Source organism: Schistocerca cancellata, chromosome 2 (genome assembly GCF_023864275.1).
Source record: "Schistocerca cancellata isolate TAMUIC-IGC-003103 chromosome 2, iqSchCanc2.1, whole genome shotgun sequence".
NCBI classification, from domain to species: domain Eukaryota; kingdom Metazoa; phylum Arthropoda; class Insecta; order Orthoptera; family Acrididae; genus Schistocerca; species Schistocerca cancellata.
The window spans coordinates 300350125-300422213 of record NC_064627.1 but is presented as its reverse complement, the minus strand read 5'-3'; positions in this window follow the sequence as shown (position 1 = coordinate 300422213).

Here is a 72089-nt window from a genome sequence, read left to right as displayed (position 1 = left end):
GAAAACGCAAAATATTTTCTGTTGGTCAGAAATAGGGTGACCTTCTTTCTGATAACTACTTTTACAGCAATTTTCAAGTTACTTTAATTTTCCGCGTGATCATCGATAAAGCTTTAAGTGCTCGGTTAGAGGTATATCATTTTGTACAGGGCTGGGCGTAATTCTGGTTTGGTATATGCACTGCTCTGCACGTCCAAAGATTCTTCTATGATTGTAAGCCACTGCTGAACGCAATCTGTAACGTTTAAAAACCGAAACGATAATCAATTTCAGTAACTAGTTTTTATTAATTACATCCAAATGCAAGCTGAAAATGCAACGCATTTCAACGAAACACAGTTTCATGAACAAATGTGTGATTTTTCCAAATAAAATTCGTTTACGACCGCTTTTATAATTACCGCAAGAACATACTTTTTATTATCAGCACTTTAAACCGTATCAGCACTTGCGATTAGCGTAAAACCGGATTTTACGCGCATTTTATTTGCAAAATTAGACCTCTATATCATGGTAACGGATAAAAGTTTCACAAAACAACAGAACGACCATTAATTACATGTATTTGTGTACCTACTCACAACATTTGAACCAATGCTCATAAGTTTGAAACGCAGAGGTGGTGAGCTTAAGAAACTTCCCAAAAAGGTGTTTTTTGCACGTAACACCCGAATGAAGCTAGATTTTTGAAAGCGGTTTTTCAATTTATGTCGCAAGAATGAATTTTAATTTATTTGATTCACTTTAAACCGTTTCCGCGCATCCAGTTCACGTAAGAATGAATTTTACTTGCTACATTTAGATCGACTTTAAACCATCGCATCTCAGCAATGAATAAAGATTACTGTATAAAACATTCTTTTTAACTTTATCCATTTATCTACCTTCGTGCGAGCTGATTTGTACAAGTATAGAAGTGGCGCGCTTCAAAAACCTCCCAGAAAATCGTGTTTTCTGCACGTAAAATCTAAGCGAAATACGATTTTTTCAAACGGTTAAAATTTATCTTAGACGCAGGTCTGATACACCGGTGGACCAAACTTGAACCATCAGCCTCACTCCAGTATGGAGTTATTTGAGGATGACTGTTTTTGCACGTAAAGTCCGAATCAGTCTACATACAAATTTAGACATTAGCTGAGCGTCAATTTCAGCCCAAGTAAAAAGGAATTAATCGACACTACAATTTGCCTGGGCGCCAGCTCCGGTTTATCGTCCAAACCTTCTTTATGTAGTGTAACATAGCTACAGCAAGACAGGTGTTTAAATGACTACGCAAATGGTCGCTAGTCCGTGTTAACACGAAGCTTTTTTCCCCTGAAGCTTTTTTCGCCTGATCTTTTCATACACATTTGTTTCAGCGCTTGCGCGCTGTAACGATAAAAGTGGGTTACTAAGATTGGTATCCCTACAGAAGGCAGGAAGTTTGTAACGTTACATATAGTAGCTCTATGCAGGTTGCAAAGCTCGCAAGCTACATATCTGCGTCACTTTAAGAAATCGGCCGATTTCTTATGTCGATGACTGACATTTTAGTAAGTTTTGATGTGATCTTTCTCTTCACTCGTCTTCCTCTGTCTGATTCTTTATGGTGAATTGAGGTTAGGTTTAGCGTTGCGTTAATGAACTTATTTCGACATGTGTTGTCTTCCACTTGTGTTATATTCAATGATCAGCACTATGAACAGACAGATAGGGTTGCGATGAGGAGCCCACTGTCACTTATTATTGCCATTTTTTCCGTGGAAGATTTCGGGGGCTACGTCCTGGAATCGACAGCTTCGAAACCCGCGGTTTTTTTTTTTCAGACATGTAGACGATACTTTTGTTGTTTGGCTTCATGGAAGTTGGAAATTAAAGTCCTCTTTTAGATCTTCTGAATTTAATTCACCCGAATATTCTCTTCACGATGGAGGTGGAATAGGATGGGTGCCTTCCCTTCCTTGATGTGTTGGTCTGGAGGGAGTTTGATGGTACGTTGGGACATGCATTTTATAAGAAGCCTACACACACTGATTTGTATCTGCAGGCTGATAGTTGTCACCATCCGTGCATTCACAGGACACAGGTCACCTCAGACCCTGAAACTTCATCAGCCGAGTCAGCCCATCACAAAGTCACTTTCCATGAGAATGGTTATAGTGAAAGAATGATCAGACGCGCGTTGTGCTATCGATCGACCGTGAATCGGGTGAGTTATGATAATAACGAGGTGGCCACCAAATCTACGGCCTTTTTGGCGTTAAGCGAGGAACATTTCCAACACGAAGATGTGATGTGTGTTTTCCGAGTAACACCTAAGATCAGGGCCCTTTTGGAAACATAATGGATGACCTTGGTTTGCGTAAGGCTCGTGGCTATCGTATTCCTTGCAGATGTAGACTGTCATTTACTGGTCATACCGTCAGGACATTGGAGGATCGGTGTATTGAGCGTAAGTGTCACACGCGCTTACAACAGCCGAGCAAATGAGCTACTGCAGAACACTGCCTTGACACCAGTCATCTTGTGGTATGTAACAACACAGAGATTCTGGCACGCACTTCCAGCGATTAGGATAGCGTAATTAAGAAAGCAGTTGAGATTAAATTAGCATGTGGGTTAAAAGTTTCTTCTTAAATTCTGCTCTTCTTAAATTCTCCGTGGAATCCTGTACTCTCCCTGGTGGCCAAACAACGAGGGACAATGTTAATGCGACCTCACCCGTTGGTTATTAATATTCGTTATTGATAACGTCTAACGTTGATCATCGTCGGTTATATGGTGACACTAGTGTTAGAAGTGTGTGTGTGTTATTATCTATCCTCATAAACGGAGGTTTGAAATTCCCTTACACAGTTTTTTCTTGTTGTACTTGTGCTTTGACATGACAGGATGTGTACCTGTCGAAATACCTGCAGTTGTCGAAGACGTCACCCGGCTACATTCCCGTAAGTTACTTGAACCTTCTATACATCGCCAGAAAGTAAAGTTCCACAATACTGATATACAACTGACACCTCACATCGAACAACCTGTTGGCCAGTTCTTCGGAAGGACCATCTAGTCACTCACAGGTACGAGTACACCATACGACCTCTCTGAAATTCATTTAATTACACTAACTGTGGTCGTCGACGCCTTCCTGATACGTCTATAGTGTTTGCCGACCAGTACGACGAAATAAACATAAGAGAACGCAGAGTTGTTATAGACCTAGTATTTTGGTGGTTTGTCCAGTGCTATGGTTCATTTGCATCATGCAACGTTGATATCTCTACGTCACATTTTACAAGTATTCGTTTCTGACTTGCGACTAGCGTACATAAGAAGTACCGGGCATATAGGAAAATCATTGCATAAAATTGGGCAAAGTTGCTGATTTAGCCGATATCAAAAAACTGTGATGAAGCTCTTCGATTGTTTATATTCTGTCGTCATCGGCATCTGTGACACAGATAACAGTAAAGGCAATAAGTAAATCGAAGCAAGGCGTCCGTCCCACATCTACGTAAGTTGTGGCCGACCGTAGACGATCCGTGCCGTCCCTTATCCAACGCCGCAGAAAGATCGTGACAGGTGTGGGAAACTCGAAACACGTTAAACTACTTCGATGGACGTGTCAAGATGTGACGTCCTCTGACAAGAATTCTCTTGGTCAATGCGTCCAGGACGGGTGATCTATTGCCTTATTAATTATAATCATCCGTACAGGATCCCGTTTGTTTGGTGTATAATGAATTACAGTTGCAAAATCTGGTCTCTACATTCATCACAATTCCCACAGAACAATCTTAGGGCCCAAGTTCGAGTCCCGGTCCGGCACACACTTTCAGTTTGCCAAGAAGTTTCACATCTTAGTGTATTTGAAAGGCAGTGGGAAGTTCGCAAAGTAGTTCACAAGATTTATATGAATAGAGAATGGGGAAAGAAATGAATGGGATGGGTGGGAACTCGTGACTTCCACAGTGCGTTGTCGTAAAGCAAAGGCGAAAGTTGAAAATTTGTGCCTGTATGGAACTCGAACCCGCGTTTAACGCTTCTCATGAGCGGTTGCGTTAACCGCTTCAGGCATCTGGACACGGTCCCCGACCGCCTCAAATTTCCTACTTATCGCGCGATGCAGTGCAGCGTACCTCGTCCATTAAACATCTACTAGCAAATTATTGACCCCCGTAGGAGTTCTGACGATATTAGTGTATACGCACTCAAACAAACATCATGGAGCCGTCGCAGTCTTAAAGTATTGTATATGTTTGAGAGGTGTGTGTTCTATCTAATCAGAAGAACTTTGGGAGTCCAAGCCACGACCAACCGCAAATCAAGAGTCGCAGTCTTAAAGTGTGTGTATGTGAAATCTTATGGGACTTAACTGCTAAGGTCATCAGTCCCTAAGCTTACAAACGACTTAACCTAAATTATCCTAAGGACAAACACACACATCCATGCCCGAGGGAGGACTCGAACCTCCGCCGAGACCAGCCGCACAGTCCATGACTGCAGCACCCGAGACCGCTCGGCTAATCCCGCGCGGCGTAGCCTTAAAGTATTGTATATATTTGAGAGGTGTGTCTTCTATCTAATCAGAAGAACTTTGGGAGTCCAAGCCACGACAAACCGCAAATCAAGGGTGGACCAATGCGCTCCTAGTCTGCTGATCTTTTTTTTCTGATTTATTCTTAGATGTATGCCTATCGACCGTCTTTCTGCTTGTTCCATACCGTTCTACAATTCACACTATTTTGTTCCCATCTTCTCATATTTTCATGCTTGCAGTGGATTGATACTCAGTTTTACCTATTCAAACATGTGCTTCTTATGCTGCTCCTTCACATGCTAGTTTAACTTCCTAGTAACTGACATGTCCCTCCTACTGGCAAGCATTTTCCACAGACTTATTTACTTGCCTATTCTTTAATCGGTTTTCATTTAGTGCTTTCCTTGCCCACTTATTTTGAACATTCTTTTGCACCAACACGTTTCAGACACTTTCAATTTCTTATTTGGTTTTCACATGATCACGTTTCACTTTCATAAAATTCTGTGGCGCAGACGTGTGGTTTCCGCATCATCTTTCGCATCCCATGTCAAAATTTAATAACAGTAGACCTCTTCATTCGAAGAGAACTTTCTTCTTCTAAGCGGAACTACTTAGATTTTTGACCTGTTTTGGCCATATTGTATAGTCTTTCTTCCTAGATATGAGGACTCATTCGGTTCTTCTACTTGTGCGTCTTTCACAGTCTTGACAGCTAGCACCGTTCTCCTTTAGACCACTGACCATTATTTTTGTATCTACATTATTATTAACCATTATTATATGCCAAGTAGCCATTCTGACTCGGCTCTTTTAAAATTCTATGTCTCCTTGACCTTCGGCCGAAAGAACGTTAAGTCTGTGAACCTTAGCGTGGAATGTGTACTTTTAAACATCTGTTCCTGTTCTAAAAATTTTCTTGTTTCTTCATTTCTTCTTCGATATGCAAATTAAACAACAGTGAAAACCATCTTTGTCTTACTCCTTTCTTTACTGGAATTCATCTTATTTAATTTTACACTTTCATTTTTCTAACTCAATTTTGTAGTAAACGCAGATTATTCGTCTATGCCCTTTGCATGGATATTTTAATAAACGCTCGTCTTGTGCAACGATAAATTTAAGCTTTTAACTTCACCGAAATCCTGATAGTAAGAGGTGTATAAGAGTATAACGAACACATGCAAAAAATTTTGAAAGGAGGTATACTTATTTGCATGTCCTTCTTATTAGTACTTGCAGGAAACCAGGGAGTACAAAATCGTCAGGTGAGGTAAATAGATATTTCTATAAAGACCGACATCACGAACGAGCCATTAGCTACTGTTACGCCTATTTAACAACAAGCAGTTTCGGTCAAGCGAACGTTTATAGGGCACGGATATCATTACATCCGGTTAAAGGAAGGTTCTTTGCCTCAAAGACATAATTATTATCAGTTGCAGGTCCTGTCACAATGGCAAGCTACAGTCAAGGACTTGTACAACCTATCTTTGCAGGTAAGCCAGAATATACCAGGAATTATAAACAGCGCATGAAGATTTCTTGCATTAATCGCTAAAGGGGTAATGAGAATTACTCATTTTCAAGCGGTTAGATTTCCTTAGAAGTAATTTAACAATGATATTGTACTCAGAATACTACCAAGAAGTGAAACAACGTATCTTTGATCAGATAATCCTCGACTTCTCGCCTTGAAGGTTCTAATGCTACCACCCACACTTTCAAGAGTAGCGTGAGACGTGAAACGTGTCGATGTCACTATTGGTATCTATCGAGGTGCACAACACAGTTATTACTTTGCAGAGAAGAGTGAGATTTTAGTTAGGGAATGGATAAATATTGTCAGACAGTTAAAAGTTGTTTTGAGTCATCAGTCTTCTGACTGGTTTGATGGGGCCCGCCACGAACTCCTGTACCAACCTCTTTCTCTCAGAGCAGCACTTGCAACCTACGTCCACAATAAACTGCTGGATGTAGTCCAATCTCTGCCTTCCTCTACAGTTTTTACCCTCCGCAGCTGCCTCTAGTACCATGGAAGTTATTCCACGATACCTTAACAGATGTCCTCCTTCTTGTTAGTGTTTTCCATACATTCTCTTCCTCGTCGTTCCTGCGGAGAACCTACTCATTCCTTACCTTATCAGTCCACCTAAAGTTCAACATTCTTCTGTTGCACCACATCTCATATGCTTCGATTCTCTTCTGTTCCGGTTTTCCCACAGGCCGCGTTTCCCTATCATACAATTCTGTGCTCCAAACCTACAGCCTCAGAAATTTCTTCCTCAAATTAAGGCCTATGTTTGAAACTAGTAGACAAGTCTTGGCCAGGAAAGCCCTTTTTTTGCCAGTGCTAGTCTGCTTTTGATGTCCTCCTTGCTTCATCCGTCATGGATTATTTTGTTGCCTGAGTTGCAGAATTCCTTAACTTCATCTCTTCGTGATCACCAATCCTGTTTCCATTTCTGCTACTGATTACTTTCGTCTTTCTTCGATTTACTCTCAATCCATATTCTGTCATTAGTAATGGCCAAATAAATCGACTAACAAGAATCTGGTAGCGAAACTACACTGAAGAGCCAAAGAAACTAGTACACCTGCCTAATATCGTGTAAGCCCCCCGCGAGCACGCAGAAGTGTCGCAATACGACGTGGCATGGTCTCGACTAATGTCTGAAGTAGTGGTGGAGGGAACCGTCACTATGAATCCTCCGAGGCTGTCCATAAATCCGTAAGATTACGAGGGGTGGAACATCTCTTCTGAACAGCACGTTGCAAAGCATCGCAGATATGTTCAATAACATTCATGTCGGGGGAGTTTGGTGGACAGAATAGTGTTCCTGGAGCCACTCTGTAGCAATTCTGGACGTGTGGGGTATCGTATTGTCCTGCTGGAATTGTCCAAGCCCGTCGAAATGCACAATGGACATGAATGGATGCAGGTGATGAGACAGGCTGCTTACGAACGTGTCACCTGTCAGAGTCGTAACTAGACGTATCTGGGGTCATATATCACTGCAACTGCACACGTACCACACCGTTATAGAGCCTCCACCAGCTTGAACAAACTCCTGCTGACATGCAGGGTCCATGCATCCATGAGGTTGTCTCCATACCCGTACACGTCCATCCGCTCGATACAATTTTAAACGAGACTCTTCGGACCAGGCGACATGTTTCCAGTCATCAAAAGATCAATGTCGGCGTTGACGGGCCCAGGCGAGGCTTAAAGGTTTGTGTCGTGCAGTCATCAAGGCTACGAGAGTGGGCCTTCTGCTCCGAAAGGCCATGTCAATGATGTTTCGTTTAATAGTTCGCACGCTGACACTTGTTGGTGGACCAGCACTGAAATCTGCAGCAATTTGCGGAAGTGTTGCACTTTTGTCACACTGAACGATTCTCTTCAGTCGTCGTTGGTCTCGTTCTTGCAAGATGTTTTTCCGGCGGCAGTAGCGTCGGAGATTTGATGTTTTAACGGAATCCTGATATCCACGGTACACTCGTGATAGGACCATACAGGAAAATGCCCTCTTTATCGCTACCTCGGAGATGCTGTGTCCCATCGCTCGTGCTCCGGCAATAACACCACGTCCAAACTCACTTAAATCTTGATAACTCGCCATTGTAGCAATATTAAATTACCTAACAACTGCGCCAGATCTTTGTTGTCTTACACAGGCGTTGCCGACCGCAGCGCCGTATTCTGACTGTTTACAAATCACTGGATACCGGCAGTCAGATATATAATCTAAAGAATATTCATATCAAGGATTACACATAGGAAGAATGCACGCTAATCTGAACCAACAGTTTTTGCATTGGGCAATGGGTACTGTTTTGTAAGAACTAGAACACAAAAATTGCTTCCGTCACATTCCAAATACGTTGGCTCCGACGTCAACCAGTAGAGTGGTACTACGAGGGCATACAGTTCTTCCACATAAGGTGGCGTAAGGCCGTCGCATTGAACGAAGATTATGTTGAACAGTAGGGTTTTGTAGCGAAAAGCGTGGGGAATAGTACGGTGTAACTGGAATCCTGAATAAAACCAACCTGCTTTCAGAAAAACATGTGTTGCATTACTTACTGAACGTCTCTCGTACTTGAGAATGAGACTGCGCGCGTTATATTTCGTAGAACGGAGTACGCCAGCGGAGTAAGGCGAATGCTGTCTACAGAGCTGCATTCAGCTTCTGAGATGTGGAAACTTAGCACGAGGTCATGGTAATTACTGTGAGACAGCGTACTCCCTCACGGAACGTACGCGCGCGCGTGTGTGTGTGTGTGTGTGTGTGTGTCTGCGCGAGCGTGTGTGTGTATGTGTGTGCACTCCGTGGGTGACGCATCAGGTTTTACCAGGATGCTGCTCAGATTTCCTGATGAACTTGACCACGCGGTCCCCCGAGAGCAAAGTCCAATGCGTGCGACTGGCTGGCCGGAAACTGGTCCAAGTGCAGCATTTCCACACAGTCACAAAGGACATCCAGCGACAAGTGACGGTTGTCACGTGAGTAAGGAGACCAGCCGATGGGGCAGAAAACGTGTTGACTATACTGCACAGCTCAGAATGAATATATCGGGTAAAAACGGTTTTTTTTTCTTGTCATTCGTTTCCTGATTTGACTTGCTTAATGCGACCCGCCAACAACTGCTCTCCTGTGCCAACCTCAGAATAGCACCTGCACCCTACGCCCTCAGTTATTTGTTGTATGTATTCTAGTCTTTGTCTTCCCCTAATTTTTACCTTCTGTTGCTCTCTATAGTAGGTTAGAAGTTACTCTCTGATGTCTTAACACCTGTCATATCATTCTGTCCCTTCTTCTTGTCAGTGTTTTCTACGTGTTCCTTTCTTGGTCGATTCTGCGAAGAACCTCCTCATTCGGTATCAGAGCACCTAATTTTCAACAGATGCGGAGATCTATGTGGCCAAAAGCAGAACACAGCGTAGTCCACTACGATGGATCCAATCGTTTGACATATGAGCGAACCTCCATACACGAATGTGGGAATGCTCCACATTGCTAAAATACGTAATTCGAGGAACGCGTGTCAAGCTGTGGCGTCTGCCATTGCTCACGCGTGCCACAGGCAAATGTTTTTTCGAAGCATTTAGCTCAATGAAAAAAAAAAGAGGATTTCACAGCTTTTGTGCTGACATCACATAGAAGACTAACCTTCGGTGATTCCCTGTAGCTTACATTTAAATGATGTGTCGGTTATCCTTTACACTTATGTGGAAGTCTGCCACGGCGCTATAAATTATTTCACCATCCATGACTTGTACTATTGCCGTAGCAAAATTTGTTTGTTTGACGTAGTCTCCCGTTTTCAATTCTTGTAACTTTTAAATTACGCGCTGTTCCGTTATCAGTTTCGTTTTGACAACACGCAAAACCGTTGGGATCTCTCAAGTTTTCTCTGCGTAACTGATTAATGGTGTGCTTCTGGGATGTTCAGCCGAGTTGTTTATAGGCTTCCGTGCATCAGTCTTTAAAACCGGAACCCTTATGGGTCGCTATATTGTCCACTTGTCTGTCTGTCCGTTTGTCTCTCTGTCAGACCGTTAAGAACCCTTTTTCTTAGGAATGGGTAAACGTATCAAGTTCAAATTTATGTTACATGTTAAGGTGTATGGTCCTTTGGAGGTGTAGCTTGCGAAATCTTAACGCTAGAAGTACCATGTGGGTCATTTTTGTCCCATAAGCATTTAACGCAATTTGATATCAGCAACACCGGTTTTCAGACACTAAATAGTTTCTGGGCGTGCCTCGACGTTATACACGAAATGTTAGAGTATATTATGACACTTTGGGCCAAAAAGAACGTGAAATACGAAGTATTCAGAGGTCGGATGATACTTAATATTACCGCGGCTTTCCGTTTTCTATGGACTGGCGACATGCAGACCTTCGGAGTGACTCTGGGAAGCTACACAATAACATATTATACAGTGGGGAATAGCCCCGTTCCCTACTACAATGCTGTCTGGGGCACTGATAACAGTTCTGTTACACGACAGCAAATGTCAGGCGCGTCGCTCTTACGGGACGTCACGACTGACAACTTCTTCACCTCCTGAAACTGACAGATGAGCTGAAACAAAAAGGAACAAGTTTAGTTATCGCTCTTCGGAGATCACTCAAGGAGGTCCTTCCTGCAGCGCGAAGTGGAGACGACACATTGTATGCAACACACTTACAAGTCAGGCGAATCTTCTCACACCATACCAAGGGAAAAAGAAAAAAAATATCCGTATCCTGAGTAACATGCATGCTGGATGTCAGATGAATGAGAATACTGAGAAGAAACTTCCAGGAACTGTGAAGTTTTATAATGAGACTAAGGATGGAGTCGATATAGTTGACCAAATGGTTAGACACTACAGTGCCGATCTGGCACCCACCGATGGCCTGAGCGTGTGTTTTATAATATTCTCGACCTTGCCACGATCAACGCTCAGGCAATTTTTAAGTTACTTATCCCTAAGAAGATTTCACCTCGGGACTTTATCCTCTGGGTAGCAGATGAGCTTGCTGCCCTCTACAAACTGCAGACAGGAGCCTGTCTGCCCTTGCACGGACTCGATACCAGCGCTGACCAATATGGAAAAGGCGTTGTCAAATCCAGGACTTTATCCTCAGAGTCGCAGATGAGCTCGCTGCCTCTTACAAACTGCAGAGAGAAGTCAATCTCCCCTTTCAGGCACTCGATACCGGTACTGGCCAGTATGGAAGTAGAAGGTCTTGTTAAATTCAGGTTTCCTGCAAGCAACAAAACAACAAAGGGAAATAAAACATCAAGTGTATGCTTCAAGTGCAACAAGTATGTGTGCAAAAGCTGCCGAGCAAAAACTCTTGTCGAATGTCTAAATCCCAGCTTAGGCAATTCTGTCAACTCCTTGTTCTTAAATATTTTCAAACATTTATAATTATAGGCTGAAGTTATTTGTTCTTATGTTTTAGTTCCTTGATTGCAATAAGCGAGAAAACAAGCAGAGCATTTTTGGCACCTGCTGCGTTTTAGAATCTTTCACAAATATTTGGTACTTACCTTATTTTTCTATAAAAGTAAAAATATTATTACTACTTACATAAACAATCTGTTTTGATTCTGTTTCAATCTTTTTATAAAGAAAAACATTATAACATTGTTTTACTTACTTGTTTTAACGATTATTGATGAAATATTGTGGAATTTCTTCTTTAAAATTTAAAATAGAAAAATGTTTACTTCTGAAGATTTGTTTGACAGTGTACTATTCATTTTAGAGACGTATTGTCAACATGAAGGCACTCGAAACACCACCCAAATATGAATAAAACTGTGGTTTTCTACTGTAGGTCAAAAATGACCGACATGGTACTACTAGGGATACGGCGAAGTCCGGTACTTCTAGTGTTAAGCTTGTAAGTCACTTCAATCAAGAGATATGTCCATTGGTGTCACATATTTTGATATTCGAAATCTCACTCATCAAAACGTATAAGGTGCTTCCGTTGACTTGGAATCATGAAATTTGTCAAGAAGCGAGGTTTCAAAGCCCATCTAAAGGAAAAAAAATCCATAAATTGCTTCTTTGTAATTATATCACAAGAAAAAATGATTTTTGTGTCCGTTTTTTATCCATCTGCCTGTGTGTTCGTTTGTTAAGATCCTTTTTCTCTGCAACAATTTGGAGTATATTGTTAAAATTTGTGTCACCTGCTTAAGTCTATGGTCCCTTGGCGCTCTAAATATTATTGTAAGCTTCTAAGTCAATGCAATCAAAAGATATGTCCATTTATGTCACATATTATGATACTCGCAACTCACTCATCAAAATTTGCACGGTATTTCCTGTCGGTGTAGAATCATGAAATTTGCCAAGAAGCAACGTTCCACAGTACAAGTAAAGTAAAATATCTTAAAATTGTTAAACTGTAATTATATCACATAAAAAATATCTTTTTCCATTTGAACATACATTGCTCTCATTATCTGTCCAAAGCGTAATAGATGAGTATTACATGCGAACATAACATGCAAGTTGTAGTCATGTTTCAGTAAGTAAATAAGAAAATGTTTCATTAAATCTGAAACTGAAGCCGCTTCTCGCTTCTTTTGGATATCCAGGCTATTCTGAGGAACTACTGTACAGATTTTGATACAATGTTGGAATTACCGGGACCAGCATCTTTCACGTATCGATATAGATAACAGGCAAAAATCGTTGAGAATGTCGATTCCCAAGTTATAAGAATTATAAAAATATATAAGTAAGTTTGTACGGAGCCCTCAATGCGCGAGTCCTACTCACATTTGCCCAATTTCCTTCCATCAAATGGGAACGCCAAACCGTTGTTAGTGGTGTTTGTAACTCATTACTGGTTCCGTACGTCGATTTTCGTGGACTACGTTCAAACAAAAGGTGAGTTCCTTCACCGTTTTGTTCTGATGCATATGACAGGCAGGCATATTCTTCCTTTGTACAAACAGCCTGTTTTTTCAAACTGCCAATTCTAAATGCGAATGTTGCTGGCATTTGGAAACTTGACTGTACCGCTGACGAAACGTTCTCTGCATTGTGATGTCAGCAAGAGAATTGTTAAGTCCAAATACGCAGAATATATTATGCAGGGGATTCGCTATTTTCACTTTCAACAGGCAGCTTTTCACTTTGCCTCACTGTGGAAGCACCGGCTTCAGATTCACTGCATTTGCGCAGTGATCGAAATTTTGACTTTCTTGTACGTATTTTGTAACGATATATCGCTGTGCATGACGTATTTATAGCCATTTGCAATCGCTATGTCATTTTGAATTAATCTGTATATTTAAGTTTGCACTGCGTGCCCGCTTTCATCTCAAATGGTGATACACGCTGTAGGGGGTGTGGCCGAAAAATTTGACAACAGAGATACTGAAAATATTTTCGCATTGCCTTACAAACATGAACTCCGTCACTTCTGGATTAGATTTATTGCTACGGTATTGGAGAACTGTAATTGCTCTGCGAAAGAGAACGCTTCTACAACTTTTATACCGTCCATTCTGGAATATCGCGCAAGTGTATGTGATTCATTTGAGGTCGGATTAGCAGTAGAAATCGAGCACGTAGAAGGAGTCCACAGTGAATGGGGAGAGGCTTATTTGTTAGGAAAAAGTCTAAGAAAAACGCTACACATCTGTGACACTGTATTTCTGTCAGAGACGACAAAGAACTTGGAACATCAGATGAATGGAATGGATAGTTTCTTGAAAAGAGGTTGTAAAATGAATTTCAACTAAAGTAAACCAAGGCAATGGAATGAAATCGAATAAATCAGGTGCTTATGAGGGAATTAGATTAATATATTAGACATTAAAACAGACGAGTTTTGCTATGTGGGCACATTGTTAAAAATTTCAAGTGCTATCTTCCAGTGTGGGAATGACGAGTGTTCTTCAGCTCGTTAGTTATCGACTTCATGGAGATCGTAAAGATAAAAATAGACTAATAACAGAGTTCTCCGAACACTTCGTCAGTTAGTTCAATGGGAAAAATCCGTAATGAATGCTATTCTGAAAGTCACATAGATAAGTGGAAGGAAAGCTTATCTGCAGCTTGTACAGAAACCAACCTGATGTTATAAGAATCGAAGGATAAAAGAATAGCAGTGATTGCGAAGAGAGTGAGGCTGGGCCTTAGCCTACCCCTGAAGTTACTCGTTCTGTAAATTAAGCTGGCATCAAAGGAAATTAAGGAGGAATTGGGAGGGGGAAGAGGAGTTCAGGAATAAGAAATATAGAACGTTGAGGTTTGCCGATGACACTATAATTCCGCCAGAGGCGGCAAACGACTTGAAAGATAAGATCAATGGAATGGAATGGATAATTGCCTGAAAAGGTTGAAAGGTGATTGTCGATCAAAGTGAAACAGCGGTAATGGAATAAAATCGAATAAATCAGACGTTTCTGAGGAAATTAAATTAGGAAATTAGATACTGAAACTAGTAGATGAATTTTGCTATGTGGGAAGCGAAATGAACGCCGTTGACTGAAGTAGGGAGAATATCAAATGTAGACTGGCGATCAAAAGAAAAACGTTTCTTAAAGGGAAATTGTTAACACTGAATACAAATTTATGTCTTAGGAAGCCTTTCCTGGGGGTATTTGTCTGGAATGTACTTTTGAATAAAAGTGAAACCTGAACGATAAACAATTCACTCGAGAATAGAACAGATACTTTAAAATTTGGTGCTACAGAAGTACGCAGAATGTTAGATGGTAGAGTGGATAATTAATGAAACGGTGCTGAATTGAGTTTGGGAGAAACGAATTTTATGACACAAATGGACTAAAAGCAGGGATTAGTTGTTAGGTCATTTCGTGAAGCATTAAGGAATTGTCAGTTTGGCTATGGAGGGAAATGAAAGGGGTAAAAATGTAAATGTCGTGTGACTAGGGCCTCCTATCAGGTAGACCGCTCATCGGGTGCAAGTCTTTCGATTTGACTCTACTTCGGCGACTTGCGCGTCGATGGGGATGAAATGATGATGATGAGGACAACACAACACACAGCCCCTGAGCGGAAAAAAAACCTCCGACCTAGCCGGGAATCGAACCCGGGCTCATAGGATTGACATTCTGTCACGTTGCCCACATTTTTTTTGGTTCGTTATAGTTCATTGCGTTTGGTCTGGACGGACGTCACAAGACATCCGTTCAAGTTGATCGTTGATTATTTGGCTCAGTTTTTTTTATTACAGAGAGCACACGCAGCCCTCTGACCGAACACGCTGAGCTACCGTCCGGGGCAGCAGTCAGCAACCGGGGGCGGACAGTGAAAGGGGTGAAAATTGCAGAGGAAGACCAAGGCGTACCTACAGTATGCAGACTCAAACTGATATACAGGGACTGGACAAAAATATGGAATCACCGCGAGAAATGCATCCTTGAACATAGATGCAGATGTTAGCCAAGTCTTCGGGTTCCGATATTGTATTTGACCATGAACGCCAACTTTTGCAATGTTCTCAATTCGTCGCAAGTGTCAGCTGTGGTCAGAATAGTTCTCTTTGTAATTGTGAGTGCATTACACTGAGGTGACACGAGTCATGTGGTAGCGATGTGTGCATACACAGATGGCGGTAGTATCGAGTACACAAGGTATAAAAGGGCGGCGCATTGGTGGAGCTATCATTTGTACTCAAGTGAGTCAAGGTTTCCGATGTGATTATGGCCGCTCGACGGGAATCAACGGACTTCGAACGCGGACTGGTAGTTGGAGCTAGACTCATGGGACTCCCAATTTATGAAGTCGTTGGGAAATTCAATATTCCGCGGTCCACAGTATCAAGCGTGTGCCGAGAATATCAAATTTCAGGCAATAACTCTCATCACGGGCAACGCTGCAGCCGACGGCCTTCACTTAACGACCGAGAGCAGCGGCGTTTGCATAGAGTTGTCAGTGCTAACAGACAAGCAAAACTGCATGAAATAACCGGAGAAATCAATGTGAAAAGTACGACGAACGTACCCGTTAGGACAGTGTGGCGAATTTTGACGAGCTATGGCATCAGATGACCGACGCGAGTGCCTTTGCAAACAGCACGACTTCACCTGCAGTGCCTCCCCTTGGCTCGTGGCCGTATCGGTTGGACCCTAGGCGACTGGAAAACCCTGGCCTGGTTAGATGAGCCCCGATTTCAGTTGGTAAGAGCTGATGGTAGGGACAGAGTGTGAGGCGGACTCCATGAAGCCATGGAGCCAAGTCGTCAACAAGGCACTGTGCAAGCTGATGGCGGCCCCATAACAGTGTGGTCTGTGTCTACATGGAATGGGCAGGGTCCTCTTGTCCACCAGAACCGGTCATTGATTGGAAATGGTTACTTTCCCCGCTAGTTGGAGAACATTTGCAGTCATTCATGGACTTCATGTTCCCAACCAACTATGGCATTTTTGTGGATAACAATGCGTCATTTCACCGGGTCACAATTGTTCGCAATGGGTTGGAAGAACATTCTGGATAAATCCGACGAATGATTTGGCCACCCAGATCGTCGACATGAATCCCATGGAACATTTATGGGACATAATTGAGAGGTCAGTTCGTGCACAACATCCTACAGAGGCTATGCTTTCGCAACTAGGGACAGCTATAGATGCAGCATGGCTCTGTATTTCTCCAGGGGACTTCCAACAAATTGTGAAGCCCATACCACATCGAACTGCTGCGCTACGCCGGGCAAAAGGAGGTCCGACACAGTGTTAGGGGGTATCCCACGACATTTGTCACCTCAGTGTACGTCGGATTTAAGTGAATTCCAACGTGGGCAGAGTGTTGTTCCTTGTATGGTCGGTGTTTCCGTAACCAAGGTGGAGGAGGTGTTTGATGTTCCAGAGGCATCATTTAGAAGATATATACCGCATACAGGAAAAGCTGGAATAGATCACAATGGTGTATTTGATGTTCGCAAACGATTCGTACGAGAAGCCCATTTCCATAATCCAGTATCCGTGGATGCGTTTCTCTTCGTCAGAGTCACTATAAGCTCGTCGACTGAAAGCTGCACAATTCATGTACGAATAATTTCACTTATCGCCATCTTGAAAGTCTCCGAAAAAGCGTTTCCAACTCAAGTCAGCATGGTTGGGGGAGACACGTGTAAGAGATTCATGGCCATGGACGGCTTACCTCCGCGGTTTCGCGACTGTTTGTCATAGATTGTGGGTGCCCCTGCGTTATCGATAATTGCAGAGATGTTAGACAACAGACGAAAGGTAAAAGATGGCGCTGTGTTGAAGGTACGTCAGGAAACATTCTCTGGACATTTAAGTATTTACAGAAGAGTATTCATAATATTTTGTTTTGCTCGTTAATGTAGTATCCACCACGAACCCCAGTTCAATATGGCGCGACTGGCATTGTGTCGCCAGCGCTGGCTGGCTGCGTCACAAGCCTTTAGTGCAGCCACAGCTGCAGCTGACTGCAGCGGAGCGGCGAGCAATTAATTCAGCGGGCGGCCGCGTGACGCGCTGCTATCGCGCCGGCATCTCTGCTCGCTGCCGGGATCAAAGCGGCCGCCGCTCTGCATAATCCGCCAGCCAGCGGTCGCGGACGCATCTCCTCTGTCAGGGCCGAGGCCTAGGGCGTGCCCGCGGAAACTCGCCGGTATGCAGAGCCATCCCTGTACCACTGGCAGCTCAGCTGGGAAGTCGCCCCCACCTCTTCTCAGGATACCGATCATGTTCCTTTAAAGGATTATAAGACACGTAGCGGATGCATGCAGGTATTCGAAGGCATCGTGACGTTGTCATTTCGAAGTAGTGTAAAACTCACGTTTATTAAGTTAGAGCCACGTTCGAAGCCAACTACAACCATCAATCAGGTGCATAAAATTCGCATTTTAGGATAAACTCCAGTAAACTCCTTCATTCCCGATTCTTTAGAGTCGAACTCCCATGTTCAGGTCGATCCTTATAAGCCTGAAATGCTTCAATGGGTCATAGTTCCCCTCTGAAAGCTCGTAGAAAGGGGAAAGTTATTTTAATGACCTCAGTAGCTCCAGGAGAATCAGAACCACCGCCCGTTGTTGGCGGATTGATTGTTGTTTCTGACCATTAGGTCCTTTGTCCGGTATAACGCTGCACTTTCTAGGCTCGTGTAGTTCGTTCGTAGCCTTGTCGGTGACGATTTGTGAAGTCTGTGAGTGTGTAGTCCCGGCTGTGCGACAATAACCACCAAATTAGTGCTTCGTTCGCAATCTTTAGCTGGCAGAAACATGCAGTACACATTTAGAGAGCAGGTTCAAAAAATAGTCCAAATGACTCTGAGCACTATGGGACTCAACTTCTGAGGGCATCAGTCCCCTAGAACTTAGAACTACTTAAACCTAACTAACCTAAGGACATCACACACACCCATGCCCGAGGCAGGATTCGAACCTGCGACCGTAGCGGTCGCGCGGCTCCAGATTAGAGAGCAGGTTTTTATTGTGAAAATATATCGGAGGACAGATTCTTTGGTTACAACACAACGGATATTCCGCAGAGAATTCAGTGTGCACGGTGTTCCGACAAAGGCAATAATTATATCGACTGTAAGGAAACTGGAGACAGCTGGTGTACTAAACAGTGATAGCGGGTAAACATAGACCATCACTGAGTGCATAGGTTATTGACAATGTTCGAATACTCTTGGAGAACTCTCCAAAAATAATTGTTGCGTCGATTGAGCCAGGAGAAAGGCATTTCATATGGCACATGCCAGAGAGCTGCGAAGAAATCGACTCTGAGACTATATGGAGTGCGCACGGTGCAGCCATTGAAAGAAACAGATCATGAAAAAAGAATGCGTTACTGTCTATGGTGTCAAGGGTTTCTTATTCAGCGTCCAGACATTGTCTCCATAACTTGGTCTGCAGATGAGGCATGATTCCATCTCTCAGGTTACATCAACACACAAAACATCAGTTACTGGAACGGTGAAGGCCCCATATTATTAAGAAACACTACTGCCTGATGAAAAGGCTGGAATGTGTTGCGCCGTGTCAGCTTCCAGGATCTGATACGACAGTAGACACTACATTTTATTGAGGCATCTGTAATACGTTCGTGGAGCAGCTGGACGACATTGAACGTAACAGAGGCTATTTCCAACAAGATGGAGCTACGTATCATACATCTCCTTCCACGCGACTTGCAACCAATTTCTTTGGTGACCGTGTAATGTCAAAATATTTGTACTTCCCGTCCTTCCCCCCTTCCCAGTTACCTGATATATCATCCCCTCTTCCCCCGAATTCTTTCCTGTTGGCGGTACTTTAAAAGCTGAGTGTAACAGATAACTGCTGGCTATTACACAAGAAATATCGCGGACTATGGTGAAACGAGTAGAGTTATTCATCGAGGCTTTTCAAGGCACCGCTAACATTTGCTGTGAGGTTTTTTTTATATATGTATGTAATCTCCCAGTTGTGTGTTATCATCTCCCCAAAATTGCACATGTGATCCCCTTATTGTTTCAAATGTTATCGCTCATTAAAGTACACTACTGGCTATTAAAATTGCTACACCAAGAAGAAATGCAGATGATAAACGGGTATTCATTGGACAAATATATTATACTAGAACTGACATGTAATTACGTTTTCACGCAATTTGGGTGCATAGATTCTGAGAAATCATTACCCAGAACAACTACCTCTGGCCGTAATAACGGCCTTGATACGCCTGGGCATTGAGTCAAACAGATCTTGGATGGCGTGTTCAGGTACAGCTGCCCATGCAGCATCAACACGATACCACAGTTCAGCAAGAGTAGTGACTGGCGTATTGTGACGAGCTAGTTACTCGGCCACCACTGACCAGACGTTTTCAATTGGTGAGGGATCTGGAGAATGTGCTGGCCAGGGCAGCAGTTGAACATTTTCTGTATCCAGAAAGGCCCGTACAGGACCTGCAACATGCGGTCGTGCATTATCCTGCTGAAATGTAGGGTTTCGCAGGGATCGAATGAATGGTAGAGCCACTGGTCGTAACACATCTGAAATGTAACGTCCACTGTTCAGAGTGTCGTCAATGTGAACAAGAGGTGACCGAGACGTGTAACAAATGGCACCCCATACCATCACGTCGGGTGATACGCCAGTAGTCGGCCTCGGTGGCCGAGCGGTTCTAGGCGCTTCAGTCTGGAACGGCGCGACTGCTGCGGTCGCAGGTTCGAATCCTGCCTCGGGCATGGATGTGTGTGATGTCCTTAGGTTGGTTAGGTTTAAGTAGTTCGAAGTTCTAGGGGACTGATGGCCTCAGATGTTAAGTCGCAAAGTGCTCAGAGCCATTTTGAACCATTTTTTGATACGCCAGTTTGGCGATGACGAATACACGATTCCAATGTGCGTTCACCGCTATGTCGCCAAACACGGATGTGACCATCATGATGCTGTAAACAGAACCTAGATTCATCCGAAAAAATGACGTTTTGCCGTTCGTGCACCCAGGTTCGTCGTTGAGTACACCATCGCAGGCGCTACTGTCTGTGATGCAGCGTCAAGGGTAACCGCATCCATGATCTCCGAGCTGATAGTCCATGCTGTTGCAAACGTCGTCGAACTGTTCGTACAGATGGTTGTTGTCTTGCAAACGTCCCCATCTGTTGACTCAGGCATCGAGACGTGGCTGCACGATCCGTTACAGCCGTGCGGATAAGATGCCTGTCATCTCGACTGCTAGTGATACGAGGCCGTTGGGATCCAGCTTGGCGTTCATTATTACCCTACTGAACCTACCGATTCCATATGCTGCTAACAGTCATTGGATCTCGACCAACGCCAGCAGCAATGTCGCGATACGATAAACCCCAATCACGATAGGTTACAATCCGACCTTTATCAAAGTCGGAAACGTGATGGTACGCATTTCTCCTCCTTACACGAGGCATCACAACAACGTTTCACCAGGCAACGCTGGTCAACTGCTGTTTGTGTATGAGAAGTCGGGTGGAAACTTTCCTCATGTCAGTACGTTGTAGGTGTCGCCACCGGCGCCAACCTTGTGTGAATTCTCTGAAAAGCTAATCATTTGCATATCACAGCATCTTCTTCCTGTCGGTTAAATTTCGCGTCTGTAGCACGTCATCTTCGTGGTGTAGCAATGTTAGCGTCCGGTACGGTAGTTCAGGTTTACATGGATCACACCGTATAAAACTTCATGTTTCCCGGAGTATGTGTCGATGAGTCGTACAGTGACATACGTTTGCTGGTATATAGTCAGTGGTATACATGGAGACTGTGCAAAATCTGTAACGAATAAAGTAAGTAGTAAAGAAGTAGTTCGATAGTGTGCTGGACAGTAATGCACCCGAATTTTTTCCTGTGAAAACTCAAAGCTTTTTAAATAAAACAAAAGTTATTAACATTCTACACATTTATTTTTCATGTCTACATATTTGCTGCCCTCTGCCGCTAAAGGGCATCGAATTGCAGCGTGTAACGTGGTGGTGTGTAACGTAACAATGTCCGTGCGTGAGATATAGGGTGCTGTAATCGAGTATCGATTTTGAAGAGTTCGTCCACGCACGGAGCATCCTCTCCTTCAGCTGACAATGCTAGACCATACACGAACGCAGCGACATTTGTAATAATCCGACGCCCTGGGTTCAGTGTCATCGACCGTCCTCCATATAATGCCGACTGCGCCCATGTGATTTTCAAAACTTAAAGTACAACTTCGATGACTTCATTTTGATAGTGATGAAGCGGCGTAAGCAGAGGTGAGCTTCTGGCCTCGTCAACAAGTAAAACATTCTACAGTGACACTATCAACAAATTGGTCACACGTTGGGAGAAATGTGTTCGTTGCCAGAATGACTAGTTGAAAAATACACTACTAGCCATTAAAATTGCTACACCACGAAGATGACGTGCTACCGACAGGAAGGAAGAAGATACTGTGATACGCAAATGATTAGCTTTTCAGAGCATTCACACAAGTTTGGCGCCGGTGGTGACGCCTACAACGTACTGACATGAGGAAAGTTTCCAGCCGATTTCTCATACACAAACAGCAGTTGACCAGCGTTGCCTGGTGAAACGTTGTTGTGATGCCTCGTGTAAGGAGGAGAAATGCGTACCATCACGTTTCCGATTTTGATAAAGGTCGGATTGTAACCTATCGCGATTGGGGTTTATCGTATCGCGACATTGCTGCTGGCGTTGGTCGAGATCCAATGACTGTTAGCAGAATATGGAATCGGTAGGTTCAGTAGGGAAATAATGAACGCCGAGCTGGATCCCAACGGCCTCGTATCACTAGCAGTCGAGATGACAGGCATCTTATCCGCACGGCTGTAACGGATCGTGCAGCCACGTCTCGATGCCTGAGTCAACAGATGGGTACGTTTGCAAGACAACAACCATCTGCACGAACAGTTCGACGACGTTTGCAGCAGCATGGACTATCAGCTCGGAGACCAAGGCTGCGGTTACCCTTGACGCTGCATCACACACAGGAGCGCCTGCGATGGTGTACTCAACGACGAACCTGGGTACACGAATGGCAAAACGTCATCTTTCGGATGAATCCAGGTTATGTTTAAAGCATCACGATGGTCGTATCCGTGTTTGGTGACATCGCGGTGAACGCACATCGGAAGCGTGTATTCGTCATCGCCATACTGGCGTATCACCCAACGTAATGGTATGGGGTGCCATTGGTTGCACGTCTTGGTCACCTCTTGTGACGGCACTTTGAACAGTGTGCATTACATTTCAGATGTGTTACGACCAGTGTCTCTACCCTTCATTCGATCCCTGCGAAACCCTACATTTCAGCAGGATAATGCACGACCGCATGTTGCAGGTCCTGTACGGGCCTTTCTGGGTACAGAAAATGTTCGACTGCTGCCCTGGCCAGCACATTCTCCAGATCTCTCACCAATTGAAAACGTCTGTTCAATGGTGGCCGAGCAACTGGCTCGTCACAATAGTCCAGTCACTACTCTTGATGAACTGTAGTACCGTGTTGAAGCTGCATGGGCAGCTGTACCTGTACACACCATCCAAGGTCTGTTTGACTCAATGCCCAGGCGCATCAAGGCCGTTATTACGGCCAGAGGTGTTTGTTCTGGGTGCTGATTTCTCAGGACCTATGCACCCAAATTTCGTGAAAATGTAATTGCATCTCAGTCTAGTATAATATATTTGTCCAATGAATACCCGTTTATCATCTGCATTTATTCTTGGTGTAGCAATTTTAATGGCCAGTAGTGTATATTTGCGGACATTAAAAATAAAAAATTAGACTGTTAATAACGATTGTCTAATTTATTAGGTTGGTGCATAAGGTAGTAGCGTATTAGTTTTGCATGTAGTTATTCCGGTTGCTATGGGGTTATTTGTCAATTGTCGTTTTTTATTTGTAGTTCACTGTTGGTATCTGGGTTTACGTATTGTCATTTAGTGAAATGAAACGAAATGTCGTGTGGCTATGGCCTCCCGTCGGGTAGTCCGTTCGCCTGGTGCAAGTCTTTTGAGTTGACGCCACTTCGGCGACTTGCGTGTCGATGAGGATGAGATGATTAGGACAACACAACACCCATTTCCTGAGCGGACAAACTCTCCGACCAACCCGCGAATCGTACCCGGGTATTTTGACAGGACATTCCGTCACGCTGACTACTCTTTTTTTTTTCTTTTCATTTTGTTCGATACAGTTCGTTGCGTTTGGCCTGGGCGGATGTCACAAGACATCCGTTCAAGTTGATCGTTGATTCCTTGACTCAGTTTTTTTATTACAGAGCAGCCCTCTGACCGAACACGCTGAGCTACCGTGCCAGCAATCAGCTACCGGGGCGGACACTGTCATTTAGTCATTTGGGAGTAGTGAGTGGAGCTGTGTATGATAGAAAATGGAGTGCCAAGTGGGAAAATCGGAACTTTCCGACATTTTCGTCTGAGTTCAATGGAGTGGTGACAGGAACGACGGCAGGCAGAAAAATTTGTGCCATGTATAGGGATAATGACATTGGACAGAGCACGGCAATAAAATGGTTGTTTTCGTTTTAAGAAGGACCGTTTTGACATTAGTGACTCTCCACACCCTCGGGGTTTGATGAAGATAGTTTAAACGCATTAATCCTCAATCGTCCACGTCAGTGTACTCGAGAACTGGCAAATGTGATGGACTATGATCATTCCACCACCGTGCGTCATTTGCATGCACATATGTGCATCTCTGGTAGCACGTCATCAGATAGCTCTTAAACAGCACCGACATTCGTATCCTGTATCGTTGCTGGTAACGAGAAATGGTCTCTTTAAGCTGACATAAGGAAAGGAAAGGAGTCGTTGGGAGAAAGGAATGGTTGAGCCCAAACAAAGCAGCAGCTCTCAGCACAACGACCTGCGCGCGTTCACAAAAGATTAATGTTATGCAGCTGATGGAACCAGGACGGTGTGGTGTACTACGAATTGCTTCCTCGAGGTTTAAACATCACTGCTGACATATATTGTTAATAACTTAGACGTCGTGCGGACGCAATCCAAAAGCAACGGTCAGGAAGACTACATGAAGTGGTGCTACTCCACGATAAAGCCCCCTCGCATTCTGCTAGCCTGACAAAAAAACTCTATACAGGAGTTGAGTTGGGCAGTGATTCCACACCTATCTTCTTCACCTTATCTTGCACCCTAAGATTTTTACCTCTTCCGCTCTCTGTCGAACAACCTTCAAGGAAGCTCCTCTCTTCCTTTCCGGATAAAAACACGCTCCGATCGTGGCTCGACGTGTTATTTGCCTCAAAACCACGTGATTTCTACAGACACGGAATCGGAAAGTTACCCTAGCGTTGGCAGACTGTTGAATATATAGGAGAATATATTATTGATGACTAAAGTTGTGTTTGTGTTTATTAAACTTATGGAAATACGCTACGCACTTAAGCACCAAGAGTTTTCAAGAGCATTAAGAATTTTCACATAAAAAAATTGGAGGCATTGGTTTTAAGTACGCGCTACGCAAATTAGAACGTTAGGCCTGACGGCGAAATTTTGGTACATAGATTACGAGTTTCGTACCCCGCCTCGTAGGCGGCGCGTGGGTCTGCTCCTGTAAACTGAAGGGTAGGCCGAGTGTAGGAAGCTAGGAGTAGGTGAGGTAGAACACTTGGTACTGCAATTAGAAATGGCTTTACTATATCACCACACAATAACTGGAATACATCAATGGTACTTAACTTTGGCTGAGATGAGCACTTAGGTACGAAGCTGTACATCAGGTTACAAAGGCAGAATCTGTAGTGGCTCGCCCACTATGAAATAGAAACAATGTTGCTTGGTCGTCTACTCGGAATCAAATGGGCTGAATCAAGGTCCGTAAAAAAAAAATCAGGAGCGGCGCTCGTAGAGCTGCACAGCGCCGGCTAGCGGGCGCTGTCGTCGGTGTCTGTCGTAGTGCCAACCTAAGAACTTGCACCCACGCCGTGGCATCGTATTTATTGATACCACAACGAGAATGTAGTAAGCGAGAACCCTTTTTCTTTTAATCATTTTGTTTGGGGGTGTCAGTGAGGAAAAGTTTCGGAAAGGCTATAAATTACGTATAAAGTTTGTTGGAAGTCGCTAAGTGCTCTCATTCTAAAATACTGGATAAATACGAGTATAATGTGAATGATTTGCGCTTCTTGGTTTACAGTGTCTCATGAGACATACACCGAAGAGCCGAAGAAACTAGTACACCTGCCTAATATCGTGTAGGACCTCCGCGAGCACGCAACGCGACGTGGCATGGACTCGACTAATGTCTGAAGTAATGGTGGAGGGAGCTAACACCACGACTCCTGCGGGGCTATCCATAAATTCTGATGAGTACGAGGGGGTGGAGATCTCTTCTGAACAGCTCGCTGCAACGCATCACAGATATGCTCAATAATGTTCATGTTTAGGGAGTTTAGTGGCAAGCGGAAGTGTTTAATCTCAGAAGAGTGTTCCTGGAGCCACTCTGTAGCAGTTCTGGACGTGTGGGGTGTTGCATTGTCCTGCTGGAATTGCCCAAGCCCGTCGAATTGAACAACGGACATGAATGGATGCAGGTGATCAGACAGGATGCCTTCGTACATGTCATCTGTCAGACTCGTATCTTAGGTGTATCAGGGGTCCCACATCACTGCTACTGCACACGTCCCACATCATAACAGCGCCTCCACCAGCTTGAACAGATTCCTGCTGACATGCAGGGTCCATGGATTCATGAGGTTCTCTCCGTACCCGTACCCGTCCATCCGCTCGATACGATTTGAAACGAGACTCATCCGATCACGCAGCATGTTTCCAGTCATCAACAGTCCAATGTTGGTGTTGACGGTCTCAGGTGAGGCGTAAAGCTTTGTGTCGTGCAGTCATCAAGGGTACACGAGTAGACCTTCGGTTCCGAAACCCCTATCGATGATGTTTCGCTGAAAGGTTCGCACGCTGACTCTTGTTGATGGTCCGGCACTGAAATCTGCATGGAGGGGTTGCACTTTTGTCGCACTGAACGATTCTCTTCAGTCGTCGTTGTTCCCGTTCCTGCAGAATCTTTTACCGACCGCAGCGATGCCGGAGATTTGACGTTTTAGCGAATTCCTGATATTCAAGGGATACTCGTGAAATGGTCGTACCGGAAAATCCCCACTTCATTACTACCTCGGAGATGCTGTGGCCCATCACTCGTGCGCCGACTATAACACGTCGTTCAAACTCCTTAAATCTTGATATCCTGCCATTGTAGCAGCAGAAACCAACCTTACAGCTGCACCAGACGCTTGTTGCGTAATACAGGCGTTGTCGACCGCAGCGCCGTATTTGAATACGCATGTCTGTATCATTTTCTTTGGCGCTTCAGTGTATATACTTGTCCTGACTTTAATGCTTATCTTACTGTGTTTAACCTTTGACGTAAGATTATACCTCTAAATGACTTAATTATGACAGTTAATTATTAAGTTTTAAATTCGGCCAATAAATATGTGAAATACTTCAAATAAAACTTTTGGTGCCCCTGAGAGTCGTTAGGTAGGCAACCTACAGGTAAAACCTTCTAGCCGTTTTTTAGTAGTACAGGTAAACGAATTCACAAGAAAGCTGTTTTTACGGAAACCGTCGTGCAATAAACTGGCCGTATGTAAATCAAAACATCTGCCTAAGCTTGTCTGATTCTGTATATTGCAGACAACTGTATGTTCGAGTAGAATGACAGCTATTCTGTTACAGTCGAAGGCACCGGGAGTTCAGTGCACATGCGTCTTCATGAAGACGTGCACGAGAAGTCCAGCTGTGTGCATTCAGATAAGCGCTCTTTACGGGAAAGAGTCTTTCTCTTCACATCCGCACTCGTCTCCCTAGCAGAGGGCGCAGACGCATGCCCGTGCGGTAGCGTTCCACACTGTGACAGCCGAATCGGAACCTGGTGATACCAGAAATTTTCACGTATGGTTTGTGGTCAGCAAGAGGCTGGCAGGTAGTAGCATTAATTTCCTGGGTCACCAGACTTTGATTCACTTTTCTGGATTAAATAATATACTCATCCTCAGTGTTTGATGAAGTGAGGGTATGATACGAAATTGACGGTTTTCCGTCTATCACATGGAGACTTTAAGGTCCCTTACACACGCACTATTTCCGGCAGCGGCGCTGAGCAGCGCGGATGCAGCGATCAGCGTTCCACAGTGAAAATGGATGGGGCATTTACACACGTGGAGATTCGTACGCCAGCGGCAGGGGCAACCGCGCGAACATCTGTGAGCGAGCGGGATGCCCTCTGCTGGCAGCGGCGTTTTCACACCTGTTACCTTTCACACATGGCGTTTCATTAGCGTATCAGTCGTTCTCACAGCACCTTGACTTTTGATTTGTGAGGTAGAAATACGTCCTGCTATTTGAGACTCAAAGATGTAGCAAATGCAGCAACAGGGTTGTGAAACACAGACTATGGGAAGAATTGTGTGAACTGTTTATTCCAAGCTTTGCAAATGAAAGAACAGATTCCAAAAACCAAAAATGTATGTATTTAGAATTATATGTACAGTATGTTTGTTACATTATTATGTACAAATATTAGAAGTCCCCAGATCAAATTTTGTTCAATTGCCAACTCACTGCACCTTCTTCTCTTGCAAAGAATTCAGCAAATTTATCTCTGATAACAGCGGCTGATTTGTTCCTTGTTCTCGGCATTAGGGCTTCCTCGACTCCATGTAGTCCAACGATGTTCAGTGTCTCTTCGAATGTATACCCATCTCTACGACGAACGAAATTAAATAATATGCAGCAGGCTTTTATTTATCTGAGGCAAAATCAATTGAAACACTGAGTGGACGATAGAATATTCTCCATTTGTTGCTGAGTATTCCAAATGTACTTTCTATGAAACGCCTTGCTCGTGATAAACGATAATTATATATCTTTTTGATGACTGGAAAATATTTCCACCATAAGATCTTTGCATATATTCTGTCAAACCAAATCCTTGATCACCAACGAATGTAAATGGCAGTGGCTCTCCTCCAGCACATATTGGTTTCGGCCTAGGAATGTTTAGTTTATTGTCGCTTAACTTGTTGAATAGCATACTGTTTTTAAAGATTTGTGTATCTGAACTTTTGCCATAAGATCCGACATCTATGTAACGAAATTATAATTTGCATCACAAACTGCTAATACCGAAATTGAGAAAAATGTTTGTAGTTAAAGTAAAGTGAGCCACTATGCCGGGGATTAATCAAACGCATGTATCTACCATCTATTGCCCCTATACAGTTTGAAAATATGCATTTTTCTTGAAACCTTCTGCAATATTCAACCAGTGCTCTTCAGTAAGCATCGGAAATGTAGACTAATTCAGAACATCCAGATATTTTGACAAGTGTCCTTTGCTATGCTTGAGATGGTGGAAACTCCACATTCATATGTGTAATGCAGATCTGTGAATATACAGGGCTATTACAAATGATTGAAGCGATTTCATAAATTCACTGTAGCTCCATTCATTGACATATGGCCACGACACATTACAGATACGTAGAAAAACTCATAAAGTTTTGTTCGGCTGTAGCCGTACTTCAGGTTTCTGCCGTCAGAGCGCTCGAGAGCGCAGTGAGACAAAATGGCGACAGGAGCCGAGAAAGCGTATGTCGTGCTTGAAATGCACTCACATCAGTCAGTCATAACAGTGCAACGACACTTCAGGACGAAGTTCAACAAAGATCCACCAACTGCTAACTCCATTCGGCGATAGTATGCGCAGTTTAAAGCTTCTGGATGCCTCTGTAAGGGGAAATCAAGGGGTCGGCCTGCAGTGAGCGAAGAACGCGTGCGGGCAAGTTTCACGCGTAGCCCGTGGAAAATTGGCTCATGCCAGAACTGGAGACCGACAGCGCCGACTTCATCTTTCAACAGGATGGTGCTCCACCGCACTTCCATCATGATGTTCGGCATTTCTTAAACAGGAGATAGGAAAAGCGATGGATCGGTCGTGGTGGAGATCATGATCAGCAATTCATGTCATGGCCTCCACGCTCTCCCGACTTAACCCCATGCGATTTATTTCTGTGGGGTTGTGTGAAAGATTCAGTGTTTAAACCTCCTCTACCAAGAAACGTGCCAGAACTGCGAGCTCGCATCAACGATGCTTTCGAACTCATTGATGGGGACATGCTGCACCGAGTGTTGGAGGAACTTGATTATCAGCTTGATGTCTGCCGAATCACTAAAGGGGCACATATCGAACATTTGTGAATGCCTAAAAAAACTTTTTGAGTTTTTGTATGTGTGTGCAAAGCATTGTGAAAATATCTCAAATAATAAAGTTATTGTAGAGCTGTGAAATCGCTTCAATCATTTGTAATAACCCTGTATTTCCTGAAGCAAGACAGCTGAAATCAGAAAAGAAATCTTATTATTTCAGCAACACATTTGCAAAAGAGGAGGAAAAATTAAGAGATTCACACTCCCAAGAGCTGCAAAAACATAAAGAAGTGAAGAGTGGTTCTGCGGCAGATACCAGAAAGCAGTACGTTTTTCTCAAGCAACTTTCGTTTTTAGCGCCTGTGTGTGAAACTAAACCTCCTGTTGAGAAGGAAACACATACTGTGACAAATGAAGAGTCAAGTGCTTATCAAGAACCATCTCCTACTGTCTCAGGCTATAGCGTTTCCAAAAAGAGACTTTCAGGAGAGCACAAATTGTTTAGAATACTTTCAGAAAGTGTTCAAAAGAAATCAAAATTATTGGAGGAAGATCCTGATAGATTATTTCTCTTGTCCTTGCTACCTCATTTCAAGGCCATACCGGAAGAAAAGCGGTTTAAGGCGAAATCGGACTTATGAGTGTGCTGCAAAAATACATTACAGACGATGCTGATCATGGAAACACGGCTGCATCACAGGGAAATGTAAGTGGAACGCACTTTGTGGAACATGACTCATCTGCTTCCATGGTCACTTGGAGGAACAGCTGGCTCAGTTAGCACAAAGAGCGTCATTGGAATCACCATCTCAATTTTCTGGTACATCAGTGTACGAAGATTTGTTTTAGGATGTCTACACATATTGTAATTGCTAAATTAAAGTCATTTTACATCAACTATGTGTACTTACCTTAATGTGATGACCAACCTTTCCTCTGCAGAAATACTGTTTCTCAGGCAAGTGTTCTGGTTTGAAACATGTGATTTCAGCAAATTTAGTAGTTCCTCAAAGATCGATACTGACATCCTGATATACAGTGAAACCTCTTTATAACATTCCTCCATATAACGTTTTCCTCTATGTTACGTCCGTTTTTTTCTGTCCCGACTAAAAGCCCATATAAACAATGTTAAATTTTCCTCTTTACTGCGTTTCCTCTATATTACAATTTCCTCCATGTAATACTCATATTTTTGGAACCCTGGTCAATTATTTACCTCTTTATAACGTTTAAGTGACTGGATCTAGACGCATCATTTTCTGTTCTGTGGATTCACAGTTGGCACCGGCTCGGAAAGCCCGCGCTCAGAGTGTTTCATTTGTCAGCGGCAGAACCCGGTCATGTGATACGTGACGCACATTCCGCTTACAATCTTTTTGGCGCCATTTCAGTTTCTCGGAGAATTTGATGCCAAAATGGGGAGTGCTGCAAGAAAAGTGCTGCTCTTTGTGGACAGATGTGCGGCACATCCACCAGATGTATCCTTTCTGAGAAATGTGAAAGTATTTTACAGGCAATGAATTTAATTATGTACTCGTGGAGGGGAGTCAGTGCTGAGATTATTAAAAACTGTTTAAAAAATGTGGGATTCTGTCAGAATCAGATGGCAGCTCCTGTGGAAGATGTTGCAAGTGATTTGCAAGAGTTTTAGGAATTAATAGGCAGTGATTCTGTCACTTTTGAGGGCTTTGTGGCTGTGGACGACAATGTGGCAACCACAGGAGTACAAAGTATTGAGGAGCTGACTGCAGATAGAAGCTTGGAGAATAATAGTATAGTGAAAGTGATAGTGACAAGGAAGATGACCCTGTGCCCTCATATACTAAGGCAGCTGAAGGCTTTGAAACATTTAGGAGATATATGATGACCCATAGACATGAGGATAGAACAATAGTTCACCTTGCTCATTTGGAGCAAGAAAAGATTGCCATAGTGTCTAGGAGAAATAGAAAACAAACATGCGTGCTTGAATATTTTAAAAATCGTAGGTATGTGATTTTCAGGTTGCATAGGTTCCTAGAGTTTGTGCAAATTTAAATTCCATTTCATAATTTAATTATTAAAGTAATTTTTTTGTAACTAATTCTTTTTTTAATCTGTATCATTTACTGTGTTTTTATGTAGTATGTTCAGTACATCATAAACAATATTTGGCTCATATTCTACAATTGGGTCAAATGAAGAACCGGATACCACCTGTCAGCTTTGGACAATGATGTCATATCTTAAGAATCTGTTATAACTTTTTACAGTACAAACTGATCCATTTCCTTTCACCCATCCACCTACTGGGCTCCATGTTTTAATCACAAAAAACTAATCATTTGTTACATTGATCATTTGCAATGAATATCATATAACAGTGTTGTGAAAATTTAAAATGTAATCTATGGCACCATTTGTCAAAGCTTATTAGTGGTATCCCGATCTTCAGTAATGCCCGATAATTATTATTTGGAAGCCTTCCTCTTTATAGTGTTTTCCTCTATACAGTGTTCAGAATTTGTGGTCCCTTGAAAAACGTTATATAGAGGTTTCACTGTAGTTGAAGAACTTGGCGCTGTCTTCACGTAAATCACTATATACAGTATAGAACTGTCCGTATATTGTACGAGTGGTGCACATTGGGTGTTGCTAGTATTTACGTTTACGACGATGGCGCCTGAATTTTCTTTTGAGCAACAAAGCCAGCGCCAATACTTCTTCGTATGAGTCCATATTATCGCCTGAGCGGGATGTACAAGGCGTGAGCAGCGCCGATTAAGCGCAGCAGTAGCGCTGCTAAGCAGAGCAACAAAGAAAAGACCACGGGGACCGATGCACGCTGCTCAGCTGCGCTGCTGAATACCGCCCTTGTACAAAGAGGCCGTCCCTTGGTACTACTCGACATTAGTATGTGTGTGCTGCCACCGGGTTTCCCCCTCTCTCTTCCTCATCATTCAACGGTAACATGACAACATGACCCCACACTGTACACCTGCCCATTACAGTCACTTGCATTCAACAAACTCTCATACAGAGCGTGGAAAGGGGACACGGCTTACATAGGAAGAAGCGCTTTCTGATTAGGCGTTTGAACAACCATGCGGGCTCTTCCATCCAACAATGTAATACGACTCTCTTCAGTAGTACCAGTGGAGTGGAGTGGAGTCTGCAAAATGACAGTGACGATTCACTGATTTAATAACAGGCTCTTTCTGTAAAAAACACAAATATTCATTTAGTGATCACGAAACGTCACTCATGATGACAGTTTCTCAAGATTTTTGTTGGTTTGTTGGGGAGGGGGATGGGGGGGGGGGGGTTTGACCCAACATTGATGATTGCTGTCTTATCTCCATGTCTCGATGTCTTGTCACCGGTCACGAATCCCTTCTTTTTCTGCACTGTCCAGAGAGGAAGTCAACAACTGAGTTTTGTGGTCCTCGGAAAGTTTTGGACCGATGAGCACTGGATATGTAAAGCACTCCGTCTTCGGGCCACAAGTGGCCCATCGGGATCATACGACCGCCTTGTTATACTCAGCTGAGGATGCGGATAGGAGGGGCGTGTGGTCAGGACACCGCTCTCCCGGTCGTTATGATGGTTTTCTTTGACGGACTGGATATGTGGTATCTTAATTTTTTAGTCATTCCGAAAAATTTGCGGAAAGCTGCTCGACATTTGAGATATTATTGTAAAACGTCCGTTATCGAGAATTACATTTGGAATTTTCTTTATCTGTTTATCGATGACTGCTAATGTACGTCCACTTATGTCAGCATCATGAACAATTGTCCTGTTCTTAAGCAAACGCCGGCCGCTGTGGCCAAGCGGTTCTAGGCACTTCAGTCCGGAACCGCGCGACTGCTACGGTCGCAGGTTCGAATCCCGCCTCGGGCATGCATGTGTGTGATGTCCTTAGGTTAGTTAGGTTTAAGCAGTTCTAAGTCTAGGGGACAGATGACCTCAGATGTTAAGTTCCATAGTGCTCAGAGCCATTTGAACTTAAACGAACGATACCACTGATACACAGCACCTTGCGGCAGTCAATCCATTCCTTTCACATTCGGAACGAATTTCGCGATGAGTGTCAACACCTTTTACATTGTTCGCCCTAAAAACCGTTTACGAATGGATTTCTCATCTGACGGAATTTTCAGTTGCAGTGCCCGTTACGAATGATTACCGTATTTTATTATTTGTCTGTCATTTTTAGGATCGTATATTCATCAAGGGCTACAGTAGACAAACGAGTTGCAAATCGGCGTTCTTACTATCGCCCGAGCACAATTGTTTAGCCGCGTGGTCTCAGGCGCCTTGTTACGGTCCGCGCGGCTCTCCCCCCCCCCCCCCCCCTTCCCCCGGATGTTCGAGTCCTCCCTCGGGCATGGGTGTGTGTGTTGTTGTGCTTAGCGTAAGGTAAAGTTCGATTAAGTAGTGTATAAGCCTAGGGACCGATGACCTCAGCAGTTTGTTCCCATAGGAACTTACCACCACCACAATTGTTTACTAAGCGATTCAGTGTACTGTGTAACATCTTCTCCAGCCTTCATTTTTCTTCCTTCAGTCTTCTGACTGGTTTGAAGCGACCCGCCACACCTTATAGGCCCCCACTCTGAGAGTAGTGTTTTAATTTCAATATCCCTAATTATGTGTTGGATATGTTACAATCATCCTCTTTCCCCTGTAAAGCCGTGTGTGCATACGTCAGTGAATTAAACTGAAACAGAATTAATTGTGATGCGGGCACGCCGTTGAAACCCAATTCTTGAATTAATCTACGCAACGGACTGATTAATGCTATGAAATATTGTGGTCCTAGCAGTGAATCTTAACGTGGGGAACCGACATTTTATTAATGAAAAGTATTAAATGTAAAAATAAACACAAGGACAAGCGTCCATAATAATCATGATTACTAAGTTACTGTCACAGAATTAACCATAGGAATTACAAAACTGGAACCATCTGTTGACAAGAATACTCGCTTCTGACTTTGTGAACTTTGTCTCAGCCTGTATATATATATCGATTACGTGACTGTCTGATTAGAGAACCGAAGAAACCCTTTGATCTCAGAAATGCTAACAATTGCAGGACAGTGACACCTATCACGAATTTGAACTTCGAACTCACGATTGTAGAAATATGCTGGAGGTGATAGCTATGCTTAATCTTCGATGTAAAGTTTTCTGTAACTGATCGGAAGGCGGTCACACACCATTCTCTCTTTTCCTCATTGTGTTCTCAGAATCTACATCCTTCATCAATTTCTTTATTTGAGGACTAAAAATAATGCCAGCTTTCAATTTGTCTCGTGTGATGAAGGGAAATTTCCTGGAAAGGTACCTGATGCAGGGTTCATCCCGTCTGTATCTTAACCTTTTCACACAGTAGCTCCAAACTGTCTCTGGTGCCCAAGCCCTAGTGCTAGTCACCAAGTTTCTTTTTAAAATAAGCATGGTAATCTTTTTACACAAAGTCTGTTTAGCCACTGTGTGGTTCCCAAAATGTAACAGAGTATATTTACGTTGTTCACACACTTGCGTGTTGACGTAGTAGTACTATCAACAGTAGGCGAAGTCTTTTATTAATACTGTCTTAGCCGGTCGGGGTGGCCGAGCGGTTCTAGGCGCTACAGTCGGGAACCGCGCGACCGCTACGGTCGCAGTTTCGAATCCTGCCTCGGGCATGGATGTGTGTGATGTCCTTAGGTTAGTTAGGTTTATGTAGTTCTACGTTCTAGGGGACTGATGACCTCAGAAGTTAAATCCCATAGTGCTCAGAGCCATTTCAACCATTTGAATAACGACTTAAATATACAGAATAATCACAATGTAGCACTGGTAACCCAAGCCTGTGAGACAAGCAACACTTTCAGGGTCACACAACGGCATCTAGCAGGTGTGACAACCTAAAGTCCCTCCAGCAATACGCTTAAACTACTTGGACAGCATTATATCTTTGAAGTCAAATTGCGGCGAAACTGCACGTGACAGGAAAAAAACTGAAAACAGATTTGGAATCAGGGTTAAAAGTTGAGGTAGTATTACACATTAGTTTTTAGCCATCTGATACCATGCCGACTAGTGTGACGTTCGTCATCTACATCTACACCATACTTCGCAAGCCACCTAATGGTATGTGGCGGAGGGTACTTTTAGTACCACTAACTTATGCCTCCAACCCTGTGCCACTCGCGAATACTGCGTGGGAAGAATGATCGTCGGTAAGCCTCAGCATTGGCTCTAATTTCTCGAATTTTCTCCTCATGGTCAATACGCGAGATGTGTATGGGAGGGAAGCAAAATGTTGTCCGACTCCTGCTGAAAAGCGCTGTCCCGAAATTTCAATAGTAAATCTCTCCGTGGTGCACAACTCCTCCCTTGTAAAGTCTGCGTTTAGCATCTCCGTAACGCTCTCTCGCCAGCTAAACGATCCCATAAACGAAACGTGATGCTCTTCGTTGGATCTTCTCTATCCCCTTTATCAGTCCTGCCTGGTAGGGATCCCAGATAGATGAACAATACTCAAGAATCGGGCGAACAAGCGCCTTATAAGTCACTTCTTTCGTGGATGAGTTACATTTCCTTAAGATTCTTCCGATGAATCTGAGTCTGGTATCTGCTTTTCCCACTATCTGTTTTATGTGGCCGTTCCACTTACCGTCGCTCTGGATAGTTACGCCTAGATATTTTACGGCAGTCGCTGTCACCAGCTGTTTGTCATAAATAGTGTAGCTGTACAGTAGTGGATTTCTTTTGTTCAGGCAATCGAGTAACTGATTCACACCAATCGAAGATTTTCAAGCAATGATGACGTTCACACAGGGATTGTTGAGAAACTGAACGACTGTTAGAGCGTTCCAACTGTTGTTTACAGAGACTGTTGAAAAATCATGTTAAGTACCTGTGTCACTCTGAAGTTCAGTGAAGCATTCAATAAAAATCACTTGGCCTGCCATAGTAAAGTGTAACTTACATTTTGGAGGTCCCTCGTATATATAAAAGCCGTATTAGAATGAGAGACAAGTTAGCTGGATAATTGCCACGGCATCCACTGATATTTACTTGACTCCCGTAAGAGCAGGAGTTTCGGTTGTCGCAGTTGATAAAATGTTACTACTAGGACAATAAGCTACCATATTATTACATGTAAAACTACATGCGACGTTGAAATTCAAATGTGTTTGGCCAGAGGAAATGCAACCATCACAAGAGCTTCATAAGGAGCGCTTCAAAGAACTTGCGTCGCAAATGTGACGTGATGTAAGTAACCCCAGAGGTAGGGACTACGATGTTCACAGAACGTCGTTACTGTTTGCTCGACCATCTTTCAGTCAGACGACTTCGGCTGTAGTATGGGACTACCAGACGTAACATCAAAGAATTTGTGATTTTCAACCTGCATCTTAAGACATCCTCTTTTTCGTGGAGTACTTGTTGTTGCAATTTCTCAAAAATTTACTAGTCTGTCATATATTTACACCGACTCTTGCTTACAGTTCTTGAGTCCTTGCGTCGGTTAGTAGTGGCAGTGATGGTGGCTTCTCCTGCATACGTTGTTACAATGTCACTCACCTATGAAGGCGTACTATTTGCGTGGAGAGTGATCAGAACCATGTTCTATGTCATCATCAAGGAACTAAGTTTCCTTTTTTGTCTTGCCATCAGACAGAGTTTAAGGCACACCATTTTCAGTACTGGTCTTGACAAATTAAGTAACAGGATGCTACGATAATTCTAGTTGTCCTGTTTTATTGCTTCGAATTTAGTTAACCCTAGAATATTATAGGGGGGAGGGGGGAAATGTTACATTGTTACTACACCATCGTAAATTTTCCTACTCCATGCTTTATTCAAAGGATATCATAATTTTTAGTTTATACACTAGTTAATTACAATTATAAGTTCTACAGTTGTATGTCATTACAAAATAAGTACAAAATGTCCTGTTTTATACATTATACTGGCAACACCAGATTTCCCGGCACCGCGAATTAGTCCAACTTCAATCGTAAATTTTACGATACTTTAGTAATCAGCCGGCCGGAGTGGCCGTGCGGTTCTAGGCGCTACAGTCTGGAACCGAGCGACCGCTACAGTCGCAGGTTCGAATTCTGCCTCGGGCATGGATGTGTGTGATGTCCTTAGGTTAGTTAAGTTTAATTAGTTCTAAGTTCTAGGCGACTGATGATCTCAGGAGCTAAGTCGCATAGTGCTCAGAGCCATTTGAACCATTTAGTAATCATATATATTGTTTCTAAAGTCAACATCCCTTTTTCTCAACACATACCAATCATACAGAGATGAACGAGGTATTGTTAGAAACGTTTTTTATCCGGCTCCTGACATTTCATTCCGATTTTATGCTAAAACTAGTTGTAGAAAATTTTAAAATAAAAGAGACTTTTGACTATCATGGGAAAAAGGGCATCATGGGTGCTCAGCTTTATACCTACCTTTTAGGAAGCTAACTTATGAAACACGAATAAGAAACTCCTTTTTCATATTACCGTGCCGGCCGCGGTGGTCTACCGGTTCTAGGCGCGCAGTCCGGAACCGCGCGACTGCTACGGTCGCAGGTTCGAATCCTGCCTCGGGCATGGATGTGTGTGATGTCCTTAGGTTAGTTAGGTTTAAGTAGTTCTAAGTTCTAGGGGACTGATGACCACAGATGTTGAGTCCCATAGTGCTCAGAGCCATTTGAACCATATTACCGTATTACAAATATTTTATTTGTTTTAAAAAACTTAACTAACTGGATCATTTGTCATAGATAATAACCGTGACAATTGCGGCAGTGCATTATCTCTGCTCCTCGTACAAGTCGACTTTTGTAAACGAAGATACTTCCCGATACGACAAATATATTTGTCATTGTCGCCTTGAATTGTGATTTACCTGTTGGTACCGCGGCCTACTGTAGTTGAATTTTCTTCAAAATTAAGGACACGGAACTATATATACAAGAATGCATCATACATTCATAATTATTGCCGGCCGAGTTGGCCGAGCGGTCTGGAACCGCGTGACCGCTACGGTCGCAGGTTCTAATCCTGCCTCGGGCATGGATGTGTGTGATGTCCTTTGGTTAGTTAGGTTTAAGTAATTCTAAGTTCTAGGGGACTGATGACCTTAGAAGTTAAGTCCCATAGTGCTCAGAGCCATTTGAATTGTTTTGAACCATAATTATTATTTCATGTCGTTCGGTGCATTTTTAAAGACGTTTTCTCTTCATTCCCACAACTGTTCTTATCCCAACGACTACACTTATTCCAAACACTGTCGTTAATTAAAACTATAAAAGTGCGAAAGTTCCCCTGTTTACTATTAATGTACGGCTGATTGAGAACACGAGAACTGTTGTAGTACCAAGGATAAACTTAACATAATATGATCCAAGAATGCCTTTTTAATTGACAAGAAGACCGTTGCCTAATACAACCGCATTTTCGATTAATATAAACAAGTCGCATGTACAAACGCTTTAAAGAACAGGATTATGTTTAGCAAATTCCTTCTTTACTCACGGACAATCGCACCTGGCCTTTTAAAGGGTAATGAAATCAACTAACATTTTGTATCCTTTGAAGAAAATGAAAAACAAAAATTTCACGAATATTACATTCTTACGTCAAATATCGTTTACACCAATGTATTGTAATGCTCTGTAAAGAAATTTGTTCAAAATTATATGCGTGGAAATGAATATACAAGGATGAAGCATAAATTCATGATAGTTATTTCATGTCATTCAGTTCATTTTTAAAGATGTTTTCTCTTCGTTCCCACAACTACGTCTATACCAATGACTACATCTATTCCAAATACTGTCATTAATTAAAACTATAAAAGTGCGAAAGTTTCTCACGGGTCCCCTGGTCTAGGGTCGAAGTGGAGTAAATGTACTTGCAGAGAGATCAATCATAACAAGAAAACTCCAAAAGATGAGAGAGCTCTGCTGCTTTACACCTGAAATGAGTTGCTTCTTCCTGGAGCCAATATGACACTCACAGATTTTGTTCTTTTATTTTTTTGTCCTTTATACGACGTAACCACATGAGTAATGAGTACAATAGTACAAAATACAAAGAGGAAGAAACGTGATCAATAACTTAATCTCCATGGACAGAACGCCTTTTACAGCTTTATATAATCCGTTCCCGCTGGGTAAATCGCGGCGGCTTTGGCGACGTATTCTGAAATACAATAAGTTATGGCTGCCTCGGCCATGCATATCACGGCCCGCTGATGCTAAACACACAGCCTTCGCGTCGACCGTGGTGTTCCGCTTGATCGATAGAGCGATTACCGCGCAGCGGTTGAATAGAAATCATCACACGGTACCGTACTGACCCTCTCTCAGCCCGAGGAAAACTGCATACTGATCACCAGCCGATGGCCACCTCGATGGACAGGCGCCTCTAACAGGGGCGATAATGTGTCTAGCATACAGCGTCTCACGTTCACGTTCGAGGTCTAACAGCGGCTGGTAAACACGCGTGTATCAATTAACTCGTTTAGCATGGAGACTGTCGTTTGACGAAGGTACCTAATGGAAGGCCGTGTTCTTCTTGATCGTTATCAGGAATTCAACTCTTTTGTCAAGCAAGTTTGCCCGAAAGAGGCGGCAGAACGACACTCTCGGAGAGAGAGGAGAATAATAATGATGATGTTTGGTTTTTGGGGCGCTGAACTGCGCGGTCATCAGCGCCCATATAAACTCCCAATTTTTCCACAGCCCATTTTTTTCCACAGTCCAATCTGTCACGATAGATGATGATGATCAATATGATGATGATGATGATGAAGTGATGAGGACAAAACAAACACCCAGTCCCCAGGAAGAGAAAATCCCCAACTCGGCCGGGAATCGAACCCGGGACCCTGCGGAAAGAGGAGGAGGAAGAGGAGAAAGAGGGAGAGAGAGGGAGAGAGAGAGAGAGAGAGAGAGAGAGAGAGAGAGGGAGAGAGAGAGAGATGCCATTGAGGGAGAGAGAGAGAGAGAGAGAGAGAGAGAGAGAGGGAGAGGGAGAGAGAGATGCCATTGGTGAGAGCACAGCAAGAAAATGATTTTCTCGTTGCAAGGAGAATCCTTTTGACATTAGTTACTCTCCACCTTCATGAAAACATTTGGGGTTTGATGAAGATTGTTTAAACGTATTAATCCACAATGATCCATGTCATTGTAGTCGAGAACTTGCAAACGTGATGAACTGTGATCATACCACCGTCGAGCGGCATTTGCATGCAATGGGGGAGGTTCAAAAATCGTGTGTGTGGATACTACATACTTTAAGCCAAAATCACAAAAATCAGTGCATCTCTGCTTGTTCGTCCTCGATATACTCGTGAACAATACTGACCAATCCTACCCTATATCGTTACCGGTGACGAGAAACGTATCTTAATGCTAATAAGGCTTGGTGTGTGGATTCAACTACCAGACAAATCAAAATTACTATTAAGTTACATATAATGAAGGAGATATTATAAGTTTTCTAAGCCTTATTCTGAAACCTAAATTTTAGAATGTTGTCCAGAAATTACTAATAAATCAGCTTATATGCTAATTATGTGAATATTACGTTTATGCATGGGTATTTTTAACAAAAACCATTTTAAGTTTTTGTTTCTATTTAATCTTTAGTTTTCATAGTTTTTAAGGATATTTATTATATGAAAGGCTGAGGTTAAAATACAGTGTTTTGTGTAATCTGATACTAATAAATAGTGTTGCAGAAACATATCCACAAGTACTACTTTAGGTCAGATAAACGTAACGTATGGTATTATGTTTAGTAAAGCACTTTGGAATTACTTGAGGTGTTGTATCGTGTTATAGGCATTACAGTCGATAGCCCATACACATCACCGGTTCTGTGGAACGTTTGGAGTTGCCCGCTCCTTTTTGGGCAAGAAGAACAGCCTTGCGTTTTCGTTCAGCAATGTCCAAGTGTTGCCGCTCGAGTGCCTTTGTGCGAGTCGAGAACAAAAATGGTTCAAATGGCTCTGAGCACTATGCGACTTAACTTCTGAGGTCATCAGTCGCCTAGAACTTAGAACTAATTAAACCTAACTAACCTAAGGACATCACACATATCCATGCCCGAGGCAGGATCGAACCTGCGACCGTAGCGGTCGCTCGGTTCCAGACTGTAGCGCTTAGAACCGCACGGCCACTCCGGCCGGCTAGTCGAGAACAGTCGTTCAGGTTTTGCAGGGAACAGTGTTTTGAAGATGCTGATAAAATATGAACTTCTAAGTTTGACATCGAATGGTAGGGCAACAGTGAGTTATTAATCGGTTTATTTGCGGAGGGTGTGTGTGTGTGTGTGTAAATACATGAGAAATCAGCAGACAAATCTGTATCATCATTCTGAGCCAGAACTATCCGTTAGCAGGCTGTATCCTCTCTAGAACAATTATTGAGGCGAGCGTAAATTTCTATAATCTACATCTACATCTACATCTACATTTATACTCCGCAAGCCAGCCAACGGTATGTGGCGGAGGGCACTTTACGTGCCACTGTCATTATCTCCCTTTCCTGTTCCAGTCGCGTATGGTTCGCGGGAAGAACGACTGTCTGAAAGCCTCTGTGCGCGCTCTAATCTCTCTAATTTTACATTCGTGATCTCCTCGGGAGGTATAAGTAGGGGGAAGCAATATATTCGATACCTCATCCAGAAACGCACCCTCTCGAAACCTGGCGAGCAAGCTACACCGCGATGCAGAGCGCCTCTCTTGCAGGGTCTGCCACTTGAGTTTGTTAAACATCTCCGTAACGCTATCACGGTTACCAAATAACCCTGTGACGAAACGCGTCGCTCTTCTTTGGACCTTCTCTGTCTCCTCTGTCAACCCGACCTGGTACGGATCCAACACTGATAAGCAATACTCAAGTATAGGTCGAACGAGTGTTTTGTAAGCCACCTCCTTTGTTGATGGACTACATTTTCTAAGGACTCTCCCAATGAATCTCAACCTGGCACCCGCCTTACCAACCATTAATTTTATATAATCATTCCACTTCAAATCGTTCCGTACGCATACTCCCAGATATTTTACAGAAGTAGCTGCTACCAGTATTTGTTCCGCTATCATATAATCATACAATAAAGGATCCTTCTTTCTATGTATTCTCAATACATTACATTTGTCTATGTTAAGGGTCAGTTGCCACTCCCTGCACCAAGTGCCTATCCGCTGCAGATCTTCCTGCATTTCGCTACAATTTTCTAATGCTGCAACTTCTCTGTATACTACAGCATCATCCGCGAAAAGCCGCATGGAACTTCCGACACTATCTACTAGGTCATTTATATATATTGTGAAAAGCAACGGTCCCATAACACTCCCCTGTGGCACGCCAGAGGTTACTTTAACGTCTGTAGATGTCTCTCCATTGAGAACAACATGCTGTGTTCTGTTTGCTAAAAACTCTTCAATCCAGCCACACAGCTGGTCTGATATTCCGTAGGCTCTTACTTTGTTTATCAGGCGACAGTGCGGAACTGTATCGAACGCCTTCCGGAAGTCAAGGAAAATGGCATCTACCTGGGAGCCTGTATCTAATATTTTCTGGGTCTCATGAACAAATAAAGCGAGTTGGGTTTCACACGATCGCTGTTTCCGGAATCCATGTTGATTCCTACATAGTAGATTCTGAGTTTCCAAAAACGACATGATACTCGAGCAAAAGACATGTTCTAAAATTCTACAACAGATCGACGTCAGAGAGATAGGTCTATAGTTTTGCGCATCTGCTCGACGACCCTTCTTGAAGACTGGGACTACCTGTGCTCTTTTCCAATCATTTGGAACCTTCTGTTCCTCTAGAGACTTGCGGTACACGGCTGTTAGAAGGGGGGCAAGTTCTTTCGCGTACTCTGTGTAGAATCGAATTGGTATCCCGTCAGGTCCGGTGGACTTTCCTCTGTTGAGTGATTCCAGTTGCTTTTCTATTCCTTGGACACTTATTTCAATGTCAGCCATTTTTTCGTTGGTGCGAGGATTTAGAGAAGGAACTGCAGTGCGGTCTTCCTCTGTGAAACAGCTTTGGAAAAAGGTGTTTACTATTTCAGTTTTACGCTTGTCATCCTCTGTTTCAATGCCATCATCATCCCGGAGTGTCTGGACATGATGTTTCGAGCCACTTACTGATTTAACGTAAGACCAGAACTTCCTAGGATTTTCTGTCAAATCGGTACCTAGTATTTTACTTTCGAATTCACTGAACGCTTCACGCATAGCCCTCCTTACGCTAACTTTGACATCGTTTAGCTTCTGTTTGTCTGAGAGGTTTTGGCTGCGTTTAAACTTGGAGTGAAGCTCTCTTTGCTTTCGCAGTAGTTTCCTAACTTTGTTGTTGTAGCACGGTGGGTTTTTCCCGTCCCTCACAGTTTTGCTCGGCACGTACCTGTCTAAAACGCATTTTACGATTGCCTTGAACTTTTTCCATAAACACTCAACATTGTCAGTGTCGGAACAGAAATTTTCGTTTTGATCTGTTAGGTAGTCTGAAATCTGCCTTCTATTACTCTTGCTAAACAGATAAACCTTCCTCCCTTTTTTTATATTCCTATTAACTTCCATATTCAGGGATGCTGCAACGGCCTTATGATCACTGATTCCCTGTTCTGCACTTACAGAGTCGAAAAGTTCGGGTCTGTTTGTTATCAGTAGGTCCAAGATGTTATCTCCACGAGTCGGTTCTCTGTTTAATTGCTCGAGGTAATTTTCGGATAGTGCACTCAGTATAATGTCACTCGATGCTCTGTCCCTACCACCCGTCCTAAACATCTGAGTGTCCCAGTCTATATCTGGTAAATTGAAATCTCCACCTAAGACCATAACATGCTGAGAAAATTTATGTGAAATGTATTCCAAATTTTCTCTCAGTTGTTCTTCCACTAATGCTGCTGAGTCGGGGGGTCGGTAAAAGGAGCCAATTATTAACCTAGCTCGGTTGTTGAGTGTAACCTCCACCCATAATAATTCACAGGAACTATCCACTTCTACTTCACTACAGGATAAACTACTACTAACAGCGACGAACACTCCACCACCGGTTGCATGCAATCTATCCTTTCTAAACACCGTCTGTGCCTTTGTAAAAATTTCGGCAGAATTTATCTCTGGCTTCAGCCAGCTTTCTGTACCTATAACGATTTCAGCTTCGGTGCTTTCTATCAGCGCTTGAAGTTCCGGTACTTTACCAACGCAGCTTCGACAGTTTACAATTACAATACCGATTGCTGCTTGGTCCCCGCATGTCCTGACTTTGCCCCGCACCCGTTGAGGCTGTTGCCCTTTCTGCACTTGCCCGAGGCCATCTAACCTAAAAAACCGCCCAGCCCACGCCACACAACCCCTGCTACCCGTGTAGCCGCTTGTTGCGTGTAGTGGACTCCTGACCTATCCAGCGGAACCCGAAACCCCACCACCCTATGGCGCAAGTCGAGGAATCTGCAGCCCACATGGTCGCAGAACCGTCTCAACCTCTGATTCAGACCCTCCACTCGGCTCTGTACCAAAGGTCCGCAGTCAGTCCTGTCGACGATGCTGCAGATGGTGAGCTCTGCTTTCATCCCGCTAGCGAGACTGGCAGTCTTCACCAAATCAGATAGCCGCCGGAAGCCAGAGAGGATTTCCTCCGATCCATAGCGACACACATCATTGGTGCCGACATGAGCGACCACCTGCAGATGGGTGCACCCTGTACCCTTCATGGCATCCGGAAGGACCCTTTCCACATCTGGAATGACTCCCCCCGGTATGCACACGGAGTGCACTTTGGTTTTCTTCCCCTCCCTTGCTGCCATATCCCTAAGGGGCCCCATTACGCGCCTGACGTTGGAGCTCCCAACTACCAGTAAGCCCACCCTCTGCGACTGCCCGGATCTTGCAGACTGAGGGGCAACCTCTGGAACAGGACAAGCAGCCATGTCAGGCTGAAGATCAGTATCAGCCTGAGACAGAGCCCGAAACCGGTTCGTCAGACAAACTGGAGAGGCCTTCCGTTCAGCCCTCCGGAATGTCTTTCGCCCCCTGCCACACCTTGAGACGACCTCCCACTCTACCACAGGTGAGGGAGCAGCCTCAATGCGGGCAGTATCCCGGGCAACCACAGTCGTAGTCCGATCGGGGGATGCGTGGGACGAGCTGGCCGTCCCCGACAAACCCCCATCCGGACCCCCACAGTGATGCCCATTGGCAACAGCCTCAAGCTGTGTGACGGTAATTTTGGAAAAGAAACATATCAGTGACAAACTTCAGTGTGAAGTGGAATTAAATTAACTGTTGTTATGAGCTTTGTCGGGACTTGGAAGTGTTCTGCTTACGAATTCAATAAACTAAGTAAATGGTACGAACTCCTTTCAAAGCAACCTTGGCATTCTAATCGAAGAACAGATGAGTTTAATATTTTTACAGAGAAGGACACGTTTTCATTAGGCAACATTGTCAGGTTTCCTACGAAGCGTGTTCTCCCTACCACCTATCTCTTAGCCATGTCCGATCACCATAGGAAAACTATTTCAATTAAGAATCAGTAAATGTAAGGGGGAAAGAGGTTACAATAGGCAATCAAGAGTGATATCCCCCATTAGCGAATCCCACCAAGGCTGCAAAAAGCATGTCAAAATACCTTCGTTCATATAACTGGTTTCATCTGGAAGACGATGGTTTAATTAACATTGATAGTAACATTTATAAAAATATATCTGTAACTGTTAAAATACTTTGCCTTGTGAAAAACCGATTTCAAATTTGTACTCACCTATTAAAATGCAGTCATTTGAGATTCATGCCAACATTATGTTCGCTTTTTCTTTTCGCATTTCTGTAGTGACTTTTGTTTTTTTACGCTTCTAGACCTTCTCTCCTCACATCAGCCTGGTCCAACGAATCTGATAGCAATTTCTCAGAATGTAAGTTCGGTGCACAGTCTTGTATGGGAGCGAATCACGGACAGATGAACAGTGAGGAAAAGAGAAAAGAAGATAATCAAAACATTTGAAATTATGTGCTATACAAGAATGTTGAAACTTCTATGGGCTTATAAGAAATAATAATGTGTTTGCAGTATCATCGAGGAGGAAAAATGTGGAAAACACTGACCAGAAGAAGGCACAGGATGGTAGGACATGTATTAAGAGATCAAGAATAGCTTCTGTGTTGCTTGAAGGAGATGTAGATGATAAAATTACTGGGGAAGATAGCATAATATCCAATAAATAATCGAGAACATTAAGTAAAAGAGCTACTGTGATATGATGAGGTTGGCTCAGGAAAGGGATTCATGACGATCCGTGTCAAACCAGTCAGTAGTCTGATGATGTGATATCTTCCAAAACCTCACGATCAATTTCAACCCAGTATGGTACAGAAACAACAGGCTTCTCAAGTATCAACAGTGTGGAGTTTAGAGCCCTTGGCATATAGGATGCTCTGAATTATAGGCATATTGTGTAGGAAGAGTGTTAGCTGCCTTATTTGGCATGCTTTCCAGAGTAGACTAGATGTCAGGGGCAAGAAATAGTATTTCAGCCCACAAAATGTAGACTGCCCTGTATGTCTGGCTTGCCATACTGGAGTAGAATAGGCCTGCTTTATCGACCTGATTTGCTTGGCAGCCAAATGTGAGGGACAAGAATTGGTTTTCCAACTCCTGACATATAGCATCCTCTGCATGACTGGCATGCTGTGTTGGAGTAGTATCAATCTGGATGGAGTGATGGACAAGAGTGACAAAGGCAGGAGGGGATGGGTAAGAGAAGGGAGAAGGAGGGTAGGGATAGAGACAGGATGAGGAAGAGGAGGAGGAGGAGAAGGAGAGTGGGGGAGGAGGAGGCAGACAGAGTGTGGAAAAGGAGAAGTTGGACACCACAGACAGAGTTCAGAGGAGAAGGACAGAGAGAGGGGTGAGGAAGGGATGGACAGAGAGGCAGGGGAGGAGATATACACAAGAGACGGAGGAGGATATATATAGAGAGACAGACAGAAAGAGATGCATAGAAAGAGGGGAAAGAGGAATTAGAGAGAGGGGAGGTGGAGGAGGAGAAAGATAGACGAAAAAGGAGAAGATAATGAGACAAAGGGGAGGAGAGATAAACAGAGATGTACGGATGAGGTAGAGAGATTGACAGAGGAAAACTTGAAAACAGAGAGGAGGATGGAGGTGTTGGTCTTATTGCGCGAAAGTATATGCGGGCAAAGCTGTTAGGAAAAGGCTATATAACTAGCTGCTCTAGGAGAAAACAAAAATGGATGTGCGTGACTAGTGTATCAAGGGCCCCATTTTATATCATGTAATCGTCTCCCAAGCAAGAATATCTCCAGCATGCGTCTGGAGGACGCCCTGATGGCAGGTGGGATACAGAGCCTCGCGTGGTTTTCGGTGTTTTCGTAGGCAGCCACATACGTGTACCAACATGTTGTGTGCCTCAGTGATGAAAGCACTCTATCCCACTGCGTAGAGTGTATGATGGCAGTATATTTGTTACCGTGGCAGTCTCTCCATTTTTAGACATAATATGGACAGTAGTACACATGTGGGTAAAGATGGAAACAGTACAGTCATACTTCAGAAATATCAATAATTTGTACAAATAACATTGATAGTATATGTCAACGTACAGTGAGTTTCCCTGGTAATCGGGATTTCAGAATTCTGGTGTCTATATACGTTTATTGAGTGTTAGATATAATTACTGTTTTTCTCACATTTTGTCAAATGATTTTAACATACCAAAGAGTCGTCAAGTAACTTGCGTTTACTGTCAGTTTGATTATGGCACTTACCTAAACCACTCAGTAAATGCTAATGAGCCGTTTAGAAACGAGAAAAATACGACAAGCTATCTCAAAGGAGAAAGTTTGAAACTGGTGCACGATGGAACGACTTTTGGTTTCGCTAAATGTCGTCAGGACCATTCTTCTTTGTAGGTCTGAATCTCAATCCTTGTTTGTTGCTATGCAGTTGAAATGTGCTAAATAAGTGGAACACCGACAATTCCACTAGTAAATTCTTTCTGCAGTCAATAAATGCGTTTTCTCCAAAATTAAGCTCGACTATCAGTGTGAAAGGTGTTTTTCTAAAGGAATTTAAAAGGTGTTTTAAGGACAGCGCTCAGAAACATATACTTGTTATACCTATGTTTTGGACCTAAGGTTAATCGAGACCCTCTTTCAGACTAAAAAAAACCAAAGCCTTCGTTGCAGCGCTATCTAAAAATATCATAATCGGTTTATGAGACTGAAATGGTCACAAAGCAGATTTCTCAGACACACGGTCTGGAACTGAACACAATTGAGTATCATTCCTCTGAGCCATCAATGAACTCACAAGGGAATGATCCAATACGACATGTCGAAACATGCCCTGAAATTTCTTATGCAAGAAGAATACACCGAAAGAAAGACGCTGTCAAAATTTTAGTTGCCAAGAAGCACTGAAAGTATTTAAAAATGTTGAAAACTGGTAAATTCGTAGTTCACAAGGTGGCTGGAGAATAATACACCCCTACCGGAGCTGCAGCTTACTGCACGTGTACAACATGGGAGGCACATATCTTCCGTTGATGGCGCATTGGTGAACAGAGAACACGACTTGCAAAGATCGAAATTCGTAAGGCGAACTGCAGTTATCGTTGATAGTTTTTTTGAAACAATTGTCCGTAGTTACTGTTCTCTCAGATTTGCAACTGATTTAATAGCTATAGAAATTACCATTTGCTTTTGCTATAGCGTAAGTCTTAACAATGGAGATAAAACTGAATACTGATTGTGTAACGCTCAATGTTAAGCGTGAGCAAAATCGGCATTGCTTCACAAAATCTGACCATGATCCGTTATTGTGGAAAAAAGACTTACATGAAGTAATAAATACATGTGAAAATGAAACACGCAAAACTGTAAAAGAAAAATTATCCAAAAGACTTACTGTACAAGGTAGCTACAAGGTTCTGTTAATTCCCTATTAATAACCACCGTCAACACCTAAACTTGAACAAACAACGTGAACAACAGTTCTTTAGAGGAGTTTTGTTGAGACATGAACTTTGTAGAGCTGCTCGTGAGAGGCAGTGCATCGTTACTGATGGAGATCTACGAGAGAGGGCCCTCCAAATCACAATTGAGATGAATATTACTGTTTTCAAGTCTAAGAAAGAATAAGTCAAGAAAGAATAGTTTTTAACATTCGTTCGGGACTGTTTCTAACCGGCTGCAGAAATTAACTCATTGCTTTTATTGGACTCTCGGCCTGGACGTACAGTATAGGAAGTCACAACACAACGAATTTTACTTCAAGTAAACTTATGGAGGCGATGTCATTAATTCCTAGTTGATGTGAAGATGAAGCTTCTTGCTCTTAACGCTGATCAGTCACATTTCGTGAAAGAACTGGTGGCAAACTATAGTTTACCATTTCGAGGCGAAAAGGACAGAGTCTGTAGGGCAATTGATTAATGCCATGACACATTCATATACAAGAACGTCAGTGATACGTATGAGTGGATCACTGTTTCTGTAGCTTTGTATCTGTCTTCAGGGGCCTCAAGACACATTATGACCAAAAACTAAAAAAAAAAGACTGTTTAGTGCAAAAAGCTTATAATCAAGCTGGCAGGAAAGAATAATTTTTAACATTCGTTCGGGACTGTTTCTAACCGGCTGCAGAAATTAACTCATTGCTTGTATTGGACTTTCGGCCTGGACATAACGATACCACTGTCTTTAGAAAAACGGGAAGACTGTCGATATTAAACAGATTCCACACGGAACAACTAATGTGACTCTGGATTAAGAATTTTATCCACTGTGGAAAATTATTGTAGAAAATTGCTGGATAATATAGTTTCCGATCGCTCCGTGTCATTGGAGGTTTATCAGGAGATTAGTATTCTTAACTTTCAGTCATTTGTGCGTTACCAGTATGCGTCGGCACAATTTAAAAATTTCTTTAGGTATACTCGGTATGAAGCACAATAAGTCGAGCAACAGCCATTTATTACTCCAACGCAGATCTTTCTAAATAAAACTAGTATAATTGTGACATGTGTGGAAGGATTAATTTTTCTTTCGTTAGCTATGTCTGACGTAAGGAAAATGTTTGTTTTCGTCATTCAAATAACAGTTCGCATTATTGTGGCAACTGTGGGTAATAAACAAGGAACTGTTTCGTACACATTGTTCAAAAATCATCGGGAGAACTGTGCTAGAGGAACTGTTGTGAAATGATGTTTTTGTAAGCAATATTTCGTTTCAGTAAATTAAAGTAACGATTGATGATAGTCGTCTGTAATGTAAAATACTGCCTTGGTTTATTTTCCTCTGCTGGTCACCTTTGTAAGAATTACATATGAAAGATTTTAGCAGTCCGTACGAGCTGCCTCTTATTCAAAACATTAGTGATAAGTGACAGTTTTTGTATGCCTTAGGTGTTGCAATTCGCTTGTGTCACTCAGGATGTTAGGAGTACACGGCGCTAGAAGCTGTTGTCCCGCTGAGCAGGTCTGTACCAACCGCTCGGTTCTTCGTGCATAGTAAAAAAGAACTTGCAATGTGTCTTAGCAGCTAAGATTTTGACTGTGCATTTCTTTCGTTCTGTTATTCCTTCATAAAAAATTTGAAGATGGATTTCGATATGCCGTACTGGACGATTCCCTTGTGAGATAATGTGTACAAATTAAAAATAAGTTGATGCTCTTGGAATACTATTTTCTGTTTAGAGGAACTACTTTCTCTCTGATTTGTGAAGTAAGATAATTTTAGTGGGATTAACCAGAGCTGTAAATTTTCTTTTTTCCTTTTTAACGTACTGAAAATATGTTTTTAAAGTCAAACAAATCTCTTGACAAAAAGAGTTGGTGCAAATCAACACTGATAAAACTCTCTCATACAACAAATTTAAATAATAACGCTTTTCTGTTTCAAAACTAAGATTAAAATGTTAATCAATTTCTGATGTATCAAAAATATTGATATTTTGCATCGGATGTATCATCAGCTCGGTATCACGCAGACGACTTAGACAAATGTCGGTATATTCATACCACAAGAAATTTTACCAGCTCATGGTATCTTTATCAGGAAATAATTTTATTTTCGTGTCTCAGGCAGCAGTACCTGAGTATGTTGTAGTATGAGTTTCAGAATGGATGTTTCCCTGATCCACTCTCTCTCTCGCTCTCTCTCTCTCTCACCCTCTACCAGTCTTCCGGTTGGTTCGATGCTGTCCGTCTTTTTCTACCTTGGTCTGATCTTCTGATCTCTGTATACTTATGAACTAAACCCTACACCATGTACAACTTGTTTTACGCATTGAAGTCTGTGCGCATCTGTAATATTTCCGTTGTCCGATCTATCACCGCTAAGTTAATTATTTCTTGATGCCGTAGCTAATACAGCTTTAATTTGTTAGTTGTAAGGAGTTTACACTTCTTTCCTTGCCTGTTTCTCCCAGTATTCTGAGCTTCATATGTCGACTTACGTCCAACAGCTTTTCTGCGGTGTAACCTTGAGTTCCTTCTAACTTGTTATCCTCTAATTTTCCCACGACCATATCTGTTTAAAGCTGTGCGCCAGGTAAGCAAGTAGAAACGCACTACCACTTAACGTCCATATTACATAAGAGCAGATTTTGGATTTGAATCTTGGTAAGTCATTATTCTCATTTCTACTGCCATTCATTACTTTTGTCTTTCATTTATTTATGCTTAACCCTCATTCTGCGCGAAGCAAGCTTTCATTCCATCAAACGTTCTCGAAATCACCTTGGTTTTGCCAAAATAACAGTGTCGTCTGTGAACGTTATTACTAAATTTCTTCTTCCTGCATTTTTAACTCTATTTTGAAATTTCCTGCCATTTATTTCTTTACTTCTATAGCATGCAAGTTAAATAACGATGACGGTCAACGCCGGCCTGTGTGGATGAGCGGTTCTAGGCGCTTCAGTCTGGAACCACGCGACTGCTACGGTCGCAAGTTCGAATCCTGCCTCGGGCATGGATGTGTGTGATGTCCTTAGGTTAGTTAGGTTTAAGTAGTTCTAAGTTCTAGGGGACTGATGACCTCACATGTTAAGTCCCATAGTGTAGTGCTCAGAGCCATTCTTTTGAAACGACGGTCAACAACGATCCACCCAACACTTTTTAACATAAACTCGCGTTGATTTACGTAAAAAATTTCAAATTACTCCACTTTTCTACTACTACTCAAAAAAGATCGTAGCAACGCTTTTTATTATTTATCGAAAAAGTATTTTCTTGGAATGTTCTTTGAAAAAAAGAAAGAAAAGCTGATTGCGTTTAACTGAAAATTAAAATGTTACTTGATGCTAACGTTATTACTGTTTACCTGACCCAAGGAATGGAGCATAAGTTTCTAAACCCTTGATTTATTTAGCCCTTTTTTCAAGTAAATTTATAGTACTTGAATATCATAGTCGAGGCTGATTCGTACAGCTGAAAGCAAAAATATTGTTTAACTCGCAGATTCTCTACTGCTAAGCGCCGTCGTTGCTGTTGAACTGTGTAGACATCTGTAACTTCAGCTCTTGTTACTGCAGATTACCGCTAGACGAGGTAGGCACTATGTAATACCCTCCAGTGAATACTGAAGGCTGGCATCCGATTGAGAAAAAGCTTTACTCTTTAAAGACATTTCCATTGAAAAGGGATAGAAATTGGCTGGAACTGGATCGTGTGCAGGCTCGAACCGCCCATCACTCTTCCTTGGAGGCGCCTGTCTATAAGTACACACATAGTCTTCACATTCCAGCAGTCTTGCAAGCAAATGACAAGTTTTTCACCCTCTAATACAAGTTGTTCAGTTGAACCTTTTACTATCATCTAAGAACATTAACTTCCTTTGTTACTACACAAACCTACGTCGTAGCGTTTAAATAAACTTATAGCCGTAAAGAATTATGTAATTTCCATTGTAATTTCTCTGCGTGAGAGATGAAGTCAAAGAATAGCTCCACGCACCGCAGGGTTTAAACATTTTTCCTCGCAATCGATAAAATTCGGCTGACGTTTAAATCAATTTCCTTTCCATTACTTTTGCGCGCTAAGCGTTGGATATTGTTACGTGAATCACCTTATCTATTCAACATCTCATAACGACGCGAGCAAATAACGTGCCAGTCGCACAGCTAATCAACAATTACACAACACAGTTGACCTGTTACGCTATCCCTCGTGGGAAAGAAGTCTTTTAAAGCAATTTTCGTTACCATTCAGGGCTGTTTAGAGACAAGAAAATGTCATAACGTTTTGTCTTAATGCTGTGCAGTACACAATAGCAGCGAAAGAAATTACGATACTTTAGCGGAGGTAGTATGTATTAACAGGCTACCTATTATGCAAGGTTGACTGGACCAGTTTTTCATTTAACAATGGAATACCTAGTTTGCTATGGCATGATTATTTTCAAGTCCCCGCATCCGCGCGAGTCTCGAAAGAAAACCATGGAAAACACCGAGAGAGACTCGCCAACCTTGTGCTCGTCCTCCCTTCAGTTACTAATTTTAGTGAGTAAATGAAATCTATTGAATACACTTGGATAGTTGACGAACCCACAAGGGTTGTTGAACATGTTGCACATTTAAGAATCTTAACATTGGTGTTACAAGCACAGAATAGAATATTAGCTAAAAGGAATATGATTTTTTCGATGATCATCTATGTGTAAATACTGGCAAGCGGTAATCTGTGGTGCATGCTGTTAGAGTGGGATGTCATTGCATCATACTATTGTCAAAACGGTTAATCGGTGGTTGGAGATGAAGTCGCCATCGCCAGGATGTCGGGTTGACAGAAGCGAAGGTGAAGTTCTCGAAGGTGGTAAAAGGGAGGTCCTTCTTGGTGGAGAAGCAAGTGTGGAGGGAACAGGAACTGGGTTTGATCCTCAAGAACTGGGTCGTCCCATGACGCTCGGAACCGTGTAAGTTGGGGCACGTGGAGGTAATCATATATATGTAAGCTCCTGTAAGAAGTTGGGTTAGTCCACAAATTTCATGTAATTGCCTTTTGCACTTTCTTAATCGGAAAAATTCCATAGGGGCATATTCGAGTAATATTTAATTAATCTGGTTCTTGAAACTGGGTTGATTGTTCACAGAAAGAAAAAACTCTCAGTACAAGACTCAGAGCAGCACTGCACTACTGTAAATCACCTTCACCAGATATCTCTATAGATACTGGCTGATGTATTTACAGCTTATAAATCTCCAGAAATTAAATACTTTATCATCCATTAGAATGGCACAAAATTCGGATTTCTAAAAAGTAACCATTATTTCCAATTTATTCCCATCTAAATCTGAGGATGAATCTATGTTTTTATCAAACAAAAATGAAATTAAACTGTACCATTTCAAAAATTTCAAACTTACTACTACATAAAAACCACAAAAAAAATTTTCCCTAGTAACTGAAATAGATAAACATATATTTACCCTATATTTACAATACATGTTAACCCTTCTAGTTATTTGTCGAAGAAAAAGAATATTATTAGTTCCGAAACATAGAAACATTTAACATCACATTACGCAGAACATTTCTTGTAGCTCTTCACTGTGAACAAAATTTTAACTAACTCATATTACCTTCTTAGATAGTAAATCGTAACTATATACAACATCGTTTATCTTTCAATAATTATCACTTACTCTTCATTAGTGTGAGCCCCCCTCAAAATTAGAAAAATACTTCTTTACATCTTTATGGGGATGAATTTCTTAAATTCGATTTGTTCCAGGATAACCAAGAAGATACTCTCCAGGACGTGAAATTCTTAAAATTGTGAATGGCTCAAGCACACGAGATGCCTTTTTCGGTTCTTCTTATTCAACAATGAGGACTTCCAATGTTAAACCCTTGCATCCGCAGTCTTCTTGCACCGTGAAACTGTTTGCATATTCTGGCATTCTCTGTTAAATTAACCCAGAGTGTTTCCCATCTTTTCTTCCCACTAAGGATTTTTCTTCGGTACCTTAGGGACAGCGTCTCTGACTAGTGATCAAAGCATCCTCGTCCCTGGGTTAGAACCTCGCCACTGCTTAAATTTTGAATAATAATCGCCTCTAATAGTGACCAATGACTTCGGGCATAAAAAGTCGCCCTCGTTCTGTCAACAGCCCTGTCGATGAGGGCGGAGGAGCGGACAGAAGTTCAAGGCACTCTCTTGTACTTAGGGAGCGAAACTTACACTCAGAGTGGAAGAATCAGCAATCATCAATTGCATGAGGATGCAGAAGACACCGGAAATCACTGCATTACAGATAGGTAATGTATATCCACAGTACACGTGGCCTATAACTGACAAAAAGCGTAGTGATGATCTCTCCATTGGCAAAAGATTCCGGACTAGCCCCGTTTCGGATCTCTGGGAGGTGACTGCCTAGTGGGAGGTGACCATAAGAAAAGGATTGAATAACGTTCTACGAGATTTGGCGTGGAATATCAGAAGTCTGAACGTAGTAGAGAAGCTAGAAAATCTGAAATGGAAAATGCAGAGTCCCAATTTAGGTACAATGGGGGTCAGCGAAGTGACATTGAAAGAAGACAAGGATTTTTGGTCAGACGAAAATAGAGTAACATCAATAGCAACAGAAAATAGAATAACGGGAATAGGGTTTGTTATGTATTGGAAGATAAGGTAGAGAAGCGTGTTACGGTGAAAGGGTCATTTATAAGGTTGTTCTCATCCGAAACGACAGCAAACCGATACTGACAACAATAGTACAGCAAGCAATGGGCAAAGAGATAGAGAAAGTATACTGAATGGTAAAGGGAGATGAAAATCGAATCGTCATGGGAGAGAGGAAATCGGTTGTAGGGAAGGGAACAAAAGAAAGAGTTACTAGAGCATATGGGCTTGTTAGAAGGAATGAGAGAGGAGAAAGACTAATTTAGTTCTGCAATAGCGAATACGCTGTTATATGGAATCAGATCACAATTTAGTAGTGATGAAGAGTGGGCTGAAGTTTATGAGACTAATCAGAAAGAATCAACGCGCAAGGAAGGGGATACAGAAATACTATGGAATGAAGAGGCACGCTTGAAATTCTTTGAGGGTATAAATACTGTGATAATGAATAGTTCAGTATACAATTCAGTTGAAGAAGAACGGACGTCTCTAAAAACGGCGATCACAGAAGCTGGAAAAAAATGTAGGTACAAAGAAGGTAACTGCGAAGACACCATGGATAACAGAAGAAACATTTGATCGACGAACGTAGGAAGTACAAAAATTTTCAGGAAATTTCAAATATACGGAAACAAACGTCACTTAGGAACTAAATAATAGGAAATGCAGGAAAGCTAAGGAAAAATGGCTGTATGACAAATGTGAATAAATAGAAAGAGAAATGATTGTCGGTAGGATAGACTCTGCACCTATGGTGAAATTAAAAGCAAGGGCTGCAACATTAAAATTGCAATGGGAATACCATTGTTAAATGCAGAGAAGACAGCAGATAGGTGGAATTTAAAAGAGTTTTGGACGACTGAAGATCTAATAAGGCAGAAGGGATCGGTAACATTTCATCGGAATTCCTAAAATCATCGGGAGAAGTGGCAACAAAACGACTATTCACATTGGTGTGTAGAATGTATGAGACTGACGATATACGACCAGACTTAAGGAAAACACAGTCTACACAATTCGGAAGAGAGCAAGAGCAGACAAGTGCGTGAATTGTTGCACAACCAGATTAACAGTTCATCCATCCACGTCGCTGACTAGAATAATATACAGAAGAATGGAAAAGAAAATTGAGGATCAAACTGGCTGTAGGGTAGGTAAAGGCACCAGAAAGGCTGAAGCTGTAAGTAAGACCGAAGAAAAATCGAGGCACCTTCGTTGGATTTTCGACCTGGAAAAGACGTTCGACAATGTAAAATAGTGGATAATTCTGGGAGAAATAATGTAAGCCATAGGGAAAGGCAGGTAATATGTAATATACAATATGTAAATGAACCAAGGGGGGGGGGGGCAATAAGACTGGAAGACCGAGAACGAAGTGCTCGGATTAACGTAATGAACAGTCTAATGAGTACAGAATATGGATTGAGAATAAATCGAAGAAAGACGAAAGTAATGAGAAGTAGCAGAAATGAGAAGAGTGGGAAACTAAACATCACGATTCCTGATCACGAGGTGAATAAAGTTAAGGGATTCTGTTACCTTGGTAGCAAAATAACCCATGAGACAAGAAGCAAGGAGGACATAAAAAGTAGACAAGCTCTGGAAAAAAGGGCATTCCTGACCAAGAGAAGTCATAGACCTTAATTTGAGGAGGAAATTTCTGAGAATGTAATTTTGGGGCACAGCATTGTATCGTAGTTAAAGACGGACTATGGGGAAACCGGAACAGAGGAGAATCGAAGTATTTGAGATATTGTGCTACAGAAGAATGTTGAAAATTAGGAGGACTGATAAGGTAAGGAATGAGGAGGGTTCTCCGCACAGTCGACGGGGAAAGGAAAATGTGGAAAACACTGACAAGAAGAAGGGACAGGGCGGTACGTCATCTGTTTAGACATCATAGTACTAGAGGGGGCTGTAGAGGGCAAAACCTTAACAATGACAAGAATAGTAAATATTATGACGTGTGAGGATATAGGGTCCTGGCGTCGACTTTCCTTGCACCGTCACACTCATTCAGAAGACCGTCTTCACCTGACCTCCTTAGATATTGATGAGGACGTTACCTACAGATTGTAACAAATTTTCCTGGAAAACGATTTACAATAGCGTTGTTGCATATCCTCCTCGGTTTTTATGTAGCACATAAACTATACTCAAATTTAATCTTTTTCTGGCTCAGACAATAAACTAAACTCGCTGTGCTTCATTGTAGCATATACTTTACATCAAATTCTCTCAGTGCATCACTTGTTTTGGTCTATACTTTTACATTCCAGTGACATTGTGTTGATACGTTTAGACGTTTAAGATTGAGTTTTCTGAGTATTGTATATATTTCAGTTCTTTTATTACACACTTCGAAATGTTCTAAAGTTTTGGTGCATCACACAAATTTTTAACATTTAGTATTCTAATCTCATTTTGTCCCAGAATAGTACGTTGACCACCTACATAAACTTTTCATTCATAAAATCTAAACTCAGGACTGAGGAGGATATACTACTGGATGGGCCTCCTACCAAGCAACTCGAGGACATATGCTCGTCTGTTACGCAGAGAAGGACGTGAAGATCTTATTGTTGTGCAGCCATTGTGAAGCTACGCACATCGTCTGCGAGCGCAACAAGTGTCAAGTTTACGGCAATATGCAAATACCTCTCTTCAGCTTTTTCTTTCTCGTCCTTAAAATAATCAGGTACGTGCCAGAGGAGCCACTGGTAGCAGTCAAGTATTCAGAGATCGCCGCAAGTACGGCAGGGCGCGAGCAGAATTCCAAGCACGATATACATAAATATCGCTGCTGAGGCGCCGGGGGAAGGACAGGCCCCCTTGGGAAGCCTGTCGCGTCTCATTCACAAGACCACAGTGGCAGTTACAGGGGTTGGGGGGACGCCTCGGATGTTGTGAGCACATCTCACCGAAACAGGAAGCTGCGATGCTGTGTTCTGTAGCAAGCTGTGCACAATGTCTGTGCCAACAAGGGTCTGTGCCAACAAGTGTCTCGCCGGTGGAATACTGATCAGTTGCTATGGTGGCAGCTGAAGAAGGCTCGGAGGGATGTCACTGATGGATCAAAACATTATCACCGCTGTCCACTGCGAGACGAAACAACGCCTAGTGACTAAGCGGGCACCTGACGATTGGGGGTCATTCTAGCGACGATACGAGCCGAAAATGAGGAAGTCCACTGACATAAAGAAGGAAGGAAGATTGGGTTTAATGTCCCATCGACATCGATGTCATTAGAGATGGAGCTCAGATTGTGTCAAGAACCGGGAAGAACATGGCTGTGCTCTTTCAGAGGAACCATCCGGCATTTGCCTGGAGCGATTTAGGAAAATCAGGGAAACCTAAATCTGGATGGCCGAGCGCAGGTTTGAGCCGTTAACCCACCAAATACAAGTCCAGTGTGCTAGCTACTGCGCCACCTCACCCGGTCCCACTCATATAAGCGACTCTGACAAATAGTCCAAGCATTATCGATAAGTGATTGCAGAAATGATTACCTGAACAAAAAAAATATGAGTGTACAATAAATTAAATTGTAAGCAGAGTTTCTGTGTCATGAAGCTCCATCCAAGATGGCAAACATGATCATAAAATCCATTAACTGCCGAAAAATGTTTTTTGTAAATAAGTAAAAACTATAGCTCCGATCGAAAAATGTTATCGAAAAATGTTACTGGACTAAGTTGTAGGGTTTAAAAAATCTGTGTATTGTTTTTTAGAAGTATTGATTGGTTTGTTATGTTTCGTAATATATCGTAAAAACTGTTAAAATCCCGTTAACATTCACGTTAAGGATCTCGTTAACGTTCGCAAGACTACTCTTGCTATTTACTGTAAGAATATCCAGCGGTAAGTTAAAAAAGCAAGGGTTGAAATTTTTTTTAAAAATCAATAATTTTTCGAGAAACATAGATTTTTTTTTTTAAAAGGGGCTCTCGATAATTTTCTAGTTCTTCTCAGTGGATGGCCCAACAGTAACAGTTGTAGGCTTATTTCGTTCGCAAATTGTTCTACCTTGCTATTAAATACCTTTGTTACGATTTTATTAATTGTAAGAATTAAGAAATGATTTCAAAAACATTGCGTGTGTTATTTACCTAACTATCTCAATTGTTATTGTATAAAAATAACTTTTAACGAAAGAAATTACTGACATTTTATCATGAACTTGAAAAAATGTAGCCAAGAGAACTTTAAAAGCATGTTGTGGACGCAAATAACGTTTTACAGCGATGCGGTTGACAGAGGTTAATATTGAATAGTTATATTTTCAAAAAAAAAAAATAGAATATGTTTAATTGATTTTTAGTTTTAGCACCTGAGTAGTAAAGCGCAGCGTGCTGGAGCGCAGTGTGTCAGCTGGAGCGGAAGAATTTTTATGTAGGGATATTTTGTGCAGGAAATATCTCAGAGGGCTTTCTCGCGAAGAAAATATAGCATTAATGTTTATCTCGTCAAGCTACTCCACAGTAAGCAGAAACGGATATTTATACGTGTCAGGATGAAAGATTATGCCGTCAGACGGAGGGAGCATCGGTTCCCTCTACTCTGTTGATGCTCGCACCGGCTGACACATTCAGCCTAGCAAGCTTCACTTTATTACTCAGTTATTAATACTAAAAATCAGAGAACCATATTACAGTATTTTTTTAGAAGTATAACTGTTCAGTATTAACCTACATCAAGTGCATCGCTGTAAAATGTTAATTGCACCCACTACATTTTTGTTAAAAAAATTATTTATTTTGGCTATAGAAGGTCGTAAATTATTTTTTAAATTCGTGAGAAGATATCAACAGTTTCTTTCCTTAGAAGTCATTTTCACAGAATAACAATTGAGATAGTTAAAGGAAACATGCCCAACAAAAGTGAAAGTTTTACGATGTCATTTTTTGATCCTTATAATTAATAAAATCGTAAAATTATTGAATGATAGCTCAACTCTTTGCAAAGGAGATAAGTCTAAAACAGTTACTGTGGGGCTATCCACTGAGAAGATCTAGACAATTATCGAGAGTGCCTTTTTTAAAATATATATATACACTATGTGATCAAAAGTATCCTGGCTGAAAATGACTTACAAGTTCGTGGCGCCCTCCATCGGTAATGCTGGGATTCAATATGGTGTTGGCCCACCGTTAGCCTTGGTGACACCTTCCACTCTCGCAGGCATACGTTCAGTCAGGTGCCGGAAGGTTTCTTGGGGAATGGCAGCCCATTCTTCACGGAGTGCTGCACTGAGGAAAGGTATCGATGTGGTCGGCTGGCACGAAGTTGGCGTTCTGAAACATCCCAAAGGTGTTCCATAGGATTCAGGTCAGGACTCTGTGCAGGCCAGTCCATTACAGGGATATTATTGTCGTGTAACCATTCCGCCACTGGCCGTGCATTACTAACAGGTGCTCGATCGTTTTGGAAGATGCAGTCGCCATCCCCGAATTGCTCCAACAGTGGAAAGCAAGAAGGTGCTTAAAACATCAATGTAGGCCTGTTCTGTGATAGTGCCACGCAAAACAACAACGGATGCAAGCCCCCTCCGTGAAAAACACGATCACACCGTAACACCACTGCCTCCGAATTTTACTGTTGGTACTACACACCCTGGCAGAAGACGTTTACCGGGTATTCGACATACCCACACCCTGCCATCAGATCGCCTCAGTGTGTACCGTGATTTGTCACTCCACACAACAGTTTTCTACTGTTCAGTCGTCTAATATTTACGCTCCTTACACCAAGCGAGGCGTCGTTTGACATTTACCAGCGTGATGTGTGGCTTATGAGCAGCTGCTCGTCCATGAAATCCAAGTTTTCGCACCTCCCACCTAACTGTCATAGTACTTGTAGTGGATCCTGATGCAGTTTGGAATTCCTGAGTGATGGTCTGGATAGATGTCTGCCTATTACGACCCTCTCCAACTGTCGGCGGTCTCTGCCAGTCAACAGATGAGATCGGCCTGTACACTTTTGTGCTGTACGTTCCCTTCACGTTTCCACTTCACTATCACATCGGAAACAGTGGACCTAGGGATGTTTAGCAGTGTGGAAATCTCGCGTACAGACGTATGACACAAGTGATACCCAGTCCCTGACCACGTTCGATGTCCGTGAGTTCCGCGGAGCTCCCCATTCTGCTCTCTCAAGATGTCTAATGACAACTGAGGCCGCTGATACGGAGTACCTGGCAGTACGTGGCTGCAGAATGCACCTAACATGAAAAACGTATGTTTTTGGGGTGTCCGGATACTTTTGATCACGTCGTGTATGTCTCGAAAAATAATTAATATATTTTAATTTTCAAAAATTTAGTTTTTGACTTACCACGGGCTGTGCGCACTGTAAATAACAACTGTGGGAACGCGAATGTCAACGAGATTTTTGACGTGAATGTTAACGAGACTTTCAACGGTTTTATACGATGTATCTCGAAACGTAACTTAACAATCGGTACATCTAAAAAACCAACCGATACATTTTTAAACCCTACATTTTTCTCCTTTAATATTTGTCGACCGGATCTACAGTTTTTTACTTATTTTAGGAAAAGTTTCTCTACAACTTGTTGGATTTTTTGGTCATGTTCGCCATCTTCGATCCAGTTTCATGAAACAGGAACTCCAATAAAAATTTAAATTCCAATGCGTTCCTATTTTTTCAGGGAATTAATTGTGCAAATTTAACAATAGACCGTCATAGAATGCTTGAACTAAAAGGGCATATCGTTATGGCTCGGTACCAGGGGACGAGCATCTCGGGAACAGCGAACTTGGTCGTCTGTTCTCATTGTGCTGTTCTGAACATCTATGGAAAGTGGTTGAAGCATGGCGATACGATGAGTAGGTGTCAAAGTGTTGGACGTCAACACCTGATAGAACGTGGAGGGCTAAAGCTTCTCTACTCTGTAAAGCAGGCTAGGCGTCGATCTGTGGCAGATCTGACGATGGAATACAGTGGTGGTACATGCACAAGTGTACACTATTAAGGGCACATTGTTGAACATGAGGCTTGGTAGTAGACAAACCCTACCCCTACCATGTTCCCATGTTCACGCAAAGACATCGTCGATTGTGGTTGAATTGGGCACGGGATCATCGAGACTGGTCCGTGGACCTATGGAAACGTGTAGCCTGTTCGGATGAACCACGTTTCTTGTTACATCAGGTGTGCGTATATGCCGTCTTCCAGGAGTGGCACTCCGCTCGAAAAAGGCACTACGCCGTCGCTGTGGTTAGGGCAATATTATGTTACGAGGGATAGTCAAATCTTTTTGAAACCTTTAATATTATCTTTTCGAGTTAACATAGTTAATCTCTATATATAAAAGGAAATATTCTGGCTGATTGACTCATTCATCGCCCAGCCCAAATCTTGAAGTATAGAAACCTGGGATTTGGAGAGGTTGTTGATCTTTTACTACAGGCATCGTTGAAGAACGGATTTTTCGAAATTCCGCCTGTAAGAAGGTGAAAAAGGAGACGAAAGGTCTTTTTGAAAACATGTCGCTCTTAAGGCAATTTTGAAGTTACAACTACGAAAATTGGTATTTCGATTCTCGATCAGAAATAAATAAATACGTGTTTCAGTGTCTTTGGAAATCCAACCCTAAACGGGGTGAAAGAGGGAATGAAAAGATTTGTGACAATATTTCATTATGAAAGCGTCTTTAAAGCTAAATAAATGAAAATTTGTATTTGGTTTCTCGGTTGGAAATAAAAATTTGTATTTACAAATCTTTAACATAATGCAGCGCTTCAGCAACCGTGAATTGTTCAAAAAATAAGAAATTCGGCCTTCAGTTGCAAGGTAAAAATTTTATTAGTTTACTTAGGTTTCAATGCCAATAATGGTACCTTCTTCAGAACAAAAATTAAATTATTTTGAGCCAAACGTTGGCCATGTCTCAGAATAAAATTAAAACATAATAAAGACGCATAATCATAAGATTACGTCTCTAAAAACATTAAGACAAACGTAGACGGAGATACGCAGGGCCAGCAATGAGGGTCACACGTAAACAAGTTTCCTGGCCCGGCGTAGCTCCGTCTACTTTTGTCTTAATGTTTTTTAATTATTTGACAGACATAATCTGTGATTATGCGTCTTTATTATGTTTTAATTTTATTATGTGACGTGGCCAACGTTTGGCCCTCAAAATTATTTAATTTTTGTTCAGAAGAAGGTACCATCATTGGCATCGAAACCTAGGTAAACTAATAAAATGTTACCTTTTAACTGAAGGCTGAATTTCTTATTTTCTGAAAAATATATATGTTTAAGTGTTTTTGCAAATTTTAACTCATAAGAAAGGGGATGAAAGTTTTTATGGTGCAAATGGCTCTGAGCACTATGGGACTTAACTGCTGAGGTCATCAGTCCCCTAGAACTTAGAACTACTTAAACATAACTAACCTAAGGACATCACACACATCCATGTCCGAGGCAGGATTTGAACCTGTGACCGTAGCGGTCGTGCGGTTCCAGACTGTAGCGCCTAGAACCGCTCGGCTACGGCCGGCGAAAGTTTTTATGGAAATATTTCATTGTGAAAGGATCTTTGAAGCTAAATATATGAAAATTTATATATGGTTTCTCGGTTGGAGTTAAAACAACACACATTTCAGTGTTTTCGAAAAAACTGAACTCCTAAGGGGGTGAAATAGGGGGTCAAATTTTACTGAAAATATTTCGCTGTGTTAGAACAATTTTAAAACTAAATCAGCGAAAACTGGAGTTTAGCTTCTCGTTTAGAAATAAAGAAATATGTTTTCGGGTATGAAAGTTTCTACGGAAATATCACCACAAAATTCTCAAAAGGCAGGATAAACAAAAATCTCCGACTTCAGCTAGCAGACTCGTTTCTTGCTCAGAAGTACATTTGGAGGACACCGTGCTTCAGTGGCCTTAATTAGCGTAAAAAGTTTAGAACGTCTTGCTGTTTGTAAACTAAATCGCCGGCCGCGGTGGTCTAGCGGTTCTGGCGCTGCAGTCCGGAACCGCGGGATTGCTACGGTCGCAGGTTCGAATCCTGCCTCGGGCATGGGTGTATGTGATGTCCTTAGGTTAGTTAGGTTTAAGTAGTTCTAAGTTCTAGGGGACTTATGACCTAAGATGTTGAGTCCCATAGTGCTCAGAGCCATTTTTTTAACCATTTTGAACTAAATCAAAGAGGGCTATTCGACAATTACCACGACAAGTCGGCTCTGTCAAAATTTCATAGTAAAAGAAACGGATCTTCAGTACACTAATTTTTCAGCAGGTACAATATGTGATTATAAAATTATTTTTGTTGTAATTACCACCCAAACGCGAGCGGAGCAGCGGGCGCTAAGCTAATTAAACATAAAGAAGTATTTCATTTCAGGAGAAGCCCTTCAATTTCCATATTTATGGTCCTTGTACAGCCGTGTGATTCTAAACTGAAGGTTCGTTGTGGCTGGGTGTTCCTTGAAGGCCGACTCCGTGTAGACGGATGCCTCGTTCGTCCAACTGCTGCAACTTTCTTCCCAGGCCTAGAAGCGCTGAGTTGTTAGGTCTAGTTGTGGATACGAGGAGGGCGGTTTCGTGTTGCTTGTTAACCAGTTTCTTGCCAGGCCTGGTTGCTGGCATTCACCACAGTTGATTTTAATGCTGTTTCTAACGCAACGTTAGGTAATTCTAACACATTTCTTTATACACACATCAAAAATATGTTTTGCATCACCTCGGTTCCGAGATTTCCGGAACCTGCACAGGAAATTGGAATAGAGATCAACATAAGCATAATTTCCCCCTTGCTCATGAAAACCACACATTGCATGTTGTACTACCATACAGCGAGACCTTCAGAGGCGGTGGTCCAGATTGCTGTACGCACCGGTACCTCTAATATCCAGTAACACGTCCTCCTGCATTGATGCATGCCTGTATTCGTCGTGGCATACTATACATAAATTCATCAAGGTACTGTTGGTCCAGATTGCCTCACTCCTCAATGGCGATTCGGCGTAGATCCCTCAGAGTGGCTGGTGGGTTACATCGTCCATAAACAGCCCTTTTCAATCTATACCAGGCATGTTCGATAGGGTTCATGTCTGGAGAACATGATAGCCACTCTACTTGAGCGATGTTGTTATTCTGAAGAAGTCATTCACAAGATGTGCACGATGGGGGCGCGAATTGTCGTCCATGAAGACGAATTCCTCGCCAATATGCTGCCAATATGGTTGCACTATCGGTCGGAGGATGACATTCGTGTCTAGTACAGCCCTTAAGGCGCCTTCCATGACCACCAGCGGCGTACGTCGGCCACACACAATGCCACCCCAAAATAGCTGGGAACCTACACTTTGCTGCACTCGCTGGACAGTGTGTCTAAGGCGTTCAGCCTGACCGGATTGCCTCCAAACACTTCTCCGACGATTGTCTGGATGAAGGCATGTGCTACACTCATCAGTGAAGAAAACGCTATGCCAATCCTGAGCGGTCCATTCGGCATGTTGTTGGGCCCATCTGTACCGCGGTGATAGTGTCGTGATTGCAAAGACGGACCTCGCCATGGAAGGCGGGAGTGAAGTTGCGCATGATGCAGCCTATTGCGCACAGTTTGAGTTGTAACACGACGTCTTGTGGCTACACGACATGCATTATTCAACATGGTGGCGTTGCTGTGAGGGTTCCTCCGAGGCATAATCCGTAGGTAGCGTTCATCCACTGCAGTAGTAGGCCTTGGGCATTCTGAGCGAGGCATGTCATCGACGGTCCCTGTCTCTCTGTATGTCCTTCATGTCCCAAAAACATCGCTTTGGTTTAGTCAGAGACGCCTGGACACTTCCCTTGTTGAGAGTCCTTCCTGGCACAAAGTAACAATGCGGACGTGATCGAACCGCTGTATTGACCGTCTAGGCATGGTTGAACTACAGACAACACGAGCCGTGTACCTCCAACGTGGTGGAATGTCTGGAACTGATCGTCTGTCGGACCCTTCCGTCTAATAGGCGCTGCTCATGCATGGTTGCTTACATCTTTGGGCGGGTCTAGTGACATCTCTGAACAGTCAAAGGGACTGCGTCTGTGATACCGTATCCTCAGTCAACGTCTGTCTTCAGGGTTCTGGGAACCGGGGTGATGCAAAACTTTTTTCGATGTGTGTATTTTGGTGTATCCTTCCATGGGACCTGTGTAGTATTCAAAGGCGCCGTGACAACTGCGAAGTATATAAACATTATTGCGGACAGCTTACACTCCTTCATGCTGGATGTATTCACTGACTGCAAAGGTCTTCCTGCAGGATGTTCTGCGCTTAGCACAAGGCCACAATTGTTCTACAGTGGTTTGTGGAGCATCATAGCGGATTCACGTTGACGTGTTGGTCATGGAATGAACGTTCTTACAGTGAATGCGAATAATGGCGTCTCACGCGGTGCCAAACGCAAAAGACTTTTTTGACTGGTGGCAAGGTTTAAACCTATACGTAATTCCTAAGTGTATAGGCCTACGCCACGCGGGATTAGCCGAGCGGTCTCAGGCGCTGCAATCTTGGACTGTGCGGCTGGTCCCGGCGGAGGTTCGAGTCCTCCCTCGGGCATGGGTTTGTGTGTTTGTCCTTAGGATAATTTAGGTTAAGTAGTGTGTAAGCTTAAGGGCTGATGACCTTAGCAGTTAAGTTCCATAAGATTTCACACACATTTGAACATTTTTTATAGGCCTACATCATTTATGGACAGCTGAATATACACTACATACACTCTAAGGAAAAAAAAGAAACATCTCACTACGAAGGGGTACTGCAAATTTGTCGCGAATTGGTATTCGTATAGCTATCTGCAGAAAACACAAAACTTTATTGACTAATGAATGAATGTGTGGCGCTGCAGCGCAATTTCACCGCGCAGCTGGCAAGTGTAGTAAACATGGGACATGTCGATACCAGGGCATAAATTCTTTAGTCTCATTCCGTTTACGCATGTGGACAGTAACTGTGCCTCGCAGACAGGCGCATGAACAGTATACGCAGATGTCAGCATTTGAGAGAGGACATGTAGTTAGACTCAAAGAATCCGGCTGGAGTAATCGGCGAACCGCTCTGCATTTGAATAGGAGCGATGCCACTATTCGACGATGTTGACAGAAATGGGTGAATCATGGTGGAACATTGAATAAAGAAGGAAGCGGTCGACCTGGAGAGACGATAGAACGTGAGGACTGAGCCATCGTCAGAGAGGCACTCGGATCCCCGGATTCATTATTAGCACTAATCCGACGTGCGACTGGTGACTACAAGGACCTTTAGCAGGCGGCTTACGGAAAGGGGGCTGAGGCCACAGCACGCCTTTCTCCGGCTTCCATTGGCCTCCTTGCACCAACAGGCCCGTTTGCAGTGGCCTCTCACACATTCGGCCTGGAATCTCACTGAATGGGGCTGAATTGTCTTTAGTGATGAGACCCACCTCGAACTGAGCCCCGATGACGAGGGAGGATTTGTCTGGAGACGCTCCAGACAGCGATGGACAGTAACGTGACTGTCGCCCGCCATACGGCCCGACTTCCTGGAGGGATGACAAATGGTTCAAATGGCTCTGAGCACTATGGGATTCAACGTCTGAGGTCATCAGGCCTCTAGACTCAGAACTACTTAAACCTAGCTAACCTAAGGACAGCACACACATCCATGCCCGAGGTAGGATTCGAACCTGAGACCGTAGCAGCCGCGTGGTTCCGGACTGAAGCGCCTAGAACCGCTCGGTCACAGCGGCCGGCTCGGAGTGATGACCTGGGGTGGCATTTCATACCATTACTCCTTTGGTTGTCATATGCGGCACCCTTAGACGACGGCGATGCGTCGACGACATTCTACGCCCCGTTTTGTTCCCTTCATGACAAGCCATCCTGGGCTTACATTTCAGCAAGATAATTTCCACCCGCACACGGCGAGAATTTCTCCTTCTTGTCTTCGTGCTTGCCGAACGCTACCTTGGCCAGCGAGGTCGCCGAACGTCTTCCCAATTGAAAGTGTTTGAAACATTGTGGGCAGAGCCCCCCAACCAGTTCGGGATTTTTACGATCTAATGCTCCAATTAACGCCGAGCCGAATAACTGCTTGCACAGGGCGAGATGTGGACCATTGCGTAATTGACTTGCTCAATTTGTGAACCTCTTTTTCTTGAATAAATCATCCAAAATTTCTGAAACTGTTGTTTGTCTGTACATGTACATCAAATCTACCGATTTCCGTCCCATTCGGATAATTCCTTCGTGATGCGTGTCTAGTACAGCCCTTACGGCGCCTTCCATGACCACCAGCGGCGTACGTCGGCCACACACAATGCCACCCCAAAATAGCTGGGAACCTACACCTTGCTGCACTCGCTGGACAGTGTGTCTAAGGCGTTCAGCCAGACCGGATTGCCTCCAAACACTTCTCCGACGATTGTCTGGATGAAGGCATGTACTTCACTCACCAGTGAAGAAACCGCTATGCCAATCCTGAGCGGTCCATTCGGCATGTTGTTGGGCCCATCTGTACCGCGGTGCATAGTGTCGTGATTGCAAAGATGGACCTCGCCATGGAAGACGGGAGCGAAGTTGCGCATGATGCAGCGCATCAGTTTGAGTTGTAACACGACGTCTTGTGGCTGCACGATAAGCATTATTCAACATGGTGGCGTTGCTGTGAAGGTTCCTCCGAGGCATAATTCGTAGGTAGCGTTCATCCACTGCAGTAGTAGGCCTTGGGCATTCTGAGCGAGGCATGTCATCGACAGTCCCTGTCTCTCTGTATGTCCTTCATGTCCCAAAAACATCGCTTTGGTTCAGTCAGAGACGCCTGGACACTTCCCTTGTTGAGAGTCCTTCCTGGCACAAAGTAACAATGCGTGTCTTAGAGTGTGTTTTATGGTATGTTCCAGCCGAACGCGTTTTTTCCACTGCTCGGGCCACCTTCCCGTCGAATGCGTTATCTGCAGTGGGGGATCAACGAACATCTCGTGAGCTCCGTAGACGCAGCCACCCCTTCCCTCACTACTGCAATGCTGTGAATGATAACCACGTAACTGCCACCGTAAAAACTACCAATGATGAAACAATGGGAATATGTGACTAAATTAAGAATTTAATGTATATGTGATACATGGACAACGAATGTTCGTGGACGGATGATCTATCTATTACAAGAGTGTAGTACAGATAAGCTGCAACACGCAGTTCTTAAATTAAATGGTTGGAATTCCGTCCTATGTTACATCAATCTATCCTTTATTTACTGGTGGCAACTTGTTTCGGACATCGTGTCCATTCTCAAACCATCCGTCTTCGTAAGTAACTGAAATGCAGTCAAGTATGCGAAAATCGTCATCACCAATAAGTAAAGGATACTTCTTAATGCAACTTATGACGGTTGCAGTCTTTCTCGGCGTATTCCACTGATGAATTCTTCTCGGGTTATCAGCCAAGTGTTGGCGTCGTCTTGTCGCAACGTTTCTTCTGCCGAAGATGATTGGTACGAAACTCATTGAAACGTTGCGACGAGACGACGCCACCACTCGGCTGATAACCCGAGAAGAATTCATCAACTTATGACGGAATTCCAATCATTTATTTCAATAAAGAATGAGTTGCGTTTCTGTTTCACCTTCAGCATGCTGGCAGTCCTTAAAAACGCAGTTATTTGTTTACATGTGACAGGAACACAGTACAATAAAAAACTGTGACCAAAACTTTGCGTATGGCCGTTAAAGGAAAGCACCCAGCAACAACAAGCATAATTATTGTAAACCCATTATGTTGGTAGCCATGTATTTTAAACTGTTTTGATGTCAGATTTCATGTGAGAAGGATACAGGTCTGCACTAAACTACGACGTACCCACAGACATCTCAAAAATGACACGAAAGAACACATGCCAAAAAGGGTTTGTCTCGTTTTTGCTGTTTCGGGATGTGGAACCGAAGGTAAAACAGATCTGAGAAATGCAAAAACTAGGATCTAGGTTGTAATGACGATTTTTTTGGGAGTTGCACTGGATGTGCTTTGTTAGACGAGAACAGAAAAGTTGATATTAGAAAAAACTGGAGCAACACTTTATTTTTTAACAGACGAAGAAGTCTGTGTGGGATACATGGGTACAGATTATGAGGAGTAGCAATGAATCATTTTCCGAAAGTACTCTAGCAAGGCCAAGAAAGACATCTTCCCCTTTATTTTGAACCATGCAGTCAGTTCGGTTCAAATAAAAATTACAAGGTCATGTTAGTTGGACTAAGCGAAATTGAAAAAGACTAAATAGGGAACCATAGGCTGCAATACATAACGCACACATCTCTTAGTGTGGACCCCGACGAAAGAATAAAAAAAGAGAATTCATAGAGACGGCATACGGCAAGTGCGAGACACAATTTTTAAAGCACTTGATTCGTATTTAAGAGCAGCTGAATGCAACGCACAATGCAGACATTCGGATTTCAGTTTTCTTTGTTTTCCCTGGGATGGTTCTTGAGCTCCTTTCAAATAGAAACAACCGATATTGTCCCTCATTTTGCACAATCCTAGGTTATGCTTCTTCTATAATGACGACGTCGTCAACATGGAAACCCCTTCCCCTTTTTTTGGGGGGGGGACCGTACGGATCATCATAGGATAAGCCAAAAAACATTTGAAAAAAAGTGTAGAATATTTTGAAAGCTGGTAGTACTCATCGAAAGGAGTAAAGCAAGTCGAATTTTACGAGGGTCGAGAAACGCATACCTTGAGAATATGAAC